The following is a 71,872-nucleotide window of genomic DNA, read 5'->3' on the forward strand; positions in this document are numbered from 1 at the left end:
TTAGAAAAACAAACTCCACCCTTGGCAAAGTGGGATACCTCCAACACCGGTCTTAAAAAAAAAAACAGTAAATCAGCAGTACTCTAAGGTCTCCCTCAGCTGCTGCAACAGCACTACAGTAAGTGGGGTTAATTAATGAGTTACTGCTCTTTATTAAAAAATAAAGGCAAAAACCAAGGTGGAAGGAGTTACATCCCAGCAATCCTGCTGGCTATCAAGTAACTGACAGTGTTTTACATAGGGCCTGAAAGCATGAAACTGCTTAGACCAAGCAATCTTCACAACTAACTTGCAGCAAAACTTTATGTTTAAATCAACCCAAGATGGGAGTAACGATCTACCTCAACTCTCTGGTGCTGTGGCTGGAAGCCCAACTTGTCACAGCATCTGATCAGATGTTTATATCCATCGCTTCACAGCATGGAGCACCATTTTTGCTAAATGGGAGATGCCGCTTAATTTGTACAGCGTGCTATACCTTAATGCTACTTTTGTTTGCTCCAACTTTACATGAATGAACAGGCAGTTAATGCTAAGCATCCTGTAACTGGGGTCCAGTGATCGGTTTGGAAAAGGAAGTGTAAATTAACACTTTCCAGAGGAACATATATTTCAGACAAAATTTGACAAAATGTTGAAAGTGCCTCAGAATAGCTCCTGCAGCCTCCTGAAGAGCCTGATAAAGCTCAGCATGCATCTCAGCAGGCTACCTTGGGGAATTAGAAGGAGCAGTGAAGCCTAAAGCCTTCTCACAGAATTTCAAGCACCAATACTTATTATGTTACTCCCATTTCTCTCCTTTAACTGATTGTACAAGTATTTTGCACCCCACAATTTACCCTGCCGGTTTATCTGGGGACACTGTGCTGGTATACACAGATCACTGATGGCAGGCTCTGACTAGCTTAGTCTAGCACTTAAGGTTTTGTTTGCTGCTTTTCTTGAAGAAAGCCTTTATTTTCCCTCTTCTGGCACGTTATTTATATGAATAGTAATCATACGTTCTCACAAAATTACTCACACCTTTTGTAAACAAGCTTGAGGTCTTTCCAGTCAACAAAACTACATGTTTTTTGATTGCGAGACAAAATAATCTGAACAATTTCTCGAATGATCTTTTTCTTCTCTTTATCAGGTAGCGTCGTATACCATTTCTGAAGCCTTAACTTCCCCTGCCGACTGAACAGCAGTATAAAGTGTATCTAGAGTAAACAAAGCAACATGGTTAACACTGGGGCCACAGCCAGAGAAGAGCATTCCTCTGCCCCACGCCGGAACTCTGTGAAATCCTAGCGAAGGCATCTCCAGCCCTGACATGATGTCTGGACGTGGCGTCAGTGAGGTCTGGGGGAGGCTGAGCGGGGCAGCAGAGATCCCTCTTCTCTCCTGTTTCTTCCCCAGGCAGCTCTCTCCTCTCTGTGAGACCTCTCCCCTTCGCACCCTCTTCCACCCGACCTTCCCCACCTCCTTCCTCACCTCGTGCAAACAGCAGCTTTGCTTCCTACTCTACCACTTCCATGGGGAACGGGAGGAGCATCACCACTTTGCAGTTGTGAGAAGAGCCTCCTCCAGCAAGATTAGACACCTTAGTGAAGGGAATAAAGACTTATACACAACAAGGCTAGGGGCTAGGGAGACCAAGAATGCAGTGTGGCACAAGACCAGAAACACGAATACCTAGATAGTAATCACTAATTTTGGTATTGATCAATCTCAGGTCACAAACAAAGCAGCACATTCCTAGAAGAGGCTATAAGGAGCAGAAGAAAGCAACTGCTTTGGAAAGGGAGCTTGACTAGTTTTACTAAAGAAATCACCAGATTATGAAACACAGATGACTATGATGACAAAGGACAGACCTCAGTGACCAAGTATGTTACATTAAATAAAGCATAATATGTACACTGTTCTAAAATTTCAAATTTAAGTCTAGTCATAATTTTCCACAGTTTGGCCCATGATTTTTTCATGCTTAGCGTTAGCAGTATTATTGAAATACAGAAGTGCTCACTTTCAAATGCCAGTTGGCTTTTGGAAGAAAAGTATCAATTCACATTTATACAAATGCTTTTATTAGCAGATTAAAATAAATGACCATACTAAGTCTTTAAGCAGTACAGTAAGCCATCTACCCATAGCATGGCAATGGCTTTAAGAATGCAGGAAATCTATTTGAGGATGACATCCATCTCAATGGGACACCATCTGTCAAATGGAAAAAAACCCACAAACCAAAACCTAGCAGGGATAGAGATGCTTCCAGTGGCTGAAGACACTGTGAACTGCCCTGTTCCTGACAGGCATCCCCATCGCTTTTCTCACCAGTAGCAATGCCTGAAGGCCAGGGACCTGCAGGAAGGATGTCTAACCGTAGTCACGGCCATGTCACCATGACAGGCACACCACCACCTGCCCAAGCAGAGGCAAGGCTTCCTCTGATGCTGGGTGGACCAGGGAGAAGCACAGCTCATTTTCCTCATTTGTTCCCAGTCCTTGCGAGCCCCCCAGCAGAAGAGCTGGCAGGTCCCTTGACACATCCCATTCCCATTCGCCTAGCCTTACCCTTCCCTATAGTTTCCCAGTCTACACCCTAATCCCTTCTCCCTCTTTTCTACTCCAGCTTATTGCTGCACCTTTACTTCCCCATTGCTCCATCTCCCCAGTAAGGATTAAAGTTAATGTTCACTATTACTATCAAGATTAAAATGCAGGTTTCTATAAAGACAAAAATCATTCTACGCTCTGGTAAAGTCCAAGCAGAGGAGTATACCAGGGAAGCTTCTACATAAAAGAAAAAAAAGAAAAGCTACCGATTTTAAACAAAGCAATCATTCATAATTCAGAGCCACGCTCTAGCTCTTAAGTCACATAGTTATTGAGTAATCCAGAGATAAGAGTTCTGACTATACTGAGAAAGACTTTAAATGTGGGATCATTTTAAGGAAACGTGGACTGTTTTATTCATATGTGCCTGTGGCAGGATCTACTGGTGGAAATATGGCTCTTGCCATCATTAGTCTAATGTGCTTGATAAAATTACAAGGATTTTGTAGCTGCCTTGTATTGAGTCCTATAATACTCTCCAGATGAGCTTGCTAAATAAAAATTATGCTGCCAGCAGTACACATGGCCTGATTACAGTGAAGATCAAAGCACCATGCTCTTGCCTTTCTCTGTTCATATGACCAACTGGGTTTTGACAACATTCCAGCTGTCAGGGTTACCCCGGCCCAGTAGATGAAGGGACAGTACTTAGTGTCCATACACTTGGTCCGCTGAGAGGAGCTGAATGAATGAATGAAAGACTACTTTGCGTGCTGCACAGCTCATTAACTCCAAAGCCTTTGTAAAGGTGAGTGTATTTTGAAAAGCAGGGCATAGGTCCTGCACACAAGAGCAGAAGGTCAGTGGGTGTCCATTTAAAAGTAACGAGGCACAGGTAGCAGCTATTTGATAAACAAATTTCTAGAAATATGGTGGATCAGATAGGAAAGGGTGATTAGATTTGATTGACAATGCAGGGAATTAGTCAATGAATTCCTATCAAAAGCTGGCAGCACGGTCAGCATAACAAGGTCGTGCAGTTTGAGAGATCCTCAGGAAGAAATGTGTTTGCCTGCCGTGCTTCAATAGGGGAAGACAATGAAGGGGTGTTCTGGTTTGGGTTCAGCTGTTGGACCCAACGGACCTTAACTCTGAGTGCCTGCAAGTAATCCATGTATGTGCACGAGAGCAGCCTTACGCCTCTAAAAGGTTAAATACCAGCAAGCCAGGGAATTACTGTGAATATTATCACCATTTTCTGCTGATTAGTTTACTTCAGGGTGTTATGCTTCACCCATAGGAAAGCTGGCTGCTCTCCATTTAAAATTGCTTTGAAAACTCCACTGTTTCTTGTAACGATGCAGTTGATGTTTCACCACCCCTTTCATGAGCAGAAGGAACATTCTTTGCAATCAGAAAATACCCATTAACACACTTTTAAACGCATCAAGATTTGTACACAAGTTTCAAAAATCCCACTTTTGGGTCTCCTATCCCACGTTGCTTCATATACAGAATATAACTGCATACCTCATAAGGCGATTTTACTATTATAGAAATATATACAGCTAGAAAACAGGTAAGAGCTTCTACCGTAGCCCATTTCTAATTTTACAGTCTGCAGTAAAATAATGTGCCCTGAAGCCTAGGTATGTATTACCGGCCAGCTCAGAGCTCCTGTAACAAAATAATGCACTAGAAAGCTGCAGATACTTAGAAAATACGGTAGGCTTTTTTTCTCTTTTGACTCTTCTTCCTTTTCCTAAATTCCATTCAATTTGGGAAACTCTCTAAGAGGTAAATGTTGTTACATTCTCAAGAGGTTAAATGGCTTAATTCCTGTGTGAGCATCTCATTGCTATAGACAGACATTGTTTCAGGCAGTTCAGCATCGCTCTGCCCAGCCACACAGACACAGTGCGACACACCACATTCCCCACTGCCCCAGCTCCCTTGTTACAGCTCACTGGAAAGATGCCGACGCATCAATAAACCTGGAAATGTTGAAGAACTGCACAAACACAAATTAATAGCTCATTTGTTCCTTGACTGGGAAAACCTATTTGCTTTCCTATAGTGCTAACGGTGAGATGGATGTTGATTAAGGAATTTTTGGTTAGTTTTCAGCAGCCAAACTACGAACAGAGGTAGATTATCCTGGTTTTAGGTTTTACTCATCTTTAAAAGTTCTAATTCCAGAGGAAAACAAAGGCAAATGACTTGCTTCAAGCAAAATACCTTTGAAGCAGAGTGCTTGATTTCTTTTGCTTCCATTCTAGGGTGTGCTGGCTGTGACTAACAATCACCAGACCCAGGGGCGATGCCAGTGGGAATATTTAGGTCCAAGCCTGAGTGGGTCGGGATGAGGAGTGCAGTTCCTATGAGAGCATCGGCTGCCTTCACATGAGGAGTCTGTAGGAGACAAGCTTTGGTCTGGGAGCTGAGTGTAATTTTATTAGCCTGTTTTACTGAATCAGACCCAACCACCTACAGCACTATGCAAAATTATCTCCACAAACGTCAGTAAGTAGCCTAAATGACTGCATTTTGTATTTGTAAGCCATAATTTCCTAGTTGGAAAAATAGTTGTTTTTTTAAATCAAGCATTTAAACCGGACTTCTAAACCTGAATTCTATCCCCTCCTCATGCATTTCTGAATCAACTGCAGCTGTAAGTTGTGTAACAGGTCAGAAACTTAGAAGGCCTTTTGTTTCATCCAGATCTACAAAACTGCACCAGTGTTAACAACCACCCCCCTTAGTTTCAGGGCTACAAAAAACTTTCATATGAAATAATTTAGCAGTAAATAGACCACACACTGAAAATGCAAAATACAGAAGGTTTACATGTTCATAAAAAGCAAATATAAAAGATGTATGTAAAATGCACAATTGATACTTTTTTTTCCCCACCTTCCTTGGGAGACCTTTCTCTCCTTTTGCTAATGGGCTGCCATGGTCTGAGAAGTAGCTCACCTAAGCCTGTCTCCTAGACTGCTCCCTGCCAAGACCAGAGGTCCCCTTCGTGCAGCCTTCCCCAGTGTGCAGCCATTTCGCACTCCAGACCAATCAAACACTTTACAGTTGGCTCACTGGTTTTGAACTGCGCTCATTTGTTGCTTTTACAGAGGTTTTAAAACTTTATCTGAACTCCAACATTTAGTACAACTGCCTAAAGGGCCCCAGACTTTAACATATACATACAGAACAAACCACCTGTAAGGGTATCAAAAAAGACTGCCACGTGGGTAGGCAAAGCAGCTTTCCTGACTCCCAGAGTCATTTCTCCAGTTTACTGTCCAATGACATAAACATGTAAAAGATGCCACACTTCTTCCTGTGAGGGGAACTCCAGGGGTCAACGCAGCAAGGCTCTAATTCACCCGGCTGTGAGAGGAATGAGCACTAGAAATGCTGCTTCTCCTCCTCCTGTAATTCAACCTGCATAACCTGTTCTGTGGCATCTGGCTGCTCCAGGTCCCTCCATGGGAGAGGACAGGGAAACAGGAGGACTCCAAGGAGCCTACGGGGAGGGATGGCAGAAGAGATGGCAGCTGGAAGACTGAAAAAAAAGAATCCTTCTCTTTCCTGGGTGCTTGGTTTGGGCAAGGATTTGCTTGGCTAGGCAGCTCTGTCACTCCAGCAGCATTGGGTTTAGACTCTGCTCCAGTTGTAACCTTTTGGAATTCAGTTAAATCCCTCCCAAATCAAAGTCACCTTTATAAAAGAGAAAGATTCCTGAAATTCATAAGTTAACTAAAATTTGCAATTAGGAATTACTATCCTGAAACAGACAGCTTGGCAGAACTTGGAAACTTAGGTTTTCTTTAAAAGCTTTCTTTTTAAGCCTGCTGCTGCCAGTAGGGGAACAGGCAACGTATGACATACTAATAAAGAAAAACTGATGGACCACATAAAAAGGGAAGTGGGACAACAAAAGCCACACCTTTGGCTGATGGCGTGCCAACAGCTGCCGACAGAAACCTGGGGAAAACCAGCCTGACTGGCTGTACTTAGTGGAGAGGAAGCAACTTTTTTCATAAAGTTCTTTTCACTTATTCTGACTCCCTTGAAGTCTGCTTGATCTTCTGGCACTGTTTTAGTCGAGTTCATATTCTGCTTATCTTTTACTATTTTTCATTCTTTCCTCCAAATGAAAGAATGTATTTCCCAACATCGACAGGTGTCCAGAGTTTTTTTATTAGTATTTATTTCACATTACATCTGAAAATGAACAAACCTACCTTCATGAAATTGTTTCTTTTAAAAAGTATGAGCATCCAAATTATCCGAAGAGGTTTTTTTCTCCAAAACATTTGAAGAATAAAAAAAATTCATTTCAGTGTTTGCTTTGTTTAGTGGTTTTTTTTAAGGGAGGAAAGTAAATACTGACTTTTTTTTTAAAAAAAAAAAAAGAATAGCTATACTGTGAACACACAGATGGCTTGGAATGCCAGGTGTTTAAGGCGAAATGAGAAGGACATACTGAATGGACAACTACTGACCTAATGTATTAACAATCTAGCTACATCAGGAAAAGCCAGAATAACAACACACTGAAGTATTTCGGTATTCTGCTGCTGCACGGAGTCCCCATCTGGCTACTGACCTTTAATACATACACTCTGGGATTTTAGGGACTTTTAAAGCAATTATGTAAAATCCAGAACAGGCTACTTTATTGAAAATATTGCCTTCCTTGTTTACTCTGTTAGTCTGTTATTCACAGCCACGCAGAAGCTGACAGGTATTTGTTAAATACCGTAGAATCTCAGCTTTAAAAATTCAAATGCATATTCAGTCCGTATGATTCAAGCAAATAAGAAAAAAAGAAAATAAATGAAAAACCTGCAACACAAAAATACCAAAGTAGCTGCCCAACTGGCACAGAATTCTGTCTCACTTAATCTCCATTAGGAACATTTCTGAACAATTTCCCCTAAACAATACATCCAAAGTCCATGCAATAAAAGCTGTGCCAGATCATTACAGGCACACGTGACTATAGTTACACATTGATTTTATGCTTTTTGTGATGCAGAAACTGCCCTTATCTTATTACTGAAGATTTTAAATTGACCAGCATTCTAGTATTTAAAGGATATTTACACCATATAATATTGATCCAGGCAACAACCTTCTTGAGAGCCTCACTTGAGTTAAACAAAACTATAATCAAAACACTACAGCTGATCTCAAGTTCTGAATCAAAACCATCTTGAAGCTCCCTGCTCCTGATCCCTACCTAAGGATGAGAAAACAATGCTCAGGCCCCCGCAAGCTCCCTCCAGCTCTGTTCCTGTTTATCACTGCCTCTAGCAGGTCTAGTCCTCCTGACCTTGGCTCATTTCTCATAACCCAGCAAAATTCCTTCAACAACCACCTCCCTACAGTACAGGCATGCTTGGGTCTCCTCCTCGCAGGCTGCTGGGCATCCCACCAATGGCGAAGCTGGGTTTCCAGCACCTCTCCAAAGAGGACAGACAGCACAGCTTTCCAACAGAGCTCCTAAGATGTAGATGCAGGCAGCGACATCCAGTTTTTACAGAGGATAATTCGTCTCAGTTTTCTTAAATCCGTGATTTTTTTTATTCCCACAAAGTGGAATTACCCCAGTTTCTAGGCAATAAGCAAGAACAGGTCCAGGCAGGGAGTTTGCACAAAACCTTCCCCAAACTTCACCAGTGGAGAGCAGGCCAGTGACCACACTGCAGCTGCGTGAACCAGAGAGACAGCACTCACATCCTCAGCCTTGGCTCCAGGGACAGACAGCTGCAGGGACACCAGCTGGCTGACCTTACAGAAAGCAGCACAATTTGAAGACATTCAGAACAATTATTAACCAGGTAATCACATCCTTCTACCTCCTGTGTTCTCAGAGGTGTTTTTATTTGTTTATACGCTTTTGGGAGGCAGTGGAAATCTTCATTAGGTTACTATTAGCAGGAGGAGACCAGGGGAGAGGCTGAACAAGCTGCCAAGAACTACCTCTAATTCGCTATAGCCCCAGTGTATTTTACAGTCACAAGAAGCTGTTTTCCCAGCCTGCTACTTGGACAGCCGGTGAAGAAACAGAGCTAAAATCTAGCCCAATAGACTCTAGCAAAAGGTGCAGCCTCTTTTATTTTAATTTCCCATTTGTCTTATCAGGTATTTGCAAAGCTCTGCTATGTGAAGGCACCGTGATGCCCTTCCCTTGCCCCTGAGCTTTCAGGGAGCAAAGTTAAAGAGCTTTGCTCTGGGCCAGGGCAGGCACACAAGAAGGTGATGCGTTTCCCTGGGGCCTCAGCCAGCTGACATAGTGCTTCAGCCCTGGGAAGGCCATGTCTGGCGGCGCAGGAACACTGCAGGTCTGCAGCAGTCTCACACCCATTCCTCCAGCTCCCAACATAGACACTCAAGGAAAACTCAAGCTCTGAAAGGACCAAAGATTCACATGAGTTAGGATGACATTCGTGAATGACTCTGAAAGCGCACTGGAGTAATTCTTTTGAAACACTGCAGCGTTCCACTTAGGCACTTTCAATAAACTCTTGGTTTTCCCTTTTAAAATGGCATTTTTTTTTTCATTAAGGTAAAGAACTGACATGGACTTAACCTAAAGAAGCAACTGCTGTTTACAGAAGAAAGGGCCAGAGCACAGGATCTCACAAAATGCTTTATGTTGGCCCAAAATTTAGCCTCCAGAATGACAAAGTGTATGAAAAATTAATTCTGCTATACATTGGGTCTTGTCACGAGACTCAGAGGAAAGGAAATGCTTTAGGTCCTGTTCCTTCCCCATCCCCGTCTCCTGAGCCTGGTGGCTGTTGAGTTGTGAGTTTAACGCAGCCATGTAGCCATTCCCATGGCTTTTCCAGAGCTCAGAGCAGACGGGCAGACACCCACCCAACACTTCACATGTTCTCCTTCCAGCATGCAATGTTGCAAGACAAAAGGCACAAACTGGTAAATTTCTGCATTTTCTTCAAACAAAAATGATTCTTTTTCTCATTCTTTTGCACTATGTGTCTATCGCTTGCCTCAGGGAACTAGGCAGAGGGACATGATCATCATACAGGGGTTCCTGCACTGGTTAATGGGTCATCGAGAACTGCAAGTGTCTGAGCAAAAACTACCGTCAAGCTCAAGCAGCAAGGCAGCAACAGGCATTTACCGGCTGGTGAAGAGGGATTTTAATGCCCTCTCTTCCCTTCTCAGGTCTACACAGAGAATAGCAAATGGACATCCTCACAAATTCTGCAAGTTAGAGAAGAAAAAAAAAAAAAAAAAAAGACTGGTGCATGGAGTACCTAGGGTTATATCTGTCATATTAAGAAACATAAATCCAGGACATACTAGGCCAGAAAGACATGTCTGGCAAGAAAGGCACGTCAAGCTTGCCTTAAACCATACAAATGTAAATTTTCTTTTCCCGTCCTACCCCGGTGACTCTGCATGCTATATTCCTACTTGCAAATAAAACACCATTTGAGCATGACTGGACCCTGCACCTCTCTAAACTGCAACATCTATAAAACACAAAGGCCCAGAGTTGGCCCCTCAAGAAAGCAGATACCCAAAGCAGCCAAGGAAATGCATGTGACAGCCTTTAGAAATAGGACAGTAGGGAAATGAAAGGGAAATGAATGGGCAGGGATGGTAATTAGCAGTTGTACATATGTGATACAGAAAGAATTCTTTTTACAGGAGCAGTACGGTTTTAATTTAGGCATCACTGGAAAGACTGCTACTGGCTCACATAAATGCCTGATGTATATGCCAAAGCATAAATCTTGTAAGTACTTTGGGGAGGAGCAGCTCTACCTGCCCTCTCTGACCCATCAGTTTCCTCAATACTTTCACTGTTTTGTCCCTTGCACATAACTGATGCCTTCAGAAGGCAGAAGATCTACAGGATGGTTTATAAAGCACGGGATTTTGAAGTAATTAAAGAAAAGCAGCAAACATTTTACATGGCTCACATGCTTGGCAGCATTTTCTTGCCTCCTCATAGCCACCGCTGCCCATTACTCCTCTAGCTCTCTCCCTCCATTTGCCTACCTCAGATGCCATGGCTTTCTCCAAAGCCCTCCAGGCACTTCACATCCCAGTAATGCCTGGCTCTGAGACAAGCCTACAGTTTTCTTATTTGTGAGTGAAAATATATAAAATGACTTAAGCAAAGAATCATCAGATGATCTATCATTTCTTCCGCTTTCCAGAAATGAGCATATTACCCAGAGACAGTAAAGTGTGCATCGCAATGACTGCACAGCCAGGCAGTCCAGCGCGGTCTCTAGTACAACAGTGACTCATGACAGTGAGTACTTGAGACAGACATGCAAAACTGGAAGAGGATCACATCGACAGTCAGAGATTATAGACTTCCTGAGAAGAACCCCAAAAAAACATTTTTCCTAGCAAATCCCACAAAACGGTATTAAAAAGTCCAACTGAATGGCAGGGAGTAACTGAATGCCAGATGATGGATCACCTCCTGAGCAGTACTCTGATCTGAGCAGCTTCCAGAAGGGGACAGCACAAGTAACAGGGCATGTGTAAAACCATTCTGGTAGTCCTGTCTCCAGGAATCACAGGTTTAAAGATTCAGGGCCAGAATCAGGATCCAGACAACGCACCTATGGACCCATTCTCTAAGAAATGCCAAACCACTAGGACACCCACAACACCCTTGGCAGTAGATTAAAAACATTCATCTACACTGTGTGAAAAAGCATTCCCTTTTGTTTTCTTTACATTTAGTGCCTAAAAATTTCACAGGATGTATCCTGACTCTTCTTGCAGCAACCATTCTTTGTAGCATTCATGATTTCACGCATTTCTATCACCTCCCCTGCAGTCATCTCTTTCCAAGCTGAAAAGTCTGTCTACTCAGAATCTTCTAAATAGGATGCCATTGCATTACCATTATCTACTCCCACAGTAATAGTTCACTACAAGATAAACAAAGAAATACCACACGGACTTTTCTTTTTCATGTAGAACACTGCCTAAAACAACAAGAATCATCCATTTGTAATTTTCTCTCCCTCCCTCATCTATTCTAATCTGCGCCCTTCTTGTCTTTCAGAGGTAAATGCCTAGAGGCAAGGTTCATTGTCTTTGCTAGACCAATACACAGCTGTATTACAGAGTGGAAAAAAGCAGTTAATTCTTTAACCTGTAGACAGTAAGTTCCGTGCAGCACTGAAAACATTTTGCAGATCTGTGTCTAGTTTAACAATTACGGACACTGAGACTGTTAGTGATTCAGAATAGCTGAGAGTTCATTTCAAAACACCGGGCAGGTGTCAGTAGCTGCAGTCGCTTCAACTAGTATTTCCACCCAAGCTTCTAGATCAGTGACTGGTATCAAATGTCTCGCTAAGTGGAAACAGTGCTTGCCAACTCCTTTTCTATTCAGGCCAAGTACATTTTTAGAGCCCCTGTGTCAATGGGATTCTTTTGATCTTCTTCCAGGGTTTCAGATCACGCTCACAGGTACTAATTTTTCTCGGTGTACTGAAAAGCAGCACAGGTAGGAGGGAAGCAGACCCTTTACTACGCAAGCACCAGTTCTGCACTGGTAACACTGAGGTGGCAGTAAGATCAAGGTGTTGCAACACAGGCACGAAAGACTAAAGCAACATGTGTCTTTGGGGAAAGAGTTTTCTCCTATGTGCTCTCTCTCCGCTCTTCGATTTTGTTGAGACAGCAATCCTTCAGGACGTGTTTCTCTGCTGCACCCATATATGTGTCAGGGAGCAGAATTTAGTCTCTTTTCTAAAAAGTCTTTTTTTTTTTTTTTTTTTTAACATGTCACAAAGCAGCAGCCAGGCAGAAAAGCTGTCTTTCTCATCAGGATGTGAAGTTAGCTTTGCTAAACAGACTCTTTCCTGAAACTTCCTTGGAAATCTGCAATACAGCAAGCAATCAAAACAACCCACTGGCTAAGATACAGTACCATCTGCACAAGTACCTTCCATTCAGATCTTAAAATACAGAAAAAAGGTGGCAAGCACAACTGTGTCATTCCAAGCTAGAGGAGTGGATCTACGAAGAGTTTAAATGACCTGTTGAAAGTTCTTCGCTCATGAGCCTGAGTAAGGCTTATTCTTGGTTTGTCATCCAGTAACCCTTATTTCTTGACACGTAACTTAGCGTAAACAATTCCTTCACAGAGACTGGATGACAGACACAGTAATTTTAACCAAAAGAGTACCCTGACAAAAGCACCCTTTCAACAGCACTCGTTAATAAAATTATTAACTGTAAGAATGCACACTCACCCTATAAAATTATAACCATCAATACAGTAGATCGTCTCCAAATTGTCAATAAGCAGCGCTCCCCCGGGACCATCATGAGTGCTTTGAAAACTAGCATTTATGGAGCGCATGTATCAGGGAGAGTTCTGAGATCAGCTTCCCTGAAATCTGCTCCTGTATTTACTGATCTTCAAGGGCAAAATAGGAACTCTGGTTGTTTACACAAGCTTTACCCGAGGGAAGTGACTATGTAGGGCCAGTCTCGGGGTGTAGCCGTAAAGATTATATCTATGTGGGGACTTAAGGTGTGCAGACTGCATTGCCATCTGTAAATTCAGTACTATACATTTCTATTTGCAAACGTAATGACAGGTCACCTTTCTAAATACACTAGACTAACACATATTTAGCATTCTGGCTAAGCCACTGAAAAGCAACAACATAGCTCTGCCTTTGAGGATAGAGACAAACAACAAAGCTTGGCCTCCGATGAAGGAGTCGAGACTTTGACTTCTGTTCAGCTGCACTGACAGTAACTGGTATCACGGATGCACACAGTAGGCAAACTGTGCAAGACAGCAGCTCAGGGCACGCTCGCAGAACCTGCCCCAAGTCTGAATTATCAGGCAGTAAGATGGTTTCTCAATTAAGAGGCATCACTGACCACCTTACTGCTTGACAGCCCACAGTCCTCCTCAGGGAAAATCTAGCCATTATTCTGAGGATATTGGTCATCACGCTTAACAAACGAGAATAACCATGGCAACCTTTTCTGATCCCAGCAAACCACCACCAAGCACAGCACTGGAGAGCTGAAACGACAGGATCCTGCCTGTCAGCCCTTACACCTGGAGGGCTGCTGCCCCCTTCCAAGCTGCTGCTGCTGCCTCTGCCCAGCCATGGAGCCAGGTCACACACGTGGCTGCCAACAGAAAACGTACAAGGAACTGAAGCAGACCCAGCGGGTCTCTCGGACACGTCACTTGATGGAAAGGCAGCACAAAGCTCCTCTGACCCCCATGAGACCAGGTAGCTGAGCAAAGGCACCGCTGGACGCTGCGCCCACTTACCTGGCACCAGGGAATACAGGTAGGAAAAAGCTCTTCCCAATGTGCCCATCACAAGAAAACCCACTGCCTGACACCACCTCGCTCTGACAGAAGAGCCAGACAAAGGACAAGAGATCCACACAAAGCCACACCTGATCTTTCTCCAGGCTCTGGAGCTGAGCTGATCTGCACCCCGGCTCCTCAAGTTACAGGAAGGCTGCAGGAAAGCTCTCTTAACAGCCTTGTTTTCCTGGTTGGCTACAAACGGCTGTCGGCGTGACCCCAGCTCACCCCGGGGCCAGAAGACAGACAAGGAAGGACCAGAACTTTCATTCCTGCAAAGGTGCAACCCTCGCCCCAAGCCCCCCGGCCGGTGCGCTGCGGCCCCAGCAGGCAGGCTGGCACGCACGTCCTGCACAACACGTTGTACCTCTGTTAAGAGCCAACTCAGATTATTCCAGCAGGATGATTTTTCACTGAAATCCAAGTTTCTTTCCCCCAAACACAAGCCGGCCGCTGGCGCCCCGTCCCGGGATGCGCCCTGCCGCAGGCACGGCGGCCCGGAGCCCGGGGCAGCGGCGCGGCCCCACAGCGCCCGGCCCCACCATGGGGCTGGCCCCTGGGCGCCGAGCCGGCCCCGCGCAGGGTCTCCCCCGGCCGCGGCGGGTGCAGGAACGCGGGCCCCGCCGGACCGAGGGCAACGGGGGCAGCCCCGCTCCGCCCTGCCTCCAGCCAGCCCCGGCGGGGGAAGCGCAGAGAGCGCCCGCCGAGGGGGGCTGCGGCACCCGGGCAGGGGTCGGCAGCAGCCGCCCGGCCCCGGCACACTTACCATGGTGCGGCGGCGGCACGCTGGGAGCCGGCCCGGCCCGGGTGGCTGCCGGCCGCCTCCCTCCCGCCCTGCCTCCCTCCCCGCCCCGCGCCAGGTGAGGCCCGGCCGCATCGCGCCTTCCCACAATGCCCCGAAAGGGCCCTCCCGGGCCGCCTCCCCCGCCGGGCCGCGGCTCCCGGGGAGGGCACGGGGGGGCCGGCCCGGCCCGGCGGCAGCGCCCGCTACGGGAGCGGGCGGGCGGCCCCGCACGGCGGGCGCGAGGCGGCCCCGCTGTGCCGCCGGCGGAGGGAGGCAGGGCGCGGGCAGCGGGCCGGGGTTCGGCCGGGACCGCACACAGCTCCCCCCAGGCCCCGGCATGTGGGAGGGCAGGCGGCCCCTGCCGGCACACGGGGTGCCCCCGGGCTGTGGGCCCGCCCTGCTCCCCGCAGCGGGACCCCAGTTTAACAACAACGCTGCCGGTTTCCCGCAGCGGCTCGCCTCAGCCCTGCCGAGCGTTCCCGGCATGAGGCCACGCTGCCGGCACAGCCGCGACGGCTCTGCACCCACCTCCACCACAATGAAACTCGCCCTAACCACCGCAGACGGCTGGGCTTTGCTAAGCTGTGCTTTCTGGGGGAGCAAGACACGAGCAGCGCCGCCGGTAGAGCAGCGAATCCCTGTAACCTCCGGCAGGGATCTGCCGATAAGCAGCTGGTGCCTAAATCATGTGCGACATCCACAGGCTCATCACTTGAATCTAAAGCTCTAAATCCAGGCCTAAGGCTTCTCAAGCTCCTACCAGGAGTCTGATTCAGATGCAAACTACCACACGAGCACAAAACAAGACAACTTAGGATGTTTAAGTGCCATGTTTGTAGTCTAAAGGAGAGCCGTTCTGCAGCACACAGCATCACCTAGCCCAAAGCGCTGCTCTCTGGATTCAGGATATGGTTCCCACCTGCCCTGGGCAGAGCTGTGCCCTGCTCCCATGTGCAGTGCTAGATGCATCAGAGCCATCAGTGAGAACGCAAAATCTGAATGAGCTCAGGGACTCCAGGGGACACAGTGATGTCAATGGCTGACACAGGTGGAACCCCTCTTCAGCCTCTGGCTTCAGCAAAGGAGAGGTCCCTCACTCAAAAGCAATCCTGCATGCATGGCTGAGAGGGCAGCTGGGCTGAAATCCACTCACAGCTGGAAAATCTTGTTTGCAAGGGCAGAGAGCATATGGAGGGGTGTGCTCCTTACACTCATTTAACAGTGTGGAGGTGATTTCCACATTTCCCTAAGCACACATGATCCTACTCCTCTCTGCCCTCCATAAGCTTCGATTTGGTCTACACAGGCACAGTGTTCATAGCGCCTTTCGCTGCTGCTTGCTCAGTTCTGGTTTCTGTATGTTCCAACCCCATCCTCTCAAGCAGCATGATGCATGCTGTGCTGCGACACTGCCAGCTGCCGAGTGCCCTGGTTTCGCTTCTGGAGTGCACAACACAAGAAGAGTCCCAGCTGCCTACAGATCTCACTGATAGTTCATCTGCTCACTTGCCTCCAGCCTCTGTCGCATCCTGAGCACATATCCCAGACCCATAAAGCAGTGCTATCTACAGACTGCATGGACACACACACCCTTTACTGCACAGCTGTGGTGCAGCACTCACCACGCCATGCTTCCAAGACAGGACTGGCCCCACTGGTTTTGCTGGGGCACTACCTTGCCTTCGGTGTGCCTGCTAAATACATGCTTACTGCTATCAGCATCTGTTAAAATAGACCAAACCCTTTTGCTAGATTCTCTGAAAGACGGCTGGGATGAGTAAACAGGCCAAATGAAGTGCCACAGCACCCATGCTGCCTTCCCCAGGAGGTAAACATCTGGCTCCCCCACAACCACAGCCAACGCTCCTGTCCTTTGGAGCCCCCAGCTCTACCCTACCCTGGCCTATGCAGAGCAACAAGAGCTGGCTGCGCGCTTGAACCCCAAATGTTCCTCACTGTTGGTGAATGGGGGATTTCCACAGATACCACCGCAGCACTGGGAAAGCCATGCCTCTGAACGCTGGGAACTGGATTTGCCAAATATGCAAACACCACAGTGCAGACGTACTGCAGATGTAGGGCATCAACGTTTCAACTCTTCCGTCTCCAAAATGAATTCAAAATTAAGGAATGAACATTCCCCTCACCTGTGAAAACAACTCTGGCCTACATTTTACCTTGCTATGTAATTTACTCCAGTGATGAACAGTAATATTTTTTTGCTTAACAACAGTCTCCCAATAATCTTTTCTATGCAAAGACTTTACTTACTTAGACCCATGAATGCAAGGGAACTAGCTTGCTGCTTTTGCGGTTTTGCAAGTACATCAGAAAAATAAGCAGCAGCAAACACATCATGCATACAGCGTACATTAATAGTAGTGGCCAACATCAACACATCAACATGCCAATCTTACAGGTTAGCAGAGAGAATTTTGCTGCCCAACAGAAACAAGGCTGCAGATACAGGATCATGCCTAAATTAGATGCTTTCCAGCACAGAAAGACAGGGCGTACTTAATGACTGGCTAACTAGGAGTGGTAAGGAGTTGGAATTCTTCCCTCCCCACTTCTCCACCACTAGCGCTGTGTGCCCACAAAAGTGATGAAGATAGCTCAAACTTCCCAGCTAGCAACCACTGATGGTTATCAGTGTCACACAGCAAAGGGAGCAAGTGGAGACAGCTGTGGCACACAGTTGTGCCAGATGAACTGGTGGGGTGATCTTATGCCAGCAAAATGCCATACCATGGACTCCTTCGGGTCCTTCCCTTAGGCCCAATTAACTAATCTGAACACAAAAGCTTGCCAAGTAACGCAAATTTATTTCTCTAATTCAAAAGGGGCTGCAAAGGCTTTGGGACCCTTCTCTTTTGGCTTCTGTCTCTGCCTGAAAGAAAACACAATATGAATTCCTTTCTTGAGGACCCTTTGAAAGGCTTTTAAGTGAGGCAAACAGCTGTTGGACATTGCATCCTCTTTGCTTATATTCCATTCTTCTATCGCATTCAGAAGTAGAAAATGTTCACGCTGAGACTTACAGTGGATTTAGTGAGCCTTGTGTGCCTATAGCTGCTGGTAAGAGCTTCTCTAACTCTTAGGTATAAATTTTGGTGAGTTTGGACATTATTTATTTGAAAAGAAGTCACTGATAAAATGTCAGATGCCTAAACCTGCAACAAGCCTTGTCTTAGACCCTCCTAATCTCTGCAAGCTTTATGGACTACAGAAACTAATCCTGGACCATGTAAGTAAAGCTATACATTCACTAACGATTTACAATCGATTGGGAAGTTGTGTTCAACGTACATTTCCAGGGAAACAAACAAATCCTGACAGCTCCAATTAAAAGACACAAACCAAAGAACAGCAGGGAGAGAACAAGATACAACATTCTCCTTTCTTTCTAAAAAACTGCAAAAAATTTCCTTCTGAAAAAGCCCCACCTCTTTACTGCAGAAAGAAGCCTTTTTACTGACATTGAGCACCACAACAAATGAAGCAGAACACTGGCCATTGACAACGATTCTAGCCAGCACATACCTTGGTGTCATTGTCAGTACCTAAACTGAGCTGCGGCCAGGTACACAGAGCCACAGGCTACTACTGATAAGTAGCCCTGTGTGAACCAAGGAGTTCAGATGATGTACAGTCCACTTGGTGATTTTACAGGAGACCTGCTGTGCCCGTTTTTTTCCACTTGATACCAGGTCCATAGGAGAAAGGTAAAACTTTGAAAGCCCAATCTATAATCAGCTGCAGGAGGTAGCTTTTAATTGCACTTGGATCAATAGTGAAGCAATCTAACACTTGCTTTTGGTTACTAGGCATGGGTTTGTACTTTTCCAGACAATTTCCCACTGCTTTTTGTGCATTCCCTTTTCCTTATGTGCTCACAGAGTCTGGATTCTCCACAATTTAAGTGCAGAACAAAGCATTCGTATCACTAGAGAACATACTGAATTACGTATCTGTGCCACAATTCTTGGTACCTTATCAGCAGCAATAGCATGTTCAGTAAGCAGTCCCAACACTTAAGCAGTTTACAGTACTAGAAAAGAGTTAAAAATAGCAGTCTCAAATCCTTAGAGCCTGTACTGAAGGGATAGGTGTACACAAGTACACCTTTAAAGGGTGTCCAGTGGCATTTTGTTTGTCAGCTGTGTAAAACTAAGAGCAGGCCACAAGGCAGATAGACGTTAATAAAGCTCCGTCCAGAATTCTCTATCAACACAAAATGTGTCAGTGTAGCCCTCTTGTGTTCAGTTGGATTCACAGCTGTTGGATCCATGGTGTCCTTCCTTACAACCCCTTAAGTTAAGGCTCTGCCTGCTTTAACCACACTGCCACTCGGTTCTTTGCCCTCTCCACCTTCCCTCAGTTTCGTTCATGTTTTGACTTGTCCCATCCTGGTTGTAAAATCTAAGTGTATTCAGACCATGCTTCTGAAACAGCAGAGTGCTTGATTGGTATATATACATATAGATATAACTGCATGGTATATACACCATAAAACGAGAGAACTGCTGTTTTGGAGTAGGACTAAAACATCCCTCGTTGCCTATAAGCATGCTTGTATTCCCAGCATTTCTTCTCCATAAAAGGACCACAATGAACACAATTTACAGCCTTGTTTCCTTCTTCTAGATAATGCCTATGAGATCAAGTTTTAAACTGACTGTCCTACAGACATCATTTAGACATGTGTAACGTTTCTCTACCCTTAGAAATCACGCTGACATTCTCCAAAACCTCTAAGTACTATTGACAGTCCTGCGCATCCCAGAGTGCCAGACCTTCCCTACCAATCACCAAGACTAAAAACTCTGGTATCCACCACTGAGCTGGGACACTGCACAGTCAGGTTTGTAAGAGGTAGTGGCTTTTACAGCGTTCTTTTCCAACCTGCAAAGGCTGCAGCAAACAGAACAAGTTATGGCTGCATTGCTATGGGTGCTTAACAGGACAAAGTCTTGTAACTGAGGATGAGGTACTAGGTTGTACCCTAGAAGACACTCACCTTCCCCGTCTGCTGCCTCAGTCGTCCTTAATTCCACCACTGCAAGACCAGCTCCTTCTAACAGATCAGGAGGCTCAGGCAAGCAGTTCAGTTGTGCTTCAAGAGCTGCCATCGCTCGCCTCACGGAGCCGAACTCCAAAATGGACATGCTGCTGTAGAGGAAACCTGGAGAAGGAGCCATAAACTAAGAGAGAAAGAAGGAGAAATGAATGAGAACAGAGAAAAGACAAAGGACAGTACTAGAACAGAAAAATAGCTATAGCTTAGCAGCAACATCAAGGAGTATTAGCAAGCAGTGCCCACCCTTGATCAGCAACACAGGGGTGCACTTCAGTTCATGAAAACTTGACAGATACATGCATATAGATTTTGAGAGCAGCTGAAGCCATAAGGAAAACAGGCTTCAAAAAGAAAAATCAATATAGATCGTGAGAGTCATGGTATCTTCCTTATTTGAAAGACCACTATGGTAGCAAAGCTAGGAGCAAGTTAAATCCTGTTCTGTGTCTTTCCCTATAAACGAGGTAAAGGGGAGAAAAAGGGGAGAAAAGCATGCACCTCCACAACATTTGTTATTGCAAGCCACTTTCCTGAAGAACATAAAGTAACATAAAGCAGTTTAAAGGAAAAATGGGAAGACCACGTGTAAACATACAAATGGGAAATCCTACAGCCAACCTTTATTTCTACCTAAATTTATCTTGGTTTTGAGCTGGATAAATGCAAAGATACCTAAGCCTCTGGGTGTCTCACAGAAAGCATGATTCATAGCACACCAGGGCCTTTGTAAACAAAATTGACAGGATTTACTTAGTAATTCAGTTACAACAGCTGGATGTAAGGCAACCCTTGACATCTTTGTGACAAAAAGCAAATGTACCAAACATTCTGCAAGACAAGCCAGTCAATCCCACCCAAATTAGTATAACACATCAAGTGTAAGTCAAAGCATATGGTTCAACTTCTCTGTGTGAGCACAGATTATAAAGTAAAACTGGCAAGAGACCCTGAGTACACAAGTGAGTTGGAGGGCAGTTAGTTAGAGCAACTCTGAGCTGCCTGTATGTTGGGGAGAAAATGCTCATGCTATAGAAGCAGAAAGAAAAGCTTCTAATGACCCCACATACTTCATCTTATTATTTGATAAAATATTTTATATTTAATTTCATGAAAAAAAAATGTGTAATTTTTATTACTGATCTTTTGATACTTTCTTCCATTGCCAAAGTGATAAAACCAGTAACACTGTCTTTGAATCTGTTCAACTATTAGCTTTTGTAGACCATACAGAGCTACCTAGAGACCATGCCCTTACTTCCTCTAAAGTGGCAGAAAACTATGTGGGATCATTTGGTAGCAGTATCTTAAAAGATCATTGGGAAGGCTTGTGTTATACCCATGAGAGAAGCAGATAAAGCCTTCAAAGGGCACGCTGCAACTCACTGAAAGATGGTTGGTTAGTTGATAACAAAAGTACTTTTTTAAATATTAAGCTGGCAGAAATTCATCATTTGCTGTGTAGTTTGATCATAGTACTTCACTGTTAGCCAGGTCATTCAGCACTGAGGACTTAAGTCTACAGAGACAAAAAGCCTTAGAGAGCTTTCCTTCTGAAGTACGTAGTAGTAGTAAATCTGATCAATATAAAACCCTGTCCCTTTCCTGCATCTAGCAAATTCTAAATTTCTCCAATGAGTAAAGTTGACACCACACCAAAAAAACCTCATTGCTAAGACCTGCCACACAGCTAGCTGAAATCTAAATGAAGTTTAGGACATAAGAAATGTCAAGAAGTGATTAACTATGCATTTTCACTTAGAAAACAAATACAAGTATTTTAGTGCTTTTACTACAAGAACACCATTTGCAGTTCCCAAACATTTTCAAACATAACTAGAGTTCATATGCCTTATTTTTTTAAAAGAGTCTATAAGATGGTGTACACAGACATTTAAACAGGCTTTTCCGACTACAGACAAGCAACAGCTTCGTTGTTTCCAGTCAGTTTTTGTTGGAACTAGAAATCAGGGCATTTTGCCTTGGGAAAGGTGAGAAGCTGATCAAAATGAGACATAGTTTGTCAAAAAAGAAAAAAATTACAGTATTACATACCACACAGGCTACTCAGCCACCCTTCAGAGTGGAAAGAGTTTGTGAAACCCTTTCAGATTCCTTCTGTTGCTCCTGAATACCCCAGGGAGCAGTGAGCTACACTACATGTTAACAGGCCAGCATTCAGGCATTCCAGGTGTTACAAAGGCAGCCAGTGCTGTATTTGAGCCTGTGAAGGCTGTGTAACTGTGAGGGATAAGGATGCTTCCCAGCCTGTCCCCATCCCTTCTCCATAAGAAAGCGTCACAAGACAAGTGTAATCACCTCCTGTGGTTGCAGTTTGTGTCCTCTGTATATATCATATTGTAGACTCTGCTCATCCCATTCAGCATAAATTAATATTTCCCTAATACCTCAGACAGGTCCAAGGGATCTCTGGGAAGGGACTGACCCTCTGATCCTCCATGTTGTAAGAACCTTCACAGACCTCTGAAAGGGAACCAGATAAATCAGAGAAGAGGTCTGTACAATCTAGCAAGTCGGACACAGGATAGGGTTATACATGCCTAGCTGGGACCACACAACAGTTGTTTGTCTCTCAGCTCACTGGTTCATCATGGGCCTTTAACCCCACTGCTGCAGCTTCTCCAGTTCCAATACACCACCTCTTACAAGCTCTACCTCCAGCCTAGAATTTGGACACGGGCCATATAAAGGAGGAGCCAGAGCGCATATATATATATGTGTGTATATATATATATATATATATATATATGTATACTGGGGTTCTGCACTCACAGAAGAAAAAATGGATCATCCAAATAGACTAAGTGAATATCAAGAAATATTTTATTGTACATGTAATCAAAGTTTAAAAAACAGACAAGAAGGAGCAAGGGACAGACTTATCTAGCATCTCTTAACTATGCAGGGTACAGAAATACAACTAGTAAAGAATCTGCACATATTAGTACCCTTTGCTCCCCTTCCCTGCCCCAGTGGAGGTTATACAAGCGAGACTAGTAATGCTTCAAATCAAGCCTTCTCAGTAATTGCACACTTGACTGACATAGTTGATGTTCAGTTTCACGACAGAGTATGTGCCTTCAAAATAGTTGTTTATAAACCAAATCGCTATCTCTTCAGTGGTTTGTAAGCATTACTCATTCAACACCAGGAGTATACTTAAATGACGAATGATTTAGCAGCCATAATTGTCTTGTTATATCTGAACCGACACTATCTTTAAGTATATCAATTATAGAAAATAGATTCCTTAGGTTTAATAATATGTAGTAGAGAATATATTATCGAGTGGCAAAACCGTAATGTAAAGAAGCAGAGGAAGTATTCACAGGGAAGGGGCGGGAGCTGCATGCTCAGCAGGGGGCATGTTGACTAACCAGAACTAAAAAAGCTGAAGCTCAGGAGTGCCGACTGCAAGGGAGTTACACCTCAGTATCATTGGTGTAAGTTTCAGAACGTCTGGTTTGAAAAATATGCTATTCACCCCACATCTACATCAATCTCCCAGCTTAACTCGTTACCCTAGATCCTCCTTACCTACCACAGTATGACCTTAAACAGTTCTAGCAATGTAACTCATGATCTCCCTTACATGCTGTGAGGAAGAAGGCTTCCATTCTCTTCCAGAGCCAGACAACAAGTAGTCTGTAAGTGAACGCAGAGCATTATCAGGGCTTATTCACCCCTTTAACCACTTGGTTCCCCTCCTAATTTACAAGGTCTTCAGAGCAGAATGCCGAAACTTTTTTTCCAGTACAAGCTCATCTTCTCTCAATAGCTTAGAAATAAGCCTTCACAAAACCTCTAAACTATATAGCATGTATCAAGGGATGAATCACATCAGTGTGACAAGTGCTAAATCCCAAACTGAAGGCAAGACAAGTTTTCCCCCCAAAAAGAGGGGTTATTCTTCAGTGGCCCAACAAGCCTAGCAAATTAAAAGACTCTTTGCAAAACTTCCAGAAAAGGCCCATGGACAGGCAGACAAAGCCAGATCCAAAATAACAGCAACTAACATTTTCTGGATTCTAATGCCCTTTGGAGACTATCAGCTTTTTGGCTTAAAACGTGAGTGAATCATTATGTATTAACGATACCATGATCTTCATCTATTCATCTGTTTCAGCCTAGAGCATGGTCCAATGCAGATTATTAGTGTCAAGTTACACACCTATGACTTGAATTCACTAACACTCATAGCACCACTTGATTGTTGCTGTAAATAAAGACAGTCTAGCCTCTAAGTCCTTTGCCAGAAAGAGACTATTACCTTTGAGAGTTGTGCAACACCAGCTATTCTGGCCCAGCTGACCTACCCACATTTTTTATCCTCACACATATGCATCGGTTTTCAGAAAAATCTTAACAGCTTCAAGCTTAAACTCTGTGACATATTACCTTAGCTTTCCGAGTTTCAAAGTAAGTTCTCCTTACAGTGTTCAAATATAGGAGAATCACACAACTGACAGTCCAATTTATTGACAATCTCACTAGCTATGTCTTGTACGTGCCAACTGCACAGTCATAAAAGCCTCCCTGTTCTTCTCCATACTTCTCAGCTTTGAAACAGGAAAGGATCAATATAGATATCTCATCTCAGGATTAGCAGACCTAGGTGCAGGGAAAAAAGCAGCTGATCTGTACCTCAGTAATTATTGCTCAGTATTTATCTATTTAAGCAACATCAAGGCAGTATTTGAATTTATGCTGCACTTCAGCAGATGCAGATTCCCTACCATTTAAGAAACATCAGCCTTTCCACAGCAAACAGGTCTCTAAAATTTAGCTGGCCATTTTTTCTTAGCCATTACATTTAACAAGGCAGATCTGCTTAGCTTCCCATTCTAACAGCATTACAGAGTTGTCAAAGTATATGGCTCATATCTACAGCCTCTCTTTAGAGTAGCTGGGCTGCACATCTTTGTAAGAACAACAGAAGTTTATTAGCTATGCTAAAACACTACTTAAAGACCCTAGAATTGTTCAAAGACTCACCAGCTACCTAAACAGTTGTCCCACAAAAGCGATTCCACTAATAACTGGACTTGAAGACAAACACTACAAGAAAGCCAGTAAAGGAAATCTTGTGTGATCAAAGGTCCCCTTACTATCTCATCTGAAAGAAGCTACCTGCTGCTCTGAAGTATCTCCTCCTTCCACAGGAATAACCAACGTATCTTTTGGAGGCAGTTTAGACAGTGACTGCTGAAAAGTATTTCTACAGAACTGCTTTTAAGGAAGAGAGAATAAGTTATTTTACTATTTGCACAAATTGAATTTACTACACTCATTTTACTCTGGTAACGTTTTAGCTACAAGGTATCTGTACAAGATATATCAGCAGAGATAGCACATTGTTAACACTACATATGTAAACCGAGGTCCTTTCATCAAGGTGTCATATTGCAGGTAAGCCATTTTACGTTAGTCCAAGAGCCTGCGGAACTGCACTTCCGCACCAAGGAGAGTCCTGGTGAGCCCAACAGAAAAGCCGTGCTCTACAAAGGTGACTGTCCATCCTGGAACAGCAGCAGGAGAAGAATCAAGCAACCAGTGTTTGCGGTAATATTCTTACGAAGGATCCCATTCATTTGGTGCATATTGCTGTACATAAGGTGCATAAACCTGTCACGTATGAGATCAGCGTGAAGAGAAGCCAGTTGCAAGGCTGCAACCAACTACTGGCGTCATGTCCCAGATCTGGAAGAAAATATTGTGGAGAATTATATAGCATTATTATAAGACCTAAAAGGTATTTCTGCAAGAGGACAGAAGCAAACATGAAGAGCTTCCTGGGCACAAGATAACAAATCCTGTTTAAACTATACTTGAGGAAGATGTCATAAAGAGTTATACCAGCCTTACAACCCAAAAGCCAAACTTAGGGCTTTTAGCATTTCTGTATTTTAGAAAATGCTATGCAGTTTGTTATAAACATGCTTACAGAAAAGCAGGGACAGACTGGAACAGTCTCAGTTCTGGCAAGCAAGGCAGATGTACAGCTTAAGTACAGCAAGATTCTACATCAGTCTGATTTCCACATCACAGGGCTTTTAGTGGCAATGCTCCAAGAACCAGAAAGCTCAGTGTGAAGGAAGCCTGCACATTTCATCATGTCTGTGTCCTTAAGGCCACTGGCATATCCTCCTTCTGCTGATGCCTGCTTTGTTTGTCCAGAGGACACCAACAGTAACTAGTCCTGACATCTAGACCCCATGCAGTGGAGTTACAGTTCATTTCCTCATTCAGCTGCAGGAAGACAGTCTGCAACAAATACGATTCCTGCTGCCCACAACAAGTTAGCTTTGTAGCAATAGTTGTCAGAAAGAAAAAAGTACAAAAAAGCATTAGCTCTCCATTAAATATCTCAAATGCAGGAAAGAGGCACTTGAATACCTTCACAATCCGGTCACTCCCACAGGTCACCATTAGCCCTCTGGAGATGTCCATGGACATGTGTGAAATGTTGTGTTTTCCTTCATGAAAGGTTGCCAAGGAAGTGCGGCTGCACAAGAACAATTCAATTGAAAGGCAGCCATCAGATGAAGCTTGATGGCATCATTATAGCAGCACAAAATAAACTTACAAGAAAACTAAATTGCTCAGTACCAATAAATCAGTCCTGAGAACTGCAGTGCCACATAAAAGTGGACAGAATTAAATCAGCAAGTCACGCTAACCCATTGCTTGTGCAGTTATACTGTCACATTTCTTGGCCTTCTGCAGGCTGACTGTTAATAAAACTAGAGCAGAAGTGGGAAATTGCATTAGTAAATAATTCTACTCTTGGGTTATAAACTCAAACTCAGCCACATTTTTTCCTGCTCATTACAGTGAGTCAACTAGGGCACAGCACCTCCCTTTCAAAAAAAAAAAACGCAAACCCCAAACAAACCAAAAATCCCACCAACAAAAACAAACCACAAAACATATAAAAAACACCACCAACCATCTCAAAAATTCGCATCAAATTACTTTGATCCTTGAACATCCCAGTGTCCAAGGGGGTGAAAAGACAGTGAACAGTGAAGTGCTGTTCACATCAAGATAAAAAGGGGGTTCCTTCATTGCTAAGAAGAGTTTAAAGAGACAGCAAATTATGTTTAACCCAATTTCCTTGCATGAGGAAAATAATATTGGGCTGTGAATACTCCTGTAGAAACAATTTTCAGTAAGTGTACATGAATTAATACATATACATCCTGGCAGTTGTGACGCATTGTCAGGCATCCATTCAGCAATTTTGAGTGCAATCGATAGCCTTTTCCTAAACAGAAATATTGAGAAAAGTATGTTTCAACTCTAGATCTGGGCTCATGGGAAAGAAGAAATAAAGTGGATAAAAAAGTTGTAATCCACTTATGATCCAAATCAGCTTGCAAAGCCAGCTGAGGGATCTCTCTCATTGCAGTGCTTTGAGTGCCCAAGGAAAGGGTAGCCTATTATCAGAGTCAGCTTGGCATGTTTGTGTAGCATTGTGCGTGGATGTGGAGCAAGCACAAGTGTTTCTGCACCTCAGCAGTGTTACTTGAATTTATTACTCCTTAATACTCACTCTTCATCCTTGATTGACTCAAAACAGGAATCACAGACACGGACCTGGAACTCAAATCCCATGATTGGGTAACTTGACCGTTTGGTACTGCACTTGCCACACACTGCTTGCCCACATTTTCTGCAATGATGCTTCATGGAGAAAAAAAAAAACAAACAAGAAAATCACTATATTGTGCCACTTGAGCACCTTAACCAGTGTTCACTGAACAACGGCAACAAAGCTTCTGTTTTGCAACCTCATAGGAAGCAACCTGTTAGGAAGAGAATTCTGTTACTTCAACCAAGGACCAAGGACTCTGGAGTTCTGAATAGTCATCTTGGCTATTAATGGGTTTACCTCCATATTCTCCCTGCCCATCCTCTTCTCCTTGCAAGCTCCTTCTGGGAGCAGGGGAAAAAAGAGGGCTGAACAAGCAACCAAGGAAATAACAGTCTAAAAAAGCCAGAAACAGATGAGTGTCTCAGTGCCTCTGTCCAGTCCCTCCAAAAAGCAAGCTGTCACATTCTAGCCCAGTGAGAGCAGGGCTATCACCGTTTCACTGAACTGAGAACCCTACAATATGCTATGCTGCAATTTGCTCAGTTACAGGACACTGTGTGCCACTTCACACAGCACTTAAGGATTAGCTGTCCACAGCTCCAGTGCATAGAAATATTCAGAGAAATCCAACAGAGCACTCCCAGCACAGCCTGCTTTGCCCCTATGATAGAAGTTTGATGCAACACTTTCTGTAGAATTTGGAAATTTCTTAGCACTGACTGGAAGCTGTGACCTCTCAATAAACCCTCACTTCAAAGCAGCAAAAATACCAACAGTTTAAAAGATCTAACAGCTTTAGTGGTTTCTGTTTGCATTTTGCTTAAGTGTTGAAGCACAGCTAAGCACTCAAACCAGCAATCTCACCTGTCTCAACCCTAATGTCTTTGTGTCCCACATCTGCTTTATATTCCAGAAGAAAGGTTGCTCACACTTCTGACAGGAATCGCTTTCTAGCCATTGAGGAGCCTACAAAAGAGCAAGAGATGTAAGCAATCAGAATTATTTCTCCTCATGCAACAGCCAAGGAAGTTGGTTTTACCAACCCAAAGTAAAGTTTTACTTGGAACAATGCCCTGTCTCAGCTCTGGACATTACAATAGATCGCCGAGTGTACAGTACATAGGAAGTTTAGTACAAAAAACCCCCAAACCCAGGACTACAGTTATTTATTACCTACATGCCTCCTACACCTTTTAAGCCCACAGAAGTATGTTACGTTACTGCCTTAATAAGAAAACTAATTCAAACATCTAAGTTATTAAACTGGCTGCAGGCATTCAAAGATTGCTGCTCTGGTTGCCTAGGTGATTTTTAAGAGCTAGTGTAATCCAAATTGTAGAAGCTATGAGGCAGTCATCCCATCTAAGGGGGGGTGTGTGTGTGTGTGTCCAGAAGTAAATATCTTTTCTGCTTCCCTAGGATTGCAGTTTGAAATAATTAAGAACTCATCTGCATTTTCCATCCTGCCCACATCTTCATTAAGCAACTCTTCTCCCACCCACGTATTTTTCCTGCCATAAATCGACTAGGCCAAGTGAAAACAGTTAGAACCTTCACACATTTCAACACTCATATACACTTTAACTGAGCATCCCTGTAGGGGATAGAAAGAAAGGCACAATGCTTTTAGTACATAGACTTGTATAAAGCTGTATAGAACATACATGTTCTAATTCATCTGATGGGGGAGTCTCCCTGAAACTGGACTGGAGGAAAGCTGGAACAACAAAGAAACTTTTTTCCTCAATTCACTTATATCCATAGCTTATAGTAATAAAACAATCATCTCACCATGAGTATTTATTAATACCAGATGTCCAGTTCCTACATCTTCATGTAGCATTTCTGAGAAGACAATCCCCTTTCTGGCTCCCTCTAACAGAAAAACGGGGTATCTTCCTATTATTCTCATCTTAATTTCAGCACTAGATAGGAGATAAAAACCTGCCAACACTACCAGTGCTATTACCCACACACAGCTGGATCTGCCCAACATCAACAGTACAGCTGTCAGTAGAGTCGCTATTCCTTCTAATCAAAAAAGTCAGTCTTCTAATCTTACATACGTATTTAAAGATACCCCATAACACAACTTGCTAGCTAATGCTTCAGAGGCACTATGTTCATCATTCTTCAAACATTTAGTTTCTTTGCTTTTGGATTGGGCTTGATCATGTTTTTCCAACGAGCTCTGAGACATCATGGCTGTTCTAAATTAACCATATTATTTTAATTGTGTTAAAACTGTCTACTATTTAGAAGATCCCTTAATTATTGCACGCAGATCAAGAAGAGAAATGGCTACATCTTGTTTTCCCAATTGTATTATAAGCCAATTCCTTGCAACTACGAAGTTTCATAATATCACAGAAGTTTTGAGGAGACCATGATGCTGAAAACATCAGGAGCATCACATACAGCACTCTGTATGCTTAAGGTGACAGCTCAACACATGTCAGAAAACAGTTCTTAATCCTGACACTTGCATTTAACAAAAAGCAACAGGGCAAGGAAGACCGAGCCTTAAATACCGCTTTATGGGGGCAACCAAAACTCCTATAACTATGGTTTAACCAAAGACTGTAGTAACATACATCTTCTCAGCTCCTATCATGGATATGAACTGATGCAGAAAGAATCTACCTGGCAGGCTCAGTCGCTGTGTACTGAGGTCTTAAAAAAAAAAAACAAAAAGAAAAAAAAAAAAAGTGTTACCTGGGGACTGAATCTCTACATTCTGAACTGCATCTCAAAAACAGCATCTCACTACTTTACTTGCTTCGATACAAGTTGAGAACTTATCCCAAGACTGTTGAAGCACAGTCCATTGGTTTCTTTACGGCAAAAGTTTGCCTGCTTTAAAGTGTCCAGCAGCAAGGTCTGTAGCCATTCCAGCGAGCGCGTCTCACTAAGATTCTAAGCACTCCCAAGTCTGTCCTGCACTTCCCCTGACCTGGGAATCCACCTACTACAATGCAGTATGGACAGCCACTAGAACAGAGCAGGTTTTGATAATATCAGCCTTAAAGTTTCAGGCAACATGAGGACAACTGACTAAGCAAAGCCACATCAGCCTCTGAAAGGGGGGATGGAATAAAAGTCTTTGACCTAGGACACGATCTTACCTCTTCTCGACTGATATCCATGTTCCAAACAGCAATTCCCCCATCAGCTGAACAAGATACCAGCTGCCGTGTCAGTTGGATGTAACAGATAGCCTGCACCTTATCACTGCAGACAAAATAGACATTATTTACCCACAGGTATCTAAATTAAGCTTAATTTCCCAGCAAACCCCAATTTATCCTTGCAAAGCTACCTAGGAAAGCCAAAACTGATTTCCAAACACTTTGCTAAGACTAGTAAGTAGAGCTATGAAAATGAATGAACAGGTACTGTCACCTAAGCAGTACCCTAGCATCAGGATGTTGCTTAGAACAGTTCTTACAGGCTTGACCAGAATACCAGAGGTATAGTTCCACGTTAGTATTTATTGGCAGTAAGCATTGACAGTGAGCTGAGTGTCAACTGGCTCAGCATGCGCGCCAATACTTGTCTGTGTTGGCAAGGGGAGCCAGTTATCAAAACAGAGACAACTGGAAAAATAGAGAGAAATAATTTGTTTCAATATACAGCTAGGAAGCAGATGGAACTTCCATTTTTTCTAACAAATTACAATAAGTGAGTCTATAGCTGCAAAGCAAAGCATGCATACACCAATAATACAAATTAATCCTAAATAAAATAGAAAAACAAAAGTCTACCCTAAGCAACTAAACAAAGGATCTCAACATTACTAGATTGCTTTGCAACATCTAAGCTGAATTAAAAAAGCCATTCTGCTTCTCAGAGGAACTTACTTTCCCATTCAGTATGAAGTTTGATGCTAAGTGTGATGTCTGAAGAGAAACTAACACTGTTACAAGTCTTCACCAGGACACATGATGCAGCAGTAAAAGCAGTATAAAGTCCTCCAGTCATTGACTTCAGTTACTTTTTTGTAACAAGTATTCTATTATTAGTTCTTTAGCCATAAAACTAAATCCTCAAGATTTAACAAGAGTTCTAGGGCTAAGGCTATCAGTTGATCAAAGATGGATGAAGGCATCTATGAAATTAGACAAGAGGAGAATGCACTATACAAATACATTTTTAAACATAAACAAGATCTCTACTACCACTGCATTTCTAAGTAGAATATATCTTGAGTGGTGAATGTGAACTGCCTGTCAGACTGAATAAAGGCCCTGGATTTAAAAATGGCAGCTAGTGTTGTGTCTCCGTAAAAATAAAGAGTTGATTAAATACAGGCAACTACCTACCTAATCCACAGAACAGTGGAGATGTGACATACAGGGAAGTCAAGAGACCTCCCTGTAATTTGGCCAATCAGTTTATCACCTCGCTGATCAAGACAGAGAACACGAACATACTAAAGCTTATTCTACATGGGCACACAAACATGCTTGTATGTCAAGTTTCTAGCCCCACACTCACAGGCAACTCAGTGAAGGATATGCAATACAGAAGCATGTAACTTCTACATAAAGTCCAAGTAAGACGAGTTAGGATTTTTACACACCTCTTTCTATAACCTACTTCTATGTTATGTTGTTATTACCCATGTTTAGAAGTATCAAACATGAGCAAAAAAAAAAAGGACTTATCAGTAATGCTTTCCTAGTACTGATTATCCTTCTTCCACCTCAAAGGCCTCAGAGTTCTGCAAAAAGTTATCTTCCCTGTTATTCACAGATTCAAATATCTTGCCATGCTACTTAGTCCTCCTCAGACTCTGTGTTCATTACAGAACATGTAGGAAAAATAAGACACCATTACGTACTGATGTCCCTGGAGAAGCAGTGTTCGTCCCTTCCTTCCACCAATATCCCACATGATAATGCTGTGATCAGAGGCACCTGAGAAGAGCAGTCGTTGAACAGGATCCCACCACAGGGAAGTAATACTTCCTAGGAAAGAACATTCTGCAGTTAGACCTAAGGGAGCCACTCCCCAACACAATGATGCTCTTCTGGGTCACTAAAGTGAAACCTGAGGTATGCCCTTACTACAGTAACAGATATTGAAAGCCTTAAGGCAAAGGACAGCATGCAACAGCAAGATACAGTCCTGCTAGAGAGGCAAAGAGCATTTGACAACAGAACAAAACACCCCCAAGATGAAAGTTAGATGCAAAGCATAAGCCAGAAAGTTTGATTACCAGCTTGCTGCCCCTTGTAAACTGGTAGTTTGTTTTAAGAGTCAGCAGGCTGCTCTGCGAGCTTCGGAAGATGAAAAGTATTAAAACTTGCCAAGCAGAGACTAATATCTACAATACAGTAAGGTGCTTGGTCAGTGGTTGCAGGACAGCATGCAGTGTTCACAGGTAAACCAACTCCCTTACATGACCATTTACAACCTTAAAATAGTTGGAATAAGAAACAAAGTGACAGTTTCATTGCTATTAGCAAATCTGGCCACTACATACTAAATTACAAAATGAGATTTCAGAAGGCCCAACCTGGCTGTGCACCTCATTAGTCTGACATAAAAAGAAATTAGTCATCTGACAGCAGCAGTCTTATACTAAGCCCATATGCATGATAATGTAGACAGGATACTAAATAAGTAAATTTGTCACTCATGCCACCTATAGTTTTGAAGTTGCAGGGATGTTTTATTCCTTTACAGACATCCTTCCCGTTAAAGCATCATTCCATTGCTCAGTTGTCATCAAAAGCCTTGTTATTCTGAAAGCAAGATGAATGGTAATTACAGCCTAAATTAGTCCTCTCCAGCTCTCTGGAGCACGAGATTTTTCTTGCCTCCTTTAGGGCTACACTGTTTTCAGACTGACCCATTTGGGAATAGTTGTCTCAGAGAACAGTGAGCATCTGTGCCATAAAAGGCAGTTTGAGTATTAACTCAGCCTACACACAGTAGGCTGTTAAACATGGAGAATTCTGGAAACTGGCTTGTTGAAGGGCAAGCTCTAAAACCATTCAAACTGCAAAGCAAACACTGCTTGCTTATGAAGTCACAGTAAGGCAAGAGCTAGAAAGGAAACAAGATGAAGTCAGACTTCTGAAGTCTGGCAAAGAGCACACAGAGAAGAACTAGATGTTATTTAAATTTAGTTACCAGGCCTTGAGAATATTACACAAATACTGTGGAGGAAAAAAGGTTACACATAATCTGTTTTGCTTTTAAAAAAAAGCCAAAAAGCAAACAAGATGAAATAGCTACTATTACACCAATTGAAGAAAAACCTGTTTCTGCCCCTCAAATGTAATCATCTTTTGTACTAGATCAATTCTTGTTTTGAGGATCACAGTTCCCTTAGTGAACTGATATATAAGCCAAAGTTGTCTGCTATGTAGACAGCACTGCTGAAGTTAGTACCTGGACACCCACCACAACTTAATAGAGAGAATACACGCTCTATGTAGTGGCACATCAAGACATACTGCTTTCAGACTAACAACAGTATCTATCAAGGAGTTGCACTTGAACACAGACTAGGAAAAGGAGTCCCTAGGGCCAAGAAAATTATTTTGCTCTTAACTGAAACAATATGAAATTCTGCTTGAAAGCAGAAGAGGCATTTATCATTTGAAAATCTCAACCAGCTTCCCACATTCAAAACCTGCTTTGTCATTTTACAGTCATCTGTAAATCAGGAGTCTACCCAGCTTTAACAAAGTCTACTCTATACTTACAGCTATTAAACAAGACAGCCTTTTCCAGTGGGGCTGAGACTCATGACCCAGTAATTTACCCCTACCCAAATACTAACTAGTCAGCTGATGTGAAAGTTGCCAGTACCACATGGGAAGAGGCATTAAGTCTTGTTTATTTCTCTCAGTATATTATTAAATTACACATTCTCCTCTGATTTGCATTCTTGCCTTACTCATTACAGCAGAGAGTGGCTCCATATCATGTCACAGACTATTTGGTTCTTTGTTCGACGTAAGGATTTCAACTATACTACACAGCGTGAGACATTTGTCTTTGGCTAGACAGTTTTGATTCTAAAAGGCTCTCTAGATTTCTTGCTTATAGCTTAGTTTCAGCTAAACATAGGAAACTGAACTAATAGGAACTCTCATAAAGACTGATCAGAACAGCGAAGTCCACATTGGAAAGAATTAAGTGTTTTTTTAGAATCCAGACTGGGGGCTGCTAAAGCTGCTTTAGGAATTATTATAGTACTACAAGGCCTCCAGACCAAAAAAAATATAATATATTCTTGTCCTTTCTTTTCAATGTTAAGGAAACAAAAGTTTTTAAAGGTGGCCATCTAGTGGATAACTTGTGTTAATTGAATGCATATGTTTACCTTGTATTTTTATTATAGATGAAAAATATTGTCAGTATTTATAAGGTTAAGATTTCCCCTCAGCAAGTATGTGTCTGTTCTTTAAGAGACAGTCATATGTACAGCTTTGAACAGGTTTTGATAACTACTGCCCTGCACTAGTAGTTTATCCAGTATCTATCCTTAAGGGGTAGATCCTCAACTGAACGTCTCATTGCAATTTACAAAGAGGTACTGTAGTACGGGTCAAGTGGAATTAAGATGAAGAATTACTTACCTTCATGTCCTTTGAGTGTTGTGATAACTGAGCATGTATTCTGCTCAAGCTTCAAGAGAGTGATCTGTCCAGAATAATCACCAACAAAGGCATGCCGAGTTTCATGATCATATCTGAACACCAGTCAAGGAGAAGCCTCATTTGCTCATAAGAGTATTTTATGGGACTGAAACAGACAGCACAGCTGTTAGCAATATACTAAATAAACTGGAATGGAACATTTTAATAGGCCAGACAAATACTTATGTAACTACTTCTAAAGGGGTTGGAGACCATAATTAAACGTTTTTCATTCCTCTCTTCTCCCCACACTTCCCTACATGTGCAGGTAACACAGTATGGAAAATAAATATGAAAAGTTTTAGAAAGCCACTGGAGAAGCCAGGAGATAACACATCCCCTAGTTTAAGGCAAGCCAAGTAGATTTAGACCATCTCTAGCAGAAATTTACAGAATACTCTCATGATCTTCTACAAGAGATGCCAGAATTCCTCAGGCTACTTCTTGCAGTGCAGAGCTACCGTTAGGAGCGCCTCACTGGACATTGGGTGGCACTCAGTCCTACCTAGTATGTCCTCCTACAAACTTAGTTTTCTAGCATGTTATACTAGTCGATGCTGCCAGAATAGGAAAACTAAGACACAAGGACGTTAACCCACCACAGCTAGTTTACCTTACAGTGGAAGTACACTCCCAACATTGTAGCTACTGAGAAGGTGAGACCATCTAGTTTCTGTTCTCTGCACTTTCAAATTTACTGATGTGGGTCCTTAAACACAGTATTGAAGACTGAACAGTATTTCAGAAAGGGTTCTGTCGTTTAACACTGACATACAAGCCACACCACATCCTAACATGGGATCTACTAACAAGGTGCCATGTTTGGCAAAAGTATTATACATCGTAACCATGTTCTGATACTCAGTTTTTGTCACTGTAACTACTGTCTCCAGAAACTAAAGCACAGCAAACTGGATGGAACTAGACCATTTGCTGCCTTTGGAAGACCTTTGCTATTCAGGATGTAAACAAGAGCTACAAAAACCCTATACAGTTGACACCAAATAACCCAAGAGTTGTGTATAAACTTACCTGTCCTCCTGGAGCCACACAAACACACAAGCAGCAGCCAGCAAAGCAGCCTACTCTGTGCAACAGAAAAGACTAACTTTAAAAAGTCAGTGTACCAAAGAGCCCACCACCACAAGTGAAAAAGCAGAGGTTTTGTCATCTGATGACATTCTGAAATCTCTTAAGCCTTCAGAATAGAGATAAACATTTCACTTTCAACAAATCCACTAAGTCCCTGAACATGTGATCCTTTCTACATCTTGGAAATTCAGGCTAGCTTTATCCCCACTAATCCAGTAGAGAAAAGGCACTCTGATGTGTTTTTTAGAAGCTTACACAGAGGATCATTAACAACTAACTCCTAAGGAACCTCCTGACAGGGAGACCAAGCACCTAGTACACACACCAGAAAGTTAATTCTTCCAAACACAAGTCCAAAGGCAGGATCAATTACAGTGCATTTTAAAATATCATGCTGTTCATTGGAAATTTATCTTGACAGAAAAGATGATATTCTTTTCTCCATTTTCATAATAAACTGTTCCGTTATTTGCAATAGCGTTAGCTATAGAACCCACTGCATTCAAATAGTGAGGCTCAGAGGCACCAGACTGTTCTGTGAGGTAGTCTCCTAAAACACACACACCCCCCAGTATTAACGCAGTTCTGTGCTGCATGCAGCCGAGGTGAGCTGTACATGAAATATTTTCTGGGACACCATCACCCTGAACACTAAAACAAGGACAGCAAAAAAAGAGTGTAAGTACAACAATACTAATCTGTCAGCTCTTCAGTCAGCAAGGCAGTGTCTGCAAAAATAGGAGACCTCAGAAGGCTACACACGCTGCCAACAACCAAGCAGTTTGCTTTCCTCCTGGTTTCTTAGTACTGCACAGGTATATAGCGATTCTTAGAGAGGTATTTTTTTCAAGAGACGCAGCTGACCTCTTTCACCTTTTGAATTACGCCACTTCTACAACATTACTGCCATTAATCCTCATACACCAACCAGTACTTCCAATTACTGTCTAGCCACACCTAAACTGTCACCATTAAAAAGTGCCAAAAAACAGTTTTAGAATTTAAAGTATTAACTCAGGCTCAGAAGTTTTGATATATGAACTACATTTTAAGCTACTGGATTTGTAAGTTTTTTACAAAGGGTAAAGAATGCCCGGAAGTACTCACAGCTGAATAGACAACCAGAGTTCTTAAGCTACAAATGCTGCAATTAAAAGCAATGTGCAGGAAAGCAAATTGCACAGACAAATTACTACTAGTAATGAATAAAGGTACAGTGTACCCTGTAGCTTAAAGATACAAAAGGTTAACATGAGTAAAGGCAGAAAAATTAAAGCAATCCAAAGGGGGTTTATGATGTTTTATGCATTTGAGTCCTTCTAGAGCACACTGGTATCTGTTGAACAAAGTGACTTGCCTAGGAAGTTTACAGGCCAGGATGTAGGTACAGTTATTAGTCACTTCCACAAGATCCCACAGACAAACATCTCAACATTTGGAACTAATACACACTGCAATTTCTGTAATTCAAGGTCACAACATCCCCTGACAGAAATAATGGTATTAAATATCTAATCAGAATAAAGGTTTGCAGACTTGCAAGAGATTTCACTATTAAAGGAGGGAACAAATGGAGCTAAAGGAACAAAGTACTCCTTTGGTTTCAGGGCAGCAATCATTTTTCAAAAGGATACTGTAGACACGAAGCCCAAGAGGTGAAGTAATGTCTCCCCAGCATACTCCCACTCCTGGTGCACATCCAGCTGATACACTTGTCATGGCCAGTGCTGATAACCCACTCTGATGCCAGGCAGAAAGTAATAGCAGACACTCGATTCTGATGGGCTGTGGGAAGAAAAAGTTTCTGGCTAGTTTTTCCTAAAAATCAAAGTGATGTGTTCGCATGTTCTAATTCAGAGAGACATAGGTTGAAGATGGTACCTAAGCAGTGCCCTAGGGAGATGTTCTTACCATCATACTATACTCGCCTCTAGGCTGAATTAAAAGGCTGGCATTGTTCTGTGTAGTATTTGCCTTCTGAATAGCTTAAGTGAACTGATCATGTCAGTCTGCTAATTTAACCCTTTATCCCAGAGAAAGAAGTTGAGTTCAGCCCAGATACTGGTGATGCCGTGGTTAAGGGGCAGACAAATCCTCAGCTTTCTCTAGTTAGGCCAGTACTTCTGGGAAGTAATGTAATGCATCTAAAAACCTTAACTTTCATCTTTAAGTGCCTCTTTTCCTGATGCCTGGGGAGCTATCCTCAGATGCATGCTTTTAAGCACCTGACAGTGTATCTAGTCCATGCCATTTAAACTGCTACCTATGACAGCAACCAAATCCCACAGAGATTTGTTTAGGATGCTGCCACTAAGCAAAAAATTACATAAGCATTAGAAAGAAGTCCCCCCTTTCCCCCAAGATGCAAGTATTTCCCTGGACTGAGTTGTCAAGTCATCTTCCTTAGGATAAAGGCAGGGCTTGCTGCTTTAGGAACAAGGTCTTTTTCTCCTACGTAAGAACATTGCTTCTATCAGTGTCAGGGAGTCACAAGACAAACCGCACTTTGTTTCACTACATAATCTGCAGTCTTCATGAGCCTCCTTCAGGCCTTTTACATTAATATTCCAATTTCAACCAGCAATCAAGTTTTGTATTTCTTTTAAGGATGTGCAGACAAATGCTGAAATTAGCATCTCCATAGATATTAGAACAATGCCTATTCCCCACGTACCAAAAAAATAAGACCTTTTCCATCCCTATTGCTCTCCTAAGTTGACAGAGAAGGCAAGGACTGTTATCTTCAGCTAGAAGTAACCAAGCCCAGTGATTACAGAAGGTAAGGATGGAAACTGCAAATACCAAAATGTAGAAAGCTCTTACCCTCACGCAGAATAACTACTCCACTTGAAGAGCAAAATCTGAACCACTAGTTCTGGCTCATTACACTCACAGGCTAATGATGTACTGAACTTAATGATAATGACTGCAACTCAGATGACTGAGGATTACTCAGTAACTGAACATTTATCTTAAGGCAGTTATTCCTAACTAAGTGACAGCTAGAAGGTCAGTCAGATTTAAAGCATATTTGGACTTGATTAGTCTGTGACAGTGTCCAGTTTCCCAAGCATTTTAGATGCCTCCCCTTCACACAAATGTTAGTGTAGTCACTGGTCAACAGTTTACCTGGATAGGTCTTCACAAAGTTCATCTTATTAAAGTCCTCTGAAATATGAAACTCCTAAAAGCAAAGCAGAATCATTAGAAAAGATACCACACTGACATAAGCAATATTGATACAAAAAAAAAGAGAGCAGTAACCTCACAGAACAAAATTTGCTTAGCAGCAACATATCTCATGAAAAACTAGCATTTTCAGAGACTGAAGTGTAGCACACTGACACACCAACTGTAAATTAAGGTTAATAGTGAACTACATTTTCAACAGGGAGCATTCTTTCAGAAAAGAGTTTGCTGAATGGAGATTATAGGAAGAGGTAAGGTCTCGCTGTCCCCAGCAGGAATAAGTAACACTGTATCTCGCAGTTAAATTCAAGTATCTGAGTTTTCATAATAGACAGATTTAAGCGAGAGTATTCTCTATTTGATCCATTAGGCTTAGTGAAATTTTAAAAGTCTTATCTTACAATTTCAAGTAGTTATCACTAGAAACATTATTCTATGTAGTACTGCATTCACTATTCACAGGAGTTATCAGTAGAATCACTATTTATGACACTGATGCAGTACCCCAGCTCAGTTATAGGTCAGTTATTATTTTGACCTTATTTTCATAAAGAAAGGAAACCATTAAAGCATCTGGGAGAATCACAAGATTCCCCTCCTTTGCCAAGAAAAGAGGGGAAGAATACAGACCCCTTTCTGTTCTGCCATATATATCTGCTCTCTTGCTGTAATTGCTCACCCTCTCCCAGAGTACAGAGAGACAGAAGGAAGACTTCCCAGAAGGAAAAGAAACCAACCCTGCCTCTTGTAATTTTAGAGCTAGCGTTGAAATTTCCACATCATAAAAAGATCTACATCAAGAAAATCCAGAGACACTTGCATGGCAAGACACAGGCTGATCCATACTTCTGGCCAGATGCAAGCCAGCTGCAGCTCACAACCCGTTAGTGCACCACCACAGCACTCTGCCCAGCTTAATGTACTCAAAATTATTCCTTGACAAAGTGTCATTGTTTGGGTCCACTGCTACACTAATGGCGCAGTGACTTCTTGAGGTTAGCTGGCTCCCACCTGGCCAGAAGAACCCTTGTTTATTTGCAGTCCTCCCATGTACATCTCAGATGAACTGCCAAGAAGTTCAGCCATTTAGTAGTAGCTGCATTCCAAAAAGGGAAAGAAAAATTATCAGCTGCCAGCAACACCTGGTGCTCACGGAAAATCTAGACAATTCTAATCTACATTCTGAAGAAAAGTCACAGCAACTTACCATGATAGCTCCATTATCCTGGCCTACAAATATTCGTCTGCTGTCATGATGATAAGCCATAGCTGAACACGGTGCTGTCAAAAAAAGCAAGTGCATTAGAGTTACTGGAATACAGGTATCAGGATACACAGAACTTTTGTTAAAACCAATTCTTTCATACAGGAAAAAAGCTGTTTAAGTAGCTTGATAGAAATTAGTCTGCAGAGATAATGTCCCTTGGTAAGACAGTTAAATTCCCATATGTGAACTGAAGAAAGGTACACTACTACAGTAACTCAGATATACTACTAGGCACCATATGCAAACACCATTTCCTGCCACAAGGTGCAACTTGGTAAAAGGAATTCCACACAGGATGAAAGCCTAACCAGCAGCAACAGCATGTGCAGATGGTTACACGGAAGAACTTGAGTTCACTAAAATTATCTCAAATAGAGTCCCGAGTTGTATACCAGAACAATATTCCAATTCTTTACATTTGAGGACTGTATCATTAGAGAGTAAAGCGCTAGACAGAAATAAGTAATTGCATGCCAACTTCATATGGAATCATGTTTCAATATCTGCAGCTTTAAGGAGACTCATGTTTTTGAGATTACATACAATTTATTTCAGCAGAAAACCTCTAAAGACCTACTTCACTTTTTGAAATTAAGAGCTAAAATAAACGTGAAAAACAACAACAACAAAATTACAATAGTGTCCTAATGAAAATTTTGCAAAAAAAATTCACTGAAGAGTGGCCCCACTAAACTTCCAAATTACAAGGATGAAGATACAGTGTTCTAAACCTCCTTCTCCAAGACCATCAGAAAATGTGGCCTTGAAGGTGGTTTTAGAAATTCAAACCCAGACAGGACAGTCTGGAATATTACAGTGGTCATATTACATCAGGACAAGTCCATCCCTTGGAACTACCTAAAGGCACACTTGATTTCGTATAAACCTTTATAGAGCAGTCTAAATAGTCTATTCAGAAAATTGATAAATTGAGCAAGTGTTGTAATTTAGACCAACTACTGAAGAAAAAAAAAAAAAAGATTACAGTTGGCATTTCTGATCTAGATCCTAGGCTACTCAGCCTGCAGCTGAAAAGACACAGAACATCAAGGAGTCCAATTCTTCGATCTTCATTTAACATTTGTATGTAAGTTTCTGCAGAAATTGACATTCCAAAGACTATCTTTTGTTTGTGTGATGGTTTGTTTTGTCATTGTATTACCTCTTTTTGTACATGGCATGTGTCTAGGTTAAAGAAGTTACAGCAAAGCACCCAGGCCGAGTGGTGTTTCAAAATCAAAAAAAGCACACTGACACTCAAGATCTACCCAATACTGAAGCTGCTACTCAGTATTGTTTTCTTAATAATATAAATGTAGGGGGAAAAATGCACACCTTAGAAAGCTGAGAATATTCTTCTGTCTTAATTTTCAGCTTGTGGTTTGAAAAACTAACTTTTTTGGCAGACAAGTTATTTGCCAGCATTTGAGGCACCTACAGCTGCAGATCCACACAGTGATTTACCTGGTGAAGGATCTGGTTCTGACAGAACACTGCCTTAGATCTTATGCACTGTGCAATTAAAGTCTGAGCTAAAGTTGCTGCAAAATTGCCAAATTCAAGATCATCGAGTGAATCCAGCACTTGAGGAAATGGGAAGGAGTCAGCCCCACACAGAGCACAGGTACAAAACTCATGCTGTGCTTGGACATCACTTACCATCTCCAGCACTGTACTTACATGACATGGTGTGATAGATGCTGGGCCAGTATTGTCCGCTGTCTCTCTTCAGCCATACTCGTATTGTTCTGTGTTGTGGGAAGAGTGATGAGAAGACAGTTGTAAGCACACCATCAGAACCAGTTCATTACTTATATACCAGCTCCAATCCTCTCAGCTTTTGTGCTACTCAAACGTAATAGAGAAACAACATAATAAAAATAGTAGTACTCCAACGCTACTAACATAACAAGAATAATGGTACTAAGAGTAGCTACCCTTTGATTCTGAACAGTTTTCTTCAAATCTATTTATACAAGTTCCATTAAACATGAAATGGAAATACTATTTCAGCTCACCTCAGACATTGCTACATATTGCATCCCTTTAATTCTTTCTCCTTGGTTCTGGCTGATTTAAGTCGAATTCAAGTTGCAGGAACTTTCCAGCTGTGTCAGAGGAAGCCACAGCTTGCTTTATAGTAGATTAAGTTTAAAAAAAGAATTCCAAATCACTCCTTATGGAAGCCTGAACTCCTGAATTTTTACAGCTCCTCTGCGCAACTCATCCTTCAGCAAGCCAGATGCTGAATATTAGTAACAGAAGCACTTCATTCTCCAGACCAGCATATTACTGACATCTCCATCCCCAAATATTGATGTATGGATCCATGGAGAACCTCATATCTAGTTCAGCACTATTCCCTCTAATCCACACTTCTACTCCCTCATGTACAAACACAAAGGACAATCAATGTTAGTAGTACTGTTGCTTTGCACTGCTCCTCTGGCCTAAATACCAACAGAATTGATTAGCCCGTCAAATGGAAATGGAAAGAAGCTGACAAGACTACCTGGACTGCATTCTAAGGCTCTTTATAAAATTGTTTTTAGTTTGCAACCTTCCAAATCAAGCGTTGGAAGGAAAGGAAAAATGGTCTTGAGAACATTTAGCATTGTAACACTCCCATGACTGTCAAATCCTGGGAGGAGGGATGTAAGAGAATCAGCAAGGGAGTGGAAAGTTATCGTCAGTTAAAAACATTCCTACAATAGGCATACTTGAAGGGAATCTACATCAAGAAGTTAAGAGAACACATAGACACAGTAGGTAGCGTTAAGGTTATTTTAAGCCTACTTGAAACTTCCTCTCCAAACCATTGTTTGACTTCTTGTCACTGTTTAAATCCAACTTCCTCCTTCCTTAAATGGAAACCTAAATGATCTGTAAATCCATGTACCTGGCAACACTGTCAAGAGATTTCATTGAGATGAGTTGTTCTATTTTAAAAAAAAAAAAAAAAACCAACAAAACCAAACACACCTCAATGCATCTGATATTTAGCATTTTTTAGAAAAAAACTAGGGGATAGATTTGCTAAACATCATACAAAATTGCCACTAAGAGTTCAATAAAAAGAGTACAGGAGGGGACTAGTATCTTGCATCAGAACTAGAACTCTGCAGGTTGAAGAAATATAGGTAGCATTTTCATTTTGTAATCCATTTAAGGGCTTTTCTTTAAAGGACCACACAAAGATGACAACACCCACCCTTAATGTACTCCTTTCCTTTTCTAAAACTTGACATCAATATAGCTGAGTACACACTGCCTCAAAACGATGATTTTCAGGTTTTGAATCAAACCACTCTTCCACCAGTTCCGTGACAAATGCACATTACTCCAGTCCATTAAACAGGTTGCATTAAGACTGTCTCTTAAAAGCTATCACTTCCTCTTTACAAGAATTGACACCCTGCCTCACCGTCAAAAAGTTAACACTTTCAGAAGAGCAGTTATTTCTTGGTAACATGAGAAAATGAAAAAAAGCCACAATGCTGTGAAGTCATTTTCATGATGCAAAAGCATGGGTTAGCACCTATGCATTTTTAGCAGCTGTTTAATCTGCTTTTTAAAACTGCTCCATCATACTCAAACTGTTCTAAACGTCTCAGACGGTAGCTTCTACCTTTACAAATCTCTTTCACTTCTAACCAAAATCATGGAATTATATATATATATATATGTATTTATATGAAGACTAAGAGTTGCCATAGTGATTGAGATGCATTGCTGATTTTCCCAAAGTAGACATTGTTTCCCCTCAGTATTCTGGTCAACTATACTGAATTAGGAATTCATATAAGGAAGCAAGGATTTGCTTTTTCTAAGCAAATTATTTCCTGGAAGTATGATTTCTACACTGATCATCAACAATACAGTCCCTCAATAAAGTTGAGCGTCTAGGCAAACAGCTGCAAGAGTTAGCAAAATTAACTTCTGAAAGCTTCTTATTTTGGTTTAAGCAAGATTTAGACTTTGCTAGCCTCACGCTGCCAAAGATAAGCTGTGAGACAGCTTTATATCTAATTATACAAAGCTCTGAGCAAAATTTGAAAAGAGACGTTTCATAGTAGTCAGCAAATAACCTGTGCCAAAATACCACTTCTACTTTTCTCTCCTGTAAACCTGTTGTTGTACTGTATCTACTTTTGTTAGGACCAAATAATTTATGGAATACCGTTTCTAGCTTAAAGGACTAGAGAAGTCCTCCACTAATGCCACTTCCACATTCTCCTACCATGAAAATGTTTTATTACGTAAACCACCATATCAATCCTAGAGTTTTCCACATTCTTCTCAAAACTTGGTCTTTACTTAATGAAGAAGCCTGTGCTCAGTACCTAAGTGCTAGGTACCACTCATCTTTCCTCAAGCATTCCCTATTAAGGGCCTAGAAAGATACAGGTTTGTTTGACAGCAGTCTCAGTAAGGATGTAAAAATGTTGAAACTCATTAAGGAGCACCCAGAGCTAGACACATCCACTTTCAATCACTGTAGACTCAGACATCTGAGAGTAGCAAGAGGAATTTAAACAAGATTAAAGAAGACCTCCAAACTTCCCTAACTGAGTATTGAACCAAAAGTTGCTTTCAGCTGGAAAGCATACATATTTATAGAAGAGTAATTTGAAAGGGGTTTTTTGGCTGTTTTCTTGTTTTTTGGGGTTTGGTTTTTTTAAAATATAATATAAAGAAACAATGCATACAAAAGTAATCTTTAAGCAATACTGAGTGTGGCCTTACCAATTACTAAGGATTTCCCTTGTTCTCAGTTGCTGTTTCTTTCACAGAGTCAAGCACCGAACAGTGCTGGAGAAAAAATTTGGGGTTTGAGAGCAGAGAAAAATCCTTCAGCATTCCAACAGTATTTGTGCTCATACCACATAAACTGCCCTCTAAAAGCCAAATGCTCGCATGGCAGGGAGAAAGAACTGATGAAATACGAACAGGCAAATCCAAATGTGTTACAAGCACTGCTGCAAGTACTACATGGCTACACCAGCCTGTTCCAAGAACTGCATCTTCCCAACACCTTCAAACCACAAACAATTGCTTTCCTATCTGAAATCAGTCACTAACTTGTTTTCCTAGCAAGAGCAGAAGACTGGATTTTTCTGGTAGTCAAAATAAAGCAGAAGTATTCAGATTGCTATTGACAGTGTTCCCAAAACAGCATTAGGAATCTGGTTTTTAATTACAGTGTGATACAAGTTCAAGGACATCACTTGCAGTTGATGCTTTTTATCAAATTTAGCCTCACTAAAACATTAATTTTGACCAATATTTAAAGTTCCATAACCAAAAAAACCCCTAATACCACAACTGTTCTGTGATCAGCAGCAGCAGTTCCAACACAATAGCAGCTGCTGATGGTTACAGAACAGCAGCATTCAGATGTGCTAGTGACTCTACAGATCCTGTTAGCCTGTGGTAAATACTGTACTTTAACCTTGCATTTACGGTCTTGTACACTAGCTTATTATCCCTCAGCATTCCCAGCTGCAGCTGGCAAACACTTCTCTTGCTTTAGTTATTTGTCTGCTGACAACAAAGATAATAAGGCTATGTCCAGAGATTTTACTGTATCACAGACCTGTCCAGCCCACACTGGCCTATCTCAGCTCTGAGAAAACACGAGCAAGCCTCAAGCAGACTGATCCAACTCACAGCTGGTACCTGAGCTAGCTGCCCAGGCTGAGAGACACACTGAAACAATTCCAAACATTGTCTTGGAGCCAGGGTCAGGCAAGAGGCTCATAAGGACACTGAGTTAATCATCCTTTCTAGGTAAATTCTGAGAAAGCTTCACAGATGGAAATTATCCTGTGAAAAAGTCTGATTGGGAAAATTAACTACTGCACTCCTGCGGGTATTCTTGCTGCCTATTTTGGCTTCAAAACTTTAAATAAAAAAGAGCTAGATTTTTATTTGCATTCACGTATTTGCTATGTCATCTTTTGTACCCTCAAGGAAAAAAGTTACCATTACTTCTCATTGTAGAAAACATAATTTAAACCAGAAAGAACTACAACCCCTCTAAGAGAAGGACAATCTACAACATTTCTGCAGAACGTTTGTGCACCAATGTTTTCCTCACTCAACTTATAAACACATGCCTCTGACTGGTTTTTATGAAACACTTGACAGCCTTAGCTGTATTAAGACATAATCAAAAATACTTCAGCCCTACTCTTTTGGTGTGCATAACAGCTCTTTCACTTCTTGAACTCTGTACTTTGCTTGCTGCTAGCAGCATAATCAGTTACGCAGTATTAACACCTACACGCCGTTTTTAGTGAACAAACAGGACCGCAGTAAGTTTGATAACACATTAAACTGGAGGTGAAGGATACATAAGTAGGCTCTGATGTGCTGTAGGAGGTATCCCAGATTAGAGACAATACAGCACACCAGTTTCTGAAAGTTTCAGGATCTAAATAAACTCTCATAGTAAGATCGGCACCACAAATTTAGCCTTGAGTCCAAAGCTTCTCTTAGAAATTTACACACACCAAAGGTAGGCAACAGCTTTGGCTCTCCTTGCACAGGTCTGTATCTGGTATCAAAATCTGCAGAGATGAAGATGCAGCTGCATCCTTGGCTCTTACCAACAAGAATGCAGACTGCTACCTTCAGCATCAGATCTTTAAGCTTAAAGGCTGGCGTCGTCTGCTATAGGCAAGCCTCTGCCATGAAAGTCTGTTCAGGTTTAACTCGGATATGAACTTGTAAAAATTGCTTCTCCCTCTTCTGTCCTTCAGGAAGCGCACCAAAACAAACTAAACACAAACATATTAACACTTAGCCCACACTGGCACCCAAAACACCAACTTCATCCTGTACAGGACTATGATACCAGAACCACCACACATAAAAGTGGAATAAAAAGGAAGCTGCTCAGTCTCCTCCAAAACCTGTTACCCAACATGTACTACAGAAAATCATTTCCACAGGAAGAGAAGAGACAACCAAGTCTGTCTTGCAATCAAAGCCAGAAAACATACCTAACACATCCAAGCGTCACCACTTGCTGCAAGCTAGGTACAATTGCTGCCATGGGTCAACAAGGAGTAGTATGTACTACTGCTTCAAAGGGTCAACATTCAAATCCTGCTGCTTTTACATAGGCATTACTACAGCGAAGGAAGCTGTTAACCTCTTTACCAGGGAGAAAATTGCATTTTAACTCTAAAGAAGCCATACTAAGTGGCAAAACGAAGCTCTGAAGAGGCAGGTGCTGTTCTGTGAAGTCACAGAACTGTTTCCCTCTGTTGCCCACCTTCCAGTGCACACATTGCACAGTATGATATCATGCAGTCTAAGAGCATGAAAATATTTAATACATCGATATCTAATTGTATAGTTTGAGAAGCACATATACCTTTTATCCTCTGATCCCGCTAACACTCTGCTGAATGCTTCCAGCACCCAGAACTCCAGCATTCTGGAAGCTTGGGAAAGATATCTGTCACATTCTATAGAAGCTGATGGATAATCCTAACACTAATATTAATGCACTTAAGAGCACCTCTTAGATGGCCTGTTACAATAAGCACCCAATCTGATGGCTGAAAAAAATATTTTTGAGGAAGAGGAGTCTGACTCAAAGTACTTCAGAAAAATATTTTCAAATAGCCTTTAAACAACACAGGGAAATCTTTGCCTTTATAGTTACCCCAAATTTACAGCATTTGTACTTCAGGCATTTAGAAATCAGTGATTAGTTTTTACTCCAGTTCCAATAATTGATAGCTCACCTAAGACTTAAGTGTGCTAATCTTTGGGGGTGGCGGAGTGGGGAGGTGGAATCTGATTAGCCATTTTAAAGTAGTACATAATTAAGTCTTCCCCTTCCAAATTCAACTACTTCTGCCTGATCTCTAAAGAGTTCAACTGGCACTTGAAAACAATTCTTGGAATGCCAATGAAAAATACATTCTTACCACCTCTCCAGTGGAAGTAAAGATAAGACTAGCACTTCCTGAATTCTCAGAAGTGCTGGTAATCAGCACCAGTAAGTGCAGCTATGGCTTCACATTTTTTAGTAACAGATTTATGTTGCCACGTCACCGCGAAGTATGACAAGTTTGTCAGTGTTTCTACCTGGTCTGCATAACAGCACCATGACATGTCCTATACAAATTTTGTCACTTTAAATGCCAGCTAATGAAAAACTAACAGTATCTGGTAAACTTCACTTAAACCAGGACAAGTTTACATCCTTTGCACTTAATCTGTCCCCCTCCCAAATCCTGAATGCCTTGGCTAAGACTATGCTTATGAAATTAGCATGTGGCATTGCTAGCTGGTCTGTTTGCTCTTTTTGACCTAAAAATAAACACCAGAAAACCTTGTTTACCCGTTCAGGTAACACCATAGCTCTACTTATTTTCAGCACTCATACTCCCACAAGGTCAGGCTTTTCAGATAAGATTTAATGCAAAAATGAACGCAAATTCAGTTTTAAAAGTTATACATTATAACAGTAAAATTATCCTTCCACCAAGCTACATCTCAAAGAAGGCACTTTCGTACTTTAACATGCTTCTTTCAAACACTGCCACAGTTCTGGACAGGAGCTCTTAAGAAGCATCTCCTACCCCTCTTCATATTTAAAAGTCACTTTCCACATAGCACAGGGGAAATCCCAGCTCTCACCACTCCATTGTAGACCCCTCACCTCTCTCCTAGCCAGCAACCCTCTGTGCTACTTGCTTCCTTATTTTCACTTCTGTTTCGTCTGAGTAACTGCTTAATGACATTACCAGCTTTTGTGACAGATGTTTCACATGCTGTGTGCACCAGTGCCAAGGATCAGGATTAGACTCTGAAGACATTTTCCCTTCCAGACAGAAACCACTGTCCTCAGCAGCTCATCACCACCTCTCCCCTCAGATCTGCCAACTCACTCCCTGAGCTGTTTCAGCCAGAACGAAACAGGCTGAAGACCTTCAAACTGAGCCATCAGGATGGGCTTGTTTTGACTGAAGCAGCTCGGGGAGCCTCAACCCTCCTGACAGACCGGGGAGCAGCAACGTACCTACAAGTGATTCACCCAGCTGAAGACTGAGTAAAACGTATTCCTACGTTTTTCGTTCTGCTCATAACCGTTGTAGAACCCTTTCACACACACCAGTTGTACTTTTCCAGCTAGTTCGGAGGGGCCGGGACGCAGGCACGAAGCACAGCAGCTTTTTCCCACCAGGAGCGGAACGCTGCCGGCCCCCATAGCCGCCGGTCGGCCAATGCCGTTTCCCTCCCTCGAACTGCAGCTTCAGTCATTTCCTTATGACTCCAGGCTAAGAGTCGTGGCTGCGTGCCGCCGGGCAAAGTTACAGGCTAAAAAGCGATTTCCCCCCCGCACCCCACCCCAGTGCCCCGCTTCCCCGGCTCAGCCAGCTCCCGCCGGCCGCCACCTTCCGCGGGGGCCGCGCCGCCGCTGCGCCTCGCTCGGGGGGCTGCGGGACCGGGGGGCTCAGCCCCAGCCCCGCACGGAGCGCAGACCTCCGAGGGAGAGGAGGGGGACCCGCCCCGCCGCCGAGGGGCCGGCCCTGCCCGCCCGCCCCCGCCGCCCCGGCCTAGCCCCTCGCCGAGCGGGCCCTGAGGGGCCTCACCGCCCCGCGAGGCGCCTCGGCGGGCCGGGCCGGGCCGCGGCCGCCGCTTACCTGTCCTCGCTGGCCGTGATGACCCCGTCCTCCTTGGGGATGAGGAGCGCGGCGCTCACCACGTCCTGGTGCCCCTCGACCTTGCTGAGGAGGACGGGCCGGCTGCTCTGCGGCCGCGAGTGGATCTCGGCCGCCATGTTGCCGCGGGGCCGGCCCGGCGCCCATCAGCTGACGGCGCGGGGAAAGCCCGGCGGCCGCCGTAACGCTGCGTGTAGCGGCGCCGCCCCGCCAGGCCGAGGTGCCCTGTGTAGCGGCGCAACCCTACACGTCAGACGCCCTCTCCGGCGTGGGGCGGGCCGGCGGCAGCCGTACCCTCTCGAATAGAAGAGCCGCACGACCGTATATCCTGGAAGAGCAGAAAAAGCCGATCTGGCTTCCGGTGGGGGTCCCTGGCAGCCTTCCCGGAGCCGGGAAAGCGCCAGCTCCGAGCGGGCTCCGGCTTCCCGGGGAGGGGAAGGCGGCCCTGGGCTCAGACGCGAACCTCCGCGGCTCGGGCGGCGGGGCAGGCTGCGCTCCCCCGCATGCAAACCGCGGGGAAAGCACTGCTGCCAAGTACAGTTATGACCACCCCGGGGGGGCCAGGAGCCCCCCAGCTCGCTGCCCCTTCCCGGCTGGCCTAGGGCCACAACAAGGCAGCAAAGAAAAGGCTGTACCCCCCCTAGGATAATTAGTGGAAAGGTACGGACTGAGGAAGGAGGTGTAGTCACAGGAAATATATTAGCTAGTTTCTTTATGTCGTTTAAACTAAAAGCACAAAGGCTTACAGCTGCTTCTAAGTTTACAAGCAGCTAGATTGCATTGGCTGTTGCCTTTGTGGCCAGTGCACGTACATATTGCCCACGGAGTGGGTTAACCCACAGCAGAACGTGTGCTCTCCTCTCAGTGCTGGTTCCCTGGCAGCTGCTGTGCCCATGGCACTGGTGGTGCTGACACTTCTGAGCCCAGTCCTGAACCAGAGCAACTCTTGTCAGGACTAGCCAGGGGCTGGCAGACCCGTCTCTGTGGGCAGAGATATAGTTTCTAATCCCAGGTCTAGCAAATATGTAAATATTTGAACAGCGTGTCTAGATGTAACCAAACACACACACTGAGTCTATGTGAAAATCCTAACTGCAAGCTGGGTGAAGCTATTTCTGCTCAGGACATCTACAAGATGAAGTAAGGACAAACCTCCCAGAGCGGGGTGGTGGGGAGCACACCATTTGATAAGCCATCACAGACCACCTCACACACCTGCAGTCAGGGAGGTTGAACCAGGCTTCTGCAGGCTCCAGGAGGGCAGCAGACAGCAATTACCTTTCCCCTGACCTGCCCCAAGAGAGGAATTTCACCTTGCTGGGTTTCCCAGCTATTGACTAAACAGCAAAGGAAACTGGAAGAATGGGTCCAGCTTGAAGTTTTAAAAATGCTTGTGATTAAATACACTTTACCTTCAGCTTTTCCCTGTTTCTTAATGATTCCTCCGTATTTCCAGAGTCCACCTTTCTTCCACCCCTCCTACATCCTGCACATTCCCCACTCATTCAGCTCATGCCTGTGTCACAGTGCTTTTCTTTCTCCAGCGTTCCTCTTTTGGTCCGCTTCCTAAACTTATAACCTGCTTTTTCTCTCCATTTCTTATCCTTCCTCAACCTATTTTTTCCATCACCCTGTCTGCACCACTACCATCACAAACAAACCAAGCAGCATGTCAGTCCAGCCCTGCGCCACCTCACGCCTCCCATGGCTCTGATGAGACTCAGCTATGAGATGAACTGGCAAGATAACAGTCCCTGCAACAAAGGACTGACTATGTTCACTTCTTCCAGGGTTGTGCAAGCCTTTTCCCAGGCTTCACAGGGAGAGGTCACAGAAGAACACGTGGAGGAAATAAGTGTTTCCAAAACAAGGGACTCTGTGCAGAGCTACCCTAAAAGCCCAGCCCAGAACCTCAGAGGGAGCCAGGTGCCTGAATCCCCTTTGAATCTAGGGGAGTTAAACATCTAACTCCTTTTGAGGCTCCCAATCTTCATGTCTACAGCCCTTACTTGCTCTACCCTACAGGGAGCTTTCAATACCTGCTCCAGAGGTGGCTCCAGCAGAGTGGCTCAGTCATCCCTCTTATACTCGTGGGTGCTGGCTGCATACAAACATGCTTGTGCAGGAACACTTGTAATCATTTACCAGTTCCTCATACCAGGACCACCTTTATCAGCATCTCCGTGGGCAAGATTAATAGTTTATTGGGTAATGTGCTGGTCTATAATGCTGTGAGAATCTGTCCTGAATCCCATTCATAAGAGGGCACCTGGTGCACGGCAGCCTGACTTGGTCACTGAGGACAAGCATGTTACTCCAGGTCTGGTCTAGCAAATCGGCCCAGTACAGACAACAGGCAATGACCACATAAGTAAAATACAGGGCACAGCTGGACCTAAAATCCTCCAAACACAGTATTTCAGGCCTTGACCACGTTTGCTGTGCAAGGTTTCCCTGTGCTTGCAAACAGTAATACAGTGCTTAGCCCAGTGGACATACCCATAACAAGAACTAACAATTCTCGCATAATCCAAGCAGCACCCTGCTGCCCAATGCTCTTTTCCAGTCAGACTCATACATACCTATTCCTCTGCTTTTTTAAACCTGACCTGCTTAGCTCATGCTAGTTATCGGTGAGACTATGGCTCTCTGCCCAAAGACAAGAGGGGAAAAGCAGTGCTCTCCCCCTGCAGAGACTTCACAGCAGGGACCCTGTCTCAACGTGCAGCTATAGGATAGCATATCCACAAGGAAATGTTTTCAAGAACTTTATTTGATAACGAGTGGTTATGAGCTTTTTTTATTCTTCCTTGTTTTTAATCTTCCTTTCTTATCACGCAAGACATTGCCTCTGGCCTCATCATCTGGTACTCATCATCCTGCTGACCTTGACTTGGGATTGCAGTGGAAATGCATTTTGGCTCAGAGGTACATACTTCTACCAGCTCTTCCATCTCCTTCACAGGAGCAGGGAATATGAAAATACCTTGTGTTTGCCACCTTCAGAATCGCAGCTTACCGGATCCTCCTTGCTAAACCTTTCTCCCTCCTCTTCCTTTTCTCTAGCTTGCCTCCTTTTGCCTCCCACACAGGCACCAACTAGAGCACTGTCACTCCTCCCCTCCCTCCTGTGTTCCCACAAATCACCCATGCCATAGCATGCCATGATGGTCAGTCTAGTTTTAAAACATATTGTTCCAGGTAAATAGCATCAAAGCCACGTCCAGCATAAGCTGTTCTTTTGTCATAAGAGCTACTCCCTGAAAAGACATTTGTATTACTCCTTACCTGTGCCAGCCCTTGCTCCTCCTCCTCTGCAGCTCCTTGCCAGCTCATAGCATTAAAGGGGATGGAGTAATCTGGCAGAAAATAAACCCCCTTCTATTCAATATTGTTCTAATACAACTTCTGTTAGGTCTGTAATTTTTCCCTAATTCCCCCCCTCCAGGTGATTTTCCCACATGCCTGTCTGGCAGAACACGGCATGGCACATCCCATCTCCTTCGCCCTTAGCAGGAGCACGCCTTGCCTGGGCAATGCCCTGCCGGTGCGCCCTCCTCGCCGGCCTGGTGGGAAGACCTGACTTCCCGGCCCATCTTAACAGGCAAAGAGCCATCAGCCGAGTTACCGCGCAAGCCAGGCATAATTAGCACAGCATCAGGCATCCCTGAAAACGAGACGAGATGGTGAAGGACCTCCCCGTAACAGCCTGCCCCTCTCTCCGCCGTGCCCCCTCACACCAGAGCTCCCCACGGGGACAACCCGGGCGGCAAAGCAGCAACAGGGGCCACAAGGCACCCGGGGAGGGCAACGCTGGGCGCTCCAGCCCGCCGCGGCGGGGGGAGCCGGCGGCCCAGGGCTTTCCCGGTGGATCCCGGCACCCCGCCGCGGGGCTTCCTGCTCAAGCTGCCGGCCCCGCGGTGCCGGGGCCCCGGCCTGAGCTTGCTGGCGGGGGTGGTGGCTGGGGGGGCGCCCCCTCCTAGGAAGGGCGGCAGCCGCGGGGAACGCTCTCAGCGGCGGTTGCCGCGACCGGGAGTGGAGACGCCGGTTCGAGCGAGCAGCCCTTCACGGCCGGGCAGGGCGGCGGGCAGGGCCGCTCCCGCCACACCGCCGCCAGGGGGAGGCGCCAACGGGGCAGGAACCTCCGCCCTGCGCGCCCTCTGCTCGGCCCTGCTTCCTGGCCGTCAGCCTTAAGAGCTAGTTGAAGCTGAACAAACAGAACAAAACTATTCAAATTCCATCATTTCCCCTCAGATTTTTTTTTTTTATTATTTCTTAAGTACAAAGACGAGCATCCAGGGTGGCATTGCTTCTCAGAGGCGCTGCCCCTGGGCCACCAGAAGCCCCACGACACTGCTGAGGGCAGTGGCCGGCCCAGGCCAGGCCAGAGGTCTGTCCTCACAGGCACCCACAGCCCAGGGAGCCCTTGGCCAGGCTGAGGGCAGCTACCTCCTCGCCTCCACTGTTTGGGAAGGTGGAATACAGCAAAAGCCACAGTGCTGCCTTCCCTGCTCCCCAGCACCTATCCAGCTCCAAACCAGCCAGCGCTAATTAGTCTGGGAGCAAAACAAATGGTGCCTGTGAACCGAGGAGACGGAGCCCGCCCTTTGGTCTAGGGCAGGGTGGCTCACAGCCCATGTAATTAACTGATGGCCACAGGTTCCAGGTGCTCTGTGCCCAAAGGAAAAGCACCTGATTCACTCCTATTGCACAACAGGAGTGGGTATGCTTAATTACAGGGTGCATCAGGAGCCCAGATCCAATATTCAAGGGAGATGGCATGGGCCTAACAGCCAGGAGAGGCCTGGGGAAGGTAATCCTTGGCTCACGGCTGATCATGCAGTGGAGGTATTGTTGGAAAGGAAATGTCAGCATTAATGCACATACATGTCACATACATCCAGACAGGGTCCAATCTTCCACACCAAAAGTTATATCCACCAAGGCCTTGAACGCAAGAATGGCATTCCTGGTAATTCTAGAATGATCTGAAGGACAGGAATGACTAAAGACAGCACAGCACCAAGACGGCTGTTACAGCAAGCTAGCAGTACCCACCTAACATGACTCCATGTCCCCGCAGCACACAAAAAGCATCACTAGTCAAGAGCTCACAGAAAATTGTCATCTGGGAAGTGATCAGTGCCCACTTGGCCGTAGCAGCAAGCCTAGCAAACCAAGAGCAAGGAGATCTGCAGTCTGTCATCAGCTGCAGCACCAGCCTCCTGGGGAGGAGGCCAGACTGCATCACCCTCTGTGGCTTCTGCCTTCATCTTCCCCACTGCCTTTGGCAGGGGCTTGTCTCCTGGGTGTCACATCCAGCATGCCAGACTATCACAGCCTCCTGGCACCACAGTAATAATGAAAATTATTACCATTAGACAGGTTTCAACCACTACAGGTAGTAGTAGCATTACTAATAAATACACAGTTTAAATTGATGAGGCTAAGCTAAAGGGCTTTCTCTTTCTTTGAAGCACAAGGGAGAGTTTTTAGAACAACGCTTACAAAGAGTTATTTGAATTTCTTTCTCTTTTTCATCTTTATTAACCTGCTGTGCTGCTGGGAGGCAACACAGCCATGTTTTTAAAGGAGAGGCTGCTGCCAGAAGGAAATTTGGTATGATGCCAGGGGATGAACATCAGTTATCCCTTTACAGAAGCCTTGAGGATCTGGCCCCTCCCTACTCTGTCCAGCAAACAAGATTCAAGAACTACAAAGTGTTAATGAAATGTGGAAGTTGTAAAAGAAAAGCAGGCTTTTTAGAGCTCTGTGAAGTCATGAAAACAAAATTGAGACACAGTTTAGCAGATTAATAGCCTGCTATTTTCCCAATTATTTCATGAATAACCACTTTTTTCATTACAAATCATCTGGCTCAGGAAGCATATGGAGAGTTTTACCAAACTCTTCCTCCCTACTTAGTCTCTAAGGCTAAAGCAACTGTAACCACAAGCATTTTCCACAATCATTCCCTGCTCAGGGCTTCAGTCTCATATTACTGAAGAGCTAGCAGTCTCTCTGGGCTTTCCACCTCAGAAAAGTTTAGGAAGTATGTGTTACCTCCACTTTTAAAGATTGAGAAACTGAGGCATACCTAGGGAAAGCAGCCAGCAACAGCAGACAGAGAATGAGACTGAGCTGCAATTCTGCATAGTTACAGTCCTGCTTGAAGTTACTAATCCATCACTAAGTTACAAGCTTTACACATTCGGTCTCACTATCACTGCTCCTCCTGAGGACAATTCCTCCCCAGCCCTCCTGCCCTCAGACAGAGGGCAGGACTGGCCACCTCTGCAAGGCTCAGGGGCCCAAAACCACCTCAGCTTGCAAAGACAGTGATCAATGGCAAAGCAGTCAGGAGAAAAGGAAGAAAATAGATCAAAGCAAAACCAAGCAGCACAAGCATTCACCTTGCTTGATATTCCTGGAGACAAAGAAAGCTTAAAGAAATCAACAGCAACCTCTGCAGACCCCAGAACCTTTCAAGAGTAGCCAGACTGCTACAGTAAGGGTTAATAAGACTACAGTAAGCACAAGCCTAACATTAAAACATCATGCTGAACTCTAGTTACTCTGTTGAGCAGGACTGGAAATTTGATATGAATAGACTCCCAGCGCTGAAGAGCACAGCCAGTGTTTTTACAGCATTACTGAAAAGGAAGTTTTCAACAGCTAACCTAACCCTCTCCTTCCCAGGCTCTTATTTCACTTCCCTCCATCCTGATCTCCTTTACCCAGTGTACAGGCAAATACCATTAGCATCTTAGTTCAAACCTGCTTTTGTTAAACTTTTCTTTCCCAGCACTGAAGAAAAAAAAGACTACTGCTTAGGAATGTCGGAAGTGATAGAGCTGAAAAAAAAAGCCCTTTTTCTGAGTGGTGATATATTTCACCCATGTACTGCAGAACCCTGAGGCTCCCACATAGCTGCTACATGTGACATTCCCCATCAGTTTGCTCAGAGCTCAGCTTGGGCAGGTAGCCCCAGCCCCATCACACTAAATAATCATGTTCACATTTGCCAAGCCACATTCTTAGTTGTCCAGCTTTGGTCTGGTTGGGGAGGGGGGAAAAAGAAAACACCCACAGTTACTCTTTGTTCAGTGCTCTAAGCAATCATCTTATTTTGCAAGTTATTTCAGGAATAACAGAAGGGACCAACAGTTGTTTACAGAAAAACTGTGCTAAGGCAAACCTGGAAACTACATCATCGCATTTTTTTTCTTGCCTAAATCTAATCCCAAGCCTGCTTGCTGCAGAGCACACACTGCTGCTTCGAGTACCAGCCCCTTAATATTTGAATTCTTACCACAAACAAAGAGAAGCAACAAAAAATTCCCATATTGTAATTTTATTTTCATATAAAAATGGCAATACTGTTACTCTGAAATACAATCCCATGCTGCTCCAGAGCGTTAAGAAGGCACCTTGTACCCCAGTAGTCACCTCTCACACACATCATGCCTTCTAAAGTCCAGCTCAGGTCCTAGCTATATAGTTTGAGGCAATGCCTCTATTTCTGCAGAGCCATACCCCAAGCTAGATGCAAGACAAACCAATGCAAGTGGCACTGTCATTGTACAGTACTCTACCAATTCTGTTATTACTTTTGCTCCTTACCTTCGTGAGATGCAAGAAATTGAAGGCAAGCCTGGCTACACTAGCCAGGACAGCTTTCCTGCTCAGCAACAGAATCTTTGGTTACATCAGTCACACTTTGGAGTTTTTTGGGTTTGTTTTCTTTTGTTTTTCCTGCCTGCATAGCTCATTTTCTCTTCAATGAGACAGGAAGAAAAGTGCATCATGCTGGTTTCTTCATTCACCTCTTTGGAGTCAAGGGCAGGAGACCTAGCCCTTTGTATACAGCATCACAAGAAAGCATGCAGCAGGAGCACTTCTCTCCTAGCTTTGGAGGATTTGGTGGCAGGCAGCAAATCCATCCCATAAAAGACAGCTAGAGAGATTTATTCTTCTTGACATGTTTGCAGTAAGAGGCACCAACAGCTAAGAGTCAGACATTCTTCCCATAGAATAAAGAGCTTTTCTGCTACTCCTGTCCCCCTTACTAAGTTAGCACCTGTCCATCACATACTGTGGCAGTACATTATGAGATCTCATCCTGTGTTTTGTACTGGGTTAGGACTGGCCATCCATGACACATTCAGGCAGTTTTCTGCTGGAAGTATTTTCACTTCATTTTGTATTCTTACCTGACAAAGAAGCTCAGTGCTTCCTCACCTTCCAGCTTATGGATATGCATGCGACAGTCATCTACTTACACCAGGGCAGTCTGTGAGACACTGCAGGAAATTCTCCCCACAACCCACCATTAGCCAGCCTCCTCTCACTTCCAGTGTGCCCTTAAGTGAAGCAGCTAATATCAAAGACTTACCTTCCCCATCCAAACCCCTTGGTTGCCACAGGAGCAGTACAACAAGCTTGCAAACAAAGAACCGTCTGTGACAAGCCAAAGGGCTTTTTACTCCTTGCCTTTTGAAGAGTTTTACACTCAGGGGAGTTCTGCAAGGACCTGAAGAAATACAAATGTGCACATAATCTATACCCACAGGGAGCAGGAGGAAAGGCCCCTAAGGTGCACTGAGATGTCCTCACATGGCAATTTTAGCAGTAACTTGGGCACAGCAAATACAAGGAGTTTGCTCTTCAGATACTGAGCCTACAGATAATTCATCTACAGAATGGCTTCAGCAGAAAAGGAAATCAGCCACAGGCAGTAAAAAAAACCCTGCCACAAAAAACCAAACAACCCCAACACACCAAACAAACAACCTACACAAAGTCACCCTGAAAAAACCCCACACAACAAAACTCACAAAACAACGCTCCTTTCACCTTCCTTGGAAGGAAGGCTCAGACAAGTACTTCACAGGGCTCTGGACCCAAATACCCATTGGCACATGCACATCCATGATCCACAATACTGACTGTTCATAATGCACTTTTATTTTTTCCTTTGTACAAAAACAAATATAAAATTTAAATCCAATAGAAAGTGTATACTAGCAATGACAAGTTTACATTACAATAAGACAGACAATGCGATGTGTATCGAACACCACATTAGTTTTAAAACTCTCAGTGATACATGCACTATATAAAAATTGCTAGAACTTTAATCTATTTCTACCAAGAATATCCAGGTACCAAGATACTCAAGAACAAAAAGTAGTCTTGATAAGTGGTATTACAAAAGTTAGACTTTCCACACACAAGAAACCAACATTAATAGAAACATCTATCATTCTGTTAAAATCCTCTCACAAAAGCCATACGTAAAATTCTTAGTAGATACAGAAAAAGCTCAAAAGTTTGTTAGCATAGGTAACCATTCAGTAGTTTAGAGAATCTTTTAGACATTTTGAAGAAATACCGTAGTTTTCAATCTGTATTTTCCCCCCAAAGCCAGAACTACATCGACTCCCGTTTCAAAACCTAGTCAGCAGTTAAAACTAGCTCTTGAGTGAAGTCAAAGAGTAGCGTACAAAATATTTAACAGAACTGGGGTGTGTCACAGGAGTGTTTACTTCTTGAAGAAAGTCTTTTCCACATTCAAGGTTTGTTTATTTGTCCCATAAACAAGATTGTGCCTGAGGGATGAAATGAAAACAAGGATTACCACAGTCTGTAAATACTGTTCTTTCACGGAAAAGTTTAACAAAGTCACACAGCACAGCTGAGCTACCTCATCACAGTCTCGTCTAGCCTCCCTCAAGTCTGTGAGCCCAGGGAAGCGTATGTTTGGATAGGTGGCCAGCTCATATTTCTAGAGACACACAGTTCTGTTGATGCTCTGTGGAGCCTCAGGATGGGGACAGCTGCCAGGAGCCTACTCTTCCCCTAGTGCTGGCAGCTGCATCTTGTTCCTTACTAACTAGTAGTATCATCCACACATCACTGCAAGAAGCGGAAGAGTTACTCAAAGTAACTGGGACAGCTCTGCTCTTTGAGAGTCAACCCATAGCGATCATGGTTTCTTTGCCTGAACACTGACTTCTGTTCACAACAGGCTGGTGTAACACCCTAGATCCCTGAAGCCCCTATTCTAGCCTTTGCCCTAGCACTATATTACTGTCCATCAGAAAGCTGGATCCTATTCACCAATGCACTCAGTTATTTCCTCTCCATTCAGGAAAACTATGACTATTACAGACTGTTCTTTTGTACCCATGAACCTGCCATGCTTATTTCTGTTAACTTGGCAGCCAATATTTATGTTTTTTTCCTGTTCTGAATTGTATTCCAAGTAAAATAACCCAGTATTAAAGGCATAAAAAAATACTTGCAGAATTTTTTTAAGGCAATAGTTACTCAGTAGCTCCAGACTTTTGTTCCTATTGCATAGCTGATACCCAACTTCTAAGCCAAAAAGTACATACAAATGCTCCTTACCTGTAGGATTGTGCCGGATGAAAAAGACAAATGGCCTATCTACTATGAACCAAGGAGGGGATGACCTGGCTATTAAAATTGCAGCTTGCAGGAAAGAGAAGGTTTAGAAGTTAGAGAAACAAGTAACAACACATTATATATTCTGTCAAAGTGAGGTTTCCTAGTGTTTACTAGAAGCTTGCACAGGTAGAGATAAAATGCCTAAAACCCTCCAACCTGGACATTTAAAGCCACACAGGTCACATGTTATTCTTATAGGAACCGTATTAAAAGACACAACACAAAGCCCACAGAAAGCTGGAAGGAAGGTTGTCACCCAGAGGATGTGGTAGCTTAGTCCTCTTTGCCACCTTGCCAGGACATTACATTGGTGGCCAAACCATTAGTGATCAGAAGACACTTCTCTAAAAAGTAAGCCTGTTTACATTTCTTAGAGTATATCAATAGTCTGATCAGTATTGGCAAGTTGGGATTTTCTGAGGAATTGCCTAAAAAAATCAACGGATCTCAAGTCAGAGCACATTCACATAATGGTCTCAAAGTGGGCTATCTTCACTTAGTGGTATAGCCTTATACAGTTTTCCTGCGTCTGAGTTATCGGTACAGTTGCTTACTTGTTGCTGCAGAAGCTTTGGTTCCATCTTCACTAACTTCAATTTTTGTCTTTTGCAGAACATGAGATACGTGAAGACCTTCTGTTCCTGAAAAACCAAACAAAACCAGCACTTTCAGTAAAGCTAGCTGCAAGAGTCCCGACGTACACCGTGGCTAGTAGCCATTCTAGCATGGCTCAGAATAATAAAGCTACTGCAATCCTGCCAAAATCCTGAAGCTGCAGCAAAAAAAACACTGCTAGTAATACCTTTGAATACAATCATTTTTTGTAATTACAAAAAAATAGAGAACAACATCTTACTCCTCTGCATTTACTAGGTTTTCTTATTTGATGGTTTAAGTTAAAATTAAAAATGCAAGTGGACTTTTAATTAGCATATTTTTTCAGTCATTTGTTTACTTGAATTCCATTTATCTCAGCATCATGGGAGAAAAAAGCACTAGCAAGACACCTTGCTGTCAATGAAACAGGAATTTGTTTTCAAATTAAACCAGCACGAAGCAGGGTTTTTTTGTTAGATCTCTCTGTAGAAGCTCATCAGGAGTTTAATGGAAGCAGAGAATAGAAGTAAAATGGCATTTTAGAGCCATGAGTTCAAAAAAGTGTACACTTTGTTTTCAGACTATTTACAGCTCTGTGTTGGTTCAGCTCCTTAGACTGGGAATTTAGTCCTTGAGCTTTCCTACAGTTCAAGAAAGTCACCAAACATACTTGAGGGAGAAGTTAAATACTGCAGTTGCAGCGTTTATTACGCTCTAAAGTACAGTATTGTTAGAAGTCCTGCCATAGATTTTAGACAATGCTTGAGACCCTCAGGTTGTAACAACAAGTCTTATGAAGCTGACCAACATGATTTATTGCTTTAATGCAAGACAAGGGGAAAAAAGCCACTGCAGAGTTCAACAGAAGCAAGCAGCCATGCTTGGCTGGCTACAAAATAGAACTTAGCTCCAATGTCATGGTAACACTTATCCAAGACAAAACCAATAACTGCACTGGTAAAAACAGCACTTTATTCAGTGCCAGAAACTATCAACAAGGACCACTATGGATTCCAAAAAAATAACTTACTTGTTATTTTTGCAAAGTTTGCCTTTGACTGGTCAAACATATCTGTAATACCAAGTGCTTTCAGAGGGTCCTTTAAGTCTGTTTCTGCTACTGCTGTAAATCTGTTGGAACACACAAAAAACCACATCAGTATCACAAAGGAAAGTTATCTTAAGCACTCTTGCTTCTATATCAGAAAAGATATGTATATGATCCCCAAAACATTCCCTGAAAGAGAAATTGGTTATGTTAATACTTACTTGGGTAAAATAACCTGCACTCTTTTTGCTACCATGGTGGTCATCCAGCTTCCTATGGTTTTTGTGCTGATGTGGGGAATGATAGCAGAGAGTGGCGTTGTGCTTTCAGTAGGCAGAGCAATCAACATGCTTATCATTTCACCATGGTATGGCAACTCAATGATATTGTACCACAGCTCATTTGGAGTACTTGTAGTGCCTAAAAAAATAAGCAAAGCTGATGAGCCATCATTTTGGTTTTTTTTTTTTTATAGCCTCAAATTTCTATTCTACCTTCCGATACCTACTGCTATAACAGTCTGTTATGAAAGCTCTGCCCACGTATTAGAACTGACTCTAAAAAGTCAAGACTGCCTAGCAGGAAGGCAGGCAACACTTCTAACTGTATGGGCTCTGTACAGACGCTAGTTTGACAAAAAGCAAAGACAGGATGACACCATGAAGCAAATACTCATTTGAGTTTGACACACATACTGCTTCCCAAGCAAACCTCATCTGCCCGGAGTGGCAAGCCAGCTATGTCAGAAATGACAAGGTCTGTAAATCAGCTCTCCTTCAGATACCAACTGTTCCAGAACCAACTGAGCACTGAGAAACAAAAAGAAGCAACAAACCCCAGACCATCTTTCCAAACTGAAGAGAACTAGTAGAGAAGATCTTTTTCCTCTAGGAGTTATTGGAAGAGCTCCTGCTTGTAGTAGTCTGTTGCATTTACTTCATTTTCTTGCTTAATAAGGATCTCGTTAGGAAGCAGTCTTCAGCCCTTCAAGGTAGTGGAGAGCAGCCACTTTGAGGCAGTGCAGGAGGCCAGTTAGATGAGAAGGATAGCAATGTCTCCAAGAGTTACAGCAAGTGCTGGGAAGACTGTCTTTGAGCAACCCTCTCCTCCAAGCTCCCTTTGCTTACTGTGGGATTTCTGGTACATGACTGGGAAGAATTATAGGAGCTTCAAGTGAAAACTTGTCAGTTTAACTACAGACAGGGTTTCTGGGAGAGTTTTTGGATAGCAATAAGATCTTATTATCTTTCCACTTTCTTCATGTAAGCCTGCACTTGTCAGCCCAGGCTGACAAATCAACATCTTCATTAGGAATTTAATTTTGTTGCCAGCACCATGCAACCTGCCTTGACTGAGCTCATATTGCTAGAAAACTGGCAACATTGCACTTTTTTTACAGTAATCGTGTCAGGCCTGGTAGTTTGATTGTTTCTTTTTATTATGACAGTAGTTCTCAGAGAAGGGCCTACAGATCAAAATACTGGTTGCATAAGTCAGCTACAGGACAGTAACAAAAGGCAAACTATCCAACACTAAAGTACCCTGATGTGCTGCAAACTACTATTGTTACTACCATGGCATATCAAACAGGATGGGAGTTCATCTTCACAGTCAACTGATGGGATTTAAGATGCTTAAGCTTTTACAGACCCATTTGCAAGCGTTAATAAGATAGAAGTCCTGCATTAAGAAATCCTGAGATACCCAACCTAAAATGAGCCTTAACTCAGCCATATTTCTCTTGTTCCTTTCTAGCCTAAATAGCTTTTCTAGCTTAAACACAGGCCAACATAGTGCTGACCCAGCATTAGAATCCAAAGCCAAAAGCCTTTAAGATAATAGTCTTGCCAAAGCCTGTCTTAAGCTATGAACTTCTTTCAAACTCTACAGATTAGTATATGCTGCCATAGGCTTCCCCACCTCGCCCAGCTAATGCTTCCAGCTATTATCTCAAAGTATTACATTATATCTGCTTTAATACATGGGTTTGAGACAGTGTTACAGCTGTTTACTTTCAACACAAGTCTATAGTATTAGTTGAGCACTATTGACAGTAAAATTAAGCATTTAAAAGCACAGCGGGTCTTTGTTTTTTGACTTACAAGAAGTTGTATTCTCAGCCCTATTTTTCAGGCTGTGTTTAGCACGTATGGAAGCAAGTTCCAGGCAGCACTGCTCTATTCTTGGAAGGATGCAAGAGAAAACGTCCTTTTATCACAGCTTCAATCTTTGACCAATAAAATCCCCACAGGGCTGCAATGCTGAAGTGCTGAAGCACACTGTCAGTCACATCCAGCCGCCTATGTCAGCTCTGAGAGTCTCTGATGGAAGTCTGGCTGAACCTGCTGAACTTCTTTTCACTAGTGACTCAATTTAAATTTGAAGAGCAGCTTCACACCTTGAGAGATATAGCCAACATGCTAACCCCGTGCTTCTCTGGCTCCCACAGGACTACAGACAGTGCAAGTCCTGCTTCTTTATTATACAGTAAACTACAGATTGATTCGACTTCAATCTTTCTTTCATACACAGATCACCAGATAAACCTCAGGGTTCTGTTCCTGTTGGCAGTTTTCCTTTATTCTCACCTCTTAAAAAAAATAAGGATTTCTTCTTACTGCAAACTTCTCAGTTTGAGTACTTCAGATTTTCCTTTTTAAAGGACAACAGGGTAAGGCAAGTACTTTGACAGAGTATTCAGCTTTAAGCAACTGTTAAATACCTTGCACAGCAAGCTCATCTATACCTCAGCAGTATGAGATACTTCAACACAAACCCTCCTACATCAGCTGGAATAAGCAATACCATTAAACCACATGTACAGCAAACTTGTTTCAGTTGGAAGAAAAAGAAAATTTTATAATCATTTTGATAGTAGTGGGAGTTACCGAGCTTACCACAGCGGAAGATAGATAACTGGGACAGCATAGGAACTTGGTAGGTCTTCCCATCAGCTCCATAAAATGGACGTTTCTTTGTATTTTCAGGTCTAAATCGTGATTTCCATAAGCCCTTGAAATACACAGCGTTTACTAGAACCAGTCTGGTCAAACTGCCATCAATATCATCTGGAGCTACAACCTGATCAATCATACCTAGAAGAAAAAGAAAGTCTGAGTATTTGCTGTCAACACTGGACAACTGCTCTTTAAGAACCTGAAGCACATACTATTTTAGGCCTCTAGATTTGTTAGGGTGCCAACTCCTCACAGGGCAACACATATAAGGTTCATAAAGCCAGCTGTATTCTTTGTCAAAAAGTAAACCTTTAGGATAATTAGAAAGCAAGTATACCTTGCTAATCAATAGGCTGATGTTGTAACTAACAGGGCCTTACACTTTTCAGCAGGTGAGCATATCGAAGACTATGTTACAGCAGTAACAGTTTCAGATGAAGCACTTCCCCATTCACACACTGCTTGCAACATTGCTATGCAAAACTGGTGATATGGTAGAGAAAGAATTTTGACTGCCCCATTTCACAAATACACAAATACCACATCCAACATCATTAACATACTCCTCACATCCAGGAGGCACCGGTTTTAACATGTAGTTCACCTAGACTATGAATATGTTGTAAAACATGATCTCTGGCTTTAGCATATGTAAAGCTTGACAACTAGATGCCAAGAGACTCTAACCAGGAGGAATTCTGTCACAGCAGGGTTAATTAACAATCTTCTATTAAACATGACTCCCAAGAACATTGCCATACCTTGTAAGGGTTTAGGGCAGCAAGAGCAAAAATTGAACTGCTCTACAGCTTTCCATGAGTCTGATTTACTGAGTCAAATGTCTGACTTGCTTGAAAGCACATTTATGTTTGAGAAAGCACAGCCCCAGGAGAACTCTGCTTGGATTTCTCACCAGTTGTATGAAGGCAAAGAGCAGTAGAAGCAACTCTGATACCATGGGCAGATGGACACACAAACTATGTACAATCCTCAAGGCCACTAGACAGGCACACCTGTTGGGGCAGTGAGACTGCCCATTCCTGCTCACCAGTTCTAAAACATTACACTAATGCCAGCTTAAAGACTGTTTTCAGCTGCAATAGAGCTTTTTCTACCTCCCCATCTTTCCATGCGAGTCTGAGATGTTTCGGACACCACCCTGCCACACGCAGAAAGCACTTGCCAATACTCACCCCTCGTTTCATTTTTCACCCACTGGTTGATGGAATCGCATGCTGCATTTGGGTCTTCAAAGTCCACACTCTTGACACTGCACTGAAACACCTCTTTGTTCCTTGTAACAAAAGGCACTTCCATTTTAAAGCCACTCTTTGCAAACACTGCATTAGCAATTGTAACAATGTCTTTATTCTTTTTTGAGACTATGAGCCTGTTTATCTTCTTTAACGCTTTACCAACTCCTAGTTGGAAAGAACAGCAAGTTTAATTTAGAATAAGATGATGAACAAACAGTTAGCTTATATGCAACTATTAATTACATGAAAGGTCAGACATTAAGCGCTAGACTAGAAAAGGAGACCAAAGCAGGCATTCTGAGAGGCCTTCCAAAATACCCATTTCTGATATCTCATCTGAAGCACACTACTGTTTCCCAGCGAAAAGACAACCTTCACTGTTATGCCAGCTGTCCCTCTAGCTGCCTGCTCGGAATGCTACAGACAGGCTGGGGATAATACCAAGGTTCAAGTCTTACTGCAGAGCTACTTAACCACACTCTCCCATAGAACAGACTGTTCTGAAGTGTATTTTGTATCATATATGCCCAGGTCACCTGCCATTTCTGTGACTGTGACAAAGTCCAGGGCTCAGCCTGCTCACTCAGACCCAACAGCTCTGCAAGATTATACAGGTGGTCTTGAACCTCAGAGTGCAAAGCAAAAGTTGTTTTCTCATCATCTTTCCTTCCCGTTTACTGGAAAATAAAGGAAGCCTTACTCGAACCTCATAAATCTTGGCAGCCTTAGGTTCCTTAAAGACTAGGCCCTGGCCTAAATTAGCTACAAGCAGGAATCAATCCCTTAACACATGAGCTTGCCTTTAAAAAACAGAAAAAAAGGGAAAACAGTAGGTACCAGTGCTTACAGTCAAGATCCTTAGGACCTGAAAGCAGCTCATATTGAGTGCTTGCTAGCTCCTTCACCGTATCTGAGAGAAGGTATATGGCAGCACAGAAGAACTGCTATGTTCACCATAGCCAGTTCTTCCCGTTGTTACAGCTTATGAATGAGTGCTTGTCTACACAGGAAAGCTATCGCCAGGCAGGCAACTTCATGTTCAACCATTACACTGAACAGGATCCCTGGGTGGCTGGTTTTGTAGCAGTTATTGATGGGCTCCCTCTGTTTCCCAGTAAAATTTAAGCAGAAACATTTCCAGACTGCTTCCTTATGTAGACAAACTTGAAATCAGAGAGATATGAAGTGAATAAATTAATTCAGAGTTATTCTCTTAGCTGCATATAAGAAAAAGCCTCAGATGGCTTTGCTGTTTCACATATCATGAATGCTTTAGCAGTACTATTTGTATAAGTTTCTATATGTTCACTCTCCAGTATTATGGAGAAATTATTTTGGAGAACATACCATAACAGAGGTTCTCAAACTGTATTCTGTGGACCACTGGTGGTCCACGGAGCACTTGCTGGTGGTCCGGGGAGAGCTGGCTGGTCTCATGATGCTGGCTCTCCTCTTTGCTTCCTGCTGCTAAATTGCATTAAAAGACAGCTAAAGATAAATTAAATGTTTTTCAACCGTTACCTTTCCAAAGAAGCAGTTGCTATAGTTGCCAAAGGGAATGTAAGGCAATAATTAACAAAAGTAGAGGAGATCTGTGCAAAGAGATAGGTAGCATCCCATGACAAGTCTCTGTAAGAAGGTACTGGCTACCTTTTAAGGAGTTTGAGAACCTCTGTGTCTTACAGTTAGGATCAGAAAGCCTGCAGGCCAAATAGAACCAGTTGGTATATCGCTTCAAGATTTTTGCAAGTATTTATATTTTGAGTATTCAAATGCTCCTAAAGTTGATTATCCCATGAAGAGATTTCAATCTACAACACTTAGATCTTAAGCTGACAAATCGTTTTGCTGTACTTCAAACCCAGAACCAAAACAGCAAAGCAAATGAAGACAGGATGTGTTACATGACAATACTGCTCAAGATTTAAACGTGCACTTACCTCTTGGAAGGTTTCCTATTCCTGGAAGTAAGGCAGAATGCTGGCACTAAGATGTTAAGTCTTGCTGGCAAACATTCACAGAAATACTCAGCATGCAAAGTAAAGCAGCAAGAACCTTCAGCCTACACCCTCTCAAGGGGCAGACATCGGCAGAGGAATATAAATACAGATGCATGCAGTGTCAGGCACAGAGACAACCAGAAACGGCTGTTTCAAGAAGAGGGCACTACAAGAACTACAGATTCAGGGATCCTGACAGCAGAAACACAAATGAACAAAGCTGAAGAACATCAAAGTGGAAGTATCAATCGTATGGTTAGAGTTTGCATCACTTTCAACATGAGGTAATGTGATCTGTTATGAGTGGCACATTAAGGGCTGTTCAGCACAGCCTCAAACGGGGTACTGCAACCTTCCCGCATCATGCTGGCACTGGCCTGCCATCCACACTGTTCTGGAAAATCAGTTTTGCAAGGATGAAGGCAGTCCTAGCCAGGGCCCTGAAGTCATAAACAAAGCTGCTTATAAGCCAGTTCAAGTATATGCACACATCAATATTAAAATCGCCAATTAATTTCAAGTGTGACCATTTTGTGCTTTGGTAAACAGAGTTAATTGGTTTATGATGCAATCTACCACACTTTGAAAGCCATCTCAAAACAGCATGAGGATTCTGACAAAACACACCCAAAACCACCTTAGGAATCACTGACCATTTACACTGTATCTCATCATAGTTGTCAGCTGCTTCTTTGTCTTGCCATCAGCACCCAGCTGCAACACCCCCAGGACTGATGCAATCCCATGAGGAGAAACAACAACATTGTCCTGAGGCTTAGCTTTCACTATCTGATTGAAGACCTGGATTCCAACATCAGAGCTAAGTTCCTCCAAAGGATAAAAACTGAACTGGGAACATACAGATGTTAAAGTCCCAAGAACAAAGAGAAGTGGGAAGTGCCTGTTCATGATTTCTGGTTGGAGCTACCTGTAAGAGAACAAGAGGGGAAAGTTAAGTCAGCTTTCACAAGTACAGCATTTTTATTTTCAGCCTAAATTCTTGTGTAGGACTCGCCTGGCCTTTAGGTAAACATGCTCCACACACCATTCACAGAGCTCTGGCAACAGGACCCACAGCTGCATTTTACTGCTACCAGTATTTTAGGTCTAGGGGTTTCCAGAAGCAGAGATAACCATGAAATAGCCAGATATCATTGACTATGTAACAGGACAAAAGCCACCAAGTTGGGAGACTACCTCCCACCATATACAAGTTCAGTTTTATGTTTCAGTTAATTGGCGTCTTGGCATTCTATTTGAACTGCCCTTTAGGATAAATTAGCACTAAGAGCCTTATGATATGGTCCTCGCCCACTAAAGTGTGATGTACAGTACATCTGATAGATCATTTTCTGCAGTGAACAGAAGCATGTATACATATGCAAACAGACCTTCTGTTGTGGGAATTTACACCTGTCTAGAATAATAAGAGTTAGCTGCATAACTGGCATTTTCCATAACAGGAATAGAGAAAGACTTTTAGATTTTTAAAATGCAAAGTTTGTTTTGGATTTTAGCCTGTACTTTTCCATTTAAGAAAATTCAGCAGCTAATAAATGCAGAAGGAAATTCACATTCAAAAATGGGCCAATCTATAGATCCAACACCTAACAGAATTCAGTATCATTACACCCATGACCTCGTAGGAACTGAGGCACATGCAGCACCAACGGTTGTCCAGGACATCTCAACAACTGATTAGACAATCAAGCCCAAATCTTACGCACTGGGTGCTGTAACTACTAGGCTGTATTTCTTCTTCATGGACGTGTGTTCAAAACCCTTTTTTGTGAGTGCAAACAGGTACTTAGAGGAACAGTCATGCAATAAAATCCTATTTCACAAAATTAGGTTCCCAGCTCACTTTTGAAAGGTTCAATCACAACATTTTTGTTTTAAGAAGTTTCAGTTGCACAGTTCAAGAGTCCTGACTTCGCTTTCCAGACCAACCGAGCCAACTCTGGTGCTCCAAGAGCACACTTCAGCATTAGTCTCTCAAACATACTGATGAGTCAACTAGTTCCCTAGCTCAGTGCAGTCTAACCAGGCTGCAGACAGTATACCACTGATGAAAATGCAGTTTGCATACCACACAAAAAACCAGAAATAGGTGTTTCCTTCCCTTGAGCCCTCTGCTCAGCACCACACACTTGCTTTTCTGGCTCTAGCAGCCTGAGCCAGAGGCCAGCACAGAGGCAGCGTTCAGGTGGGCAGAGCCTTTCAGCTGAGGCATTATTCCCAGCCACCTCCCACTCCCACAAAAGGGTGTCCCGCGCCAAGGAGCTCTGCCATCGCTCAGCCTACCTACGCTGGGAGTTCAAACCGTGCCGCAGTACTTGATTATCAGAAAACCAGCTGGTGTTTGTGCAGATTCACGTAATCTTTATAGCATGTACTTTGACTTGAAAGTAACAGATACAGCATTTCTACTTTCTTCTGTGCCATTTCAGGGGACAGAACTGGCTTAGTCAGTTTGCCATTGCAGCACAGAATAAACCAAATGCTGAACATGAAACAGCGCAGGAGTTGAGGCATCTTCCTCCCCCCAACCCAACTGTTAATATAGCTGTGACCTGAGGAACCTGTCAGACTAATTTAAGTTATGCAAGAAAAAGTGAAAACGCTGTCCTACAAAGCAGTTTAACAGCACACCCACTAATTAAGTCTTTCCCATCAACCTACTAATCCCTCAAGCAGTTCTGGAGTCACTGGAGTACAATTCCTTCCGAAGGTGCTCCATACCAGCCATCAACTGGCACTACTCAAGCTCAGCCGGAGAACGAGACTGGCTGTGGCCAGCTGCAGTGGAGCCCTGCTGGAGCAAAACCCAAATGCCACCTCAGCCCCTGAAGCAGGTTACACAAATCACTTCCTACATCTGTCCCGCAGCCCACACTGCCTACAGCGGGAAGCGGTTGCGTGCAAGACCAGCAGCCTAACAGGGAAAGTGAACTTGCACTTTTAAAATAAAAAATGTTAAGGATATTCCTATTTGTTTTGATACTAGCATGAAATCAATCTCTAGTTCTGTTCTTAGGGGGAAGGCTTTGCTCTCTCCCAGGCAGCAGCTCTACACGGATGGCAATGCTGCCTTGCAGGAGGCAAGTATGACTTGCCACCCCACAAAAAGCTAGGTTTTAGGTTTAAGAGTTTTCTTTGGTGGCATGGTGACCATGTCTCCTCCCTACCCAGAGATGCAAGGGGCAGTTTAAACAAAAATTCTTAATCACAATATTAATCAGACTTCTACCTTTACCTAGTAAC

At 43.2% G+C, this 71,872-nt stretch overlaps 3 protein-coding genes across 6 annotated transcripts in view; all 3 read right to left on the reverse strand.

Annotated features, from left to right (window-relative positions):
• AP1S3 (adaptor related protein complex 1 subunit sigma 3) overlaps positions 1-14,805 on the reverse strand; it is a 17,639-nt gene extending 2,834 nt beyond the window's left edge. The window contains exons 1-2 of the mRNA XM_055723527.1: positions 14,673-14,805; positions 1,024-1,202 (exon numbers count right to left, since the gene is read on the reverse strand). Of these exons, the coding sequence (XP_055579502.1) occupies positions 1,024-1,202; positions 14,673-14,783 (290 nt within the window). The 5' untranslated portion in view covers positions 14,784-14,805. The remainder of the gene's footprint in view (positions 1-1,023; positions 1,203-14,672) is intronic.
• A 7,788-nt stretch (positions 14,806-22,593) lies between these two features.
• Positions 22,594-50,488, reverse strand: WDFY1 (WD repeat and FYVE domain containing 1). The gene is made up of 12 exons (XM_055723526.1): positions 50,260-50,488; positions 42,272-42,339; positions 40,532-40,605; positions 39,265-39,319; positions 37,770-37,920; positions 34,984-35,096; positions 32,229-32,355; positions 30,511-30,616; positions 28,250-28,351; positions 27,344-27,474; positions 26,185-26,293; positions 22,594-25,488 (listed from the first exon to the last, which is right to left on the reverse strand). The coding sequence occupies exons 1-12, from the start codon at positions 50,394-50,396 to the stop codon at positions 25,429-25,431; spliced, it is 1,233 nt and encodes a 410-aa protein (XP_055579501.1). The 5' UTR covers positions 50,397-50,488; the 3' UTR covers positions 22,594-25,428.
• An 8,734-nt stretch (positions 50,489-59,222) lies between these two features.
• Positions 59,223-71,872, reverse strand: part of SERPINE2 (serpin family E member 2) — a 24,120-nt gene continuing 11,470 nt past the window's right edge. For 2 of the 4 annotated variants that reach the window (XM_055723811.1, XM_055723812.1), the window contains 9 exons: positions 69,262-69,536; positions 67,956-68,075; positions 66,546-66,773; positions 65,293-65,490; positions 62,617-62,815; positions 62,378-62,478; positions 61,305-61,391; positions 60,691-60,774; positions 59,223-59,888 (listed from right to left, as the gene is read on the reverse strand). In XM_055723811.1, coding sequence (XP_055579786.1) covers positions 59,851-59,888; positions 60,691-60,774; positions 61,305-61,391; positions 62,378-62,478; positions 62,617-62,815; positions 65,293-65,490; positions 66,546-66,773; positions 67,956-68,075; positions 69,262-69,517 — 1,311 coding nt within the window. In that variant the 5' untranslated portion in view covers positions 69,518-69,536 and the 3' untranslated portion in view covers positions 59,223-59,850. The remainder of the gene's footprint in view (positions 59,889-60,690; positions 60,775-61,304; positions 61,392-62,377; positions 62,479-62,616; positions 62,816-65,292; positions 65,491-66,545; positions 66,774-67,955; positions 68,076-69,261; positions 69,537-71,872) is intronic. The other 2 variants (XM_055723813.1, XM_055723814.1) reach the window with 2 other exon arrangements.

This window comes from Falco cherrug, chromosome 11 (assembly GCF_023634085.1).
Source record: "Falco cherrug isolate bFalChe1 chromosome 11, bFalChe1.pri, whole genome shotgun sequence".
Taxonomy (NCBI): Eukaryota; Metazoa; Chordata; class Aves; order Falconiformes; family Falconidae; genus Falco; species Falco cherrug.

What these genes read in the sequence shown, in the direction of transcription:
- WDFY1 (XM_055723526.1), bottom strand. Translation starts at nt 50,396, where the DNA reads ATGGCGGCCGAGATCCACTCGCGGCCGCAGAGCAGCCGGCCCGTCCTC. An exon ending in AGGATAATGGAGCTATCATG is followed by an intron (nt 39,320 to 40,531) that starts GTAAGTTGCTGT and finishes CTTTGCTTTTAG; the next exon opens with GAGTTTCATATTTCAGAGGA. An exon ending in AACACTCAAAGGACATGAAG is followed by an intron (nt 32,356 to 34,983) that starts GTAAGTAATTCT and finishes GTTCTTTCCTAG; the next exon opens with GAAGTATTACTTCCCTGTGG.